Source organism: Colletotrichum orchidophilum (assembly GCF_001831195.1).
Source record: "Colletotrichum orchidophilum strain IMI 309357 chromosome Unknown Scaffold_45.1, whole genome shotgun sequence".
Lineage (NCBI taxonomy): Eukaryota > Fungi > Ascomycota > Sordariomycetes > Glomerellales > Glomerellaceae > Colletotrichum > Colletotrichum orchidophilum.
This window is the reverse complement of record NW_019173001.1, coordinates 107,918-165,198: the sequence shown is the minus strand read 5'-3', so window position 1 is coordinate 165,198 and position 57,281 is coordinate 107,918. Positions and strand designations below refer to the sequence as shown.

At 53.7% G+C, this 57,281-nt stretch overlaps 21 protein-coding genes across 21 annotated transcripts; 12 read left to right on the top strand and 9 right to left on the bottom strand.

Moving 5' to 3' along the window:
* Nucleotides 1-3,495: 3,495 nt before the first annotated feature.
* CORC01_06173 (uncharacterized protein) lies at nucleotides 3,496-5,465 on the top strand (the record flags this gene model as incomplete). Its single annotated transcript, XM_022617815.1, has 2 exons — nucleotides 3,496-4,331; nucleotides 4,385-5,465. The coding sequence occupies 2 exons, from the start codon at nucleotides 3,496-3,498 to the stop codon at nucleotides 5,463-5,465; spliced, it is 1,917 nt and encodes a 638-aa protein (XP_022475701.1).
* Nucleotides 5,466-6,505: 1,040 nt separating this feature from the next.
* Nucleotides 6,506-7,355, bottom strand: CORC01_06172 (ran-interacting Mog1 protein; the record flags this gene model as incomplete). The annotated part of the gene is made up of 3 exons (XM_022617814.1): nucleotides 6,506-6,812; nucleotides 6,932-7,147; nucleotides 7,279-7,355. The coding sequence occupies 3 exons, from the start codon at nucleotides 7,353-7,355 to the stop codon at nucleotides 6,506-6,508; spliced, it is 600 nt and encodes a 199-aa protein (XP_022475700.1).
* Nucleotides 7,356-8,427: 1,072 nt separating this feature from the next.
* Nucleotides 8,428-9,291, top strand: CORC01_06171 (HIT domain-containing protein; the record flags this gene model as incomplete). Its single annotated transcript, XM_022617813.1, has 6 exons — nucleotides 8,428-8,473; nucleotides 8,706-8,788; nucleotides 8,850-8,918; nucleotides 8,974-9,066; nucleotides 9,119-9,133; nucleotides 9,184-9,291. 6 exons carry the CDS (start codon nucleotides 8,428-8,430, stop codon nucleotides 9,289-9,291), a joined length of 414 nt encoding a protein of 137 aa, XP_022475699.1.
* Nucleotides 9,292-9,457: 166 nt separating this feature from the next.
* Nucleotides 9,458-11,463, bottom strand: CORC01_06170 (CRAL/TRIO domain-containing protein; the record flags this gene model as incomplete). Its single annotated transcript, XM_022617812.1, has 4 exons — nucleotides 9,458-10,005; nucleotides 10,059-10,158; nucleotides 10,215-10,256; nucleotides 10,306-11,463. 4 exons carry the CDS (start codon nucleotides 11,461-11,463, stop codon nucleotides 9,458-9,460), a joined length of 1,848 nt encoding a protein of 615 aa, XP_022475698.1.
* A 1,747-nt stretch (nucleotides 11,464-13,210) lies between these two features.
* Nucleotides 13,211-14,078, top strand: CORC01_06169 (DASH complex subunit Dam1; the record flags this gene model as incomplete). The annotated part of the gene is made up of 4 exons (XM_022617811.1): nucleotides 13,211-13,540; nucleotides 13,608-13,674; nucleotides 13,739-13,796; nucleotides 13,862-14,078. The coding sequence occupies 4 exons, from the start codon at nucleotides 13,211-13,213 to the stop codon at nucleotides 14,076-14,078; spliced, it is 672 nt and encodes a 223-aa protein (XP_022475697.1).
* Nucleotides 14,079-14,300: 222 nt separating this feature from the next.
* CORC01_06168 (zinc finger protein) lies at nucleotides 14,301-14,818 on the bottom strand (the record flags this gene model as incomplete). Its single annotated transcript, XM_022617810.1, has 3 exons — nucleotides 14,301-14,436; nucleotides 14,518-14,697; nucleotides 14,769-14,818. 3 exons carry the CDS (start codon nucleotides 14,816-14,818, stop codon nucleotides 14,301-14,303), a joined length of 366 nt encoding a protein of 121 aa, XP_022475696.1.
* Nucleotides 14,819-16,315: 1,497 nt separating this feature from the next.
* Nucleotides 16,316-17,074, bottom strand: CORC01_06167 (uncharacterized protein; the record flags this gene model as incomplete). Its single annotated transcript, XM_022617809.1, has 1 exon — nucleotides 16,316-17,074. The coding sequence occupies one exon, from the start codon at nucleotides 17,072-17,074 to the stop codon at nucleotides 16,316-16,318; it is 759 nt and encodes a 252-aa protein (XP_022475695.1).
* A 1,143-nt stretch (nucleotides 17,075-18,217) lies between these two features.
* Nucleotides 18,218-20,721, top strand: CORC01_06166 (aconitate hydratase; the record flags this gene model as incomplete). The annotated part of the gene is made up of 2 exons (XM_022617808.1): nucleotides 18,218-18,331; nucleotides 18,469-20,721. The coding sequence occupies 2 exons, from the start codon at nucleotides 18,218-18,220 to the stop codon at nucleotides 20,719-20,721; spliced, it is 2,367 nt and encodes a 788-aa protein (XP_022475694.1).
* A 701-nt stretch (nucleotides 20,722-21,422) lies between these two features.
* CORC01_06165 (rhomboid family protein) lies at nucleotides 21,423-22,463 on the top strand (the record flags this gene model as incomplete). The annotated part of the gene is made up of 5 exons (XM_022617807.1): nucleotides 21,423-21,603; nucleotides 21,670-21,807; nucleotides 21,858-21,939; nucleotides 22,001-22,188; nucleotides 22,252-22,463. 5 exons carry the CDS (start codon nucleotides 21,423-21,425, stop codon nucleotides 22,461-22,463), a joined length of 801 nt encoding a protein of 266 aa, XP_022475693.1.
* An 824-nt stretch (nucleotides 22,464-23,287) lies between these two features.
* CORC01_06164 (uncharacterized protein) lies at nucleotides 23,288-25,285 on the top strand (the record flags this gene model as incomplete). Its single annotated transcript, XM_022617806.1, has 3 exons — nucleotides 23,288-23,568; nucleotides 23,636-24,749; nucleotides 24,806-25,285. Coding segments are annotated over 3 exons (1,875 nt in total), but the record flags the coding sequence as incomplete, so codon positions are not given.
* A 267-nt stretch (nucleotides 25,286-25,552) lies between these two features.
* CORC01_06163 (PCI domain-containing protein) lies at nucleotides 25,553-26,816 on the bottom strand (the record flags this gene model as incomplete). The annotated part of the gene is made up of 3 exons (XM_022617805.1): nucleotides 25,553-26,194; nucleotides 26,254-26,489; nucleotides 26,549-26,816. The coding sequence occupies 3 exons, from the start codon at nucleotides 26,814-26,816 to the stop codon at nucleotides 25,553-25,555; spliced, it is 1,146 nt and encodes a 381-aa protein (XP_022475691.1).
* Nucleotides 26,817-27,354: 538 nt separating this feature from the next.
* CORC01_06162 (NADH-ubiquinone oxidoreductase 40 kDa subunit) lies at nucleotides 27,355-28,923 on the top strand (the record flags this gene model as incomplete). The annotated part of the gene is made up of 9 exons (XM_022617804.1): nucleotides 27,355-27,482; nucleotides 27,542-27,555; nucleotides 27,612-27,674; nucleotides 27,728-27,822; nucleotides 27,885-27,976; nucleotides 28,031-28,172; nucleotides 28,225-28,383; nucleotides 28,434-28,769; nucleotides 28,825-28,923. 9 exons carry the CDS (start codon nucleotides 27,355-27,357, stop codon nucleotides 28,921-28,923), a joined length of 1,128 nt encoding a protein of 375 aa, XP_022475690.1.
* A 428-nt stretch (nucleotides 28,924-29,351) lies between these two features.
* CORC01_06161 (uncharacterized protein) lies at nucleotides 29,352-30,472 on the top strand (the record flags this gene model as incomplete). Its single annotated transcript, XM_022617803.1, has 6 exons — nucleotides 29,352-29,383; nucleotides 29,473-29,641; nucleotides 29,721-29,837; nucleotides 29,902-30,019; nucleotides 30,106-30,177; nucleotides 30,243-30,472. 6 exons carry the CDS (start codon nucleotides 29,352-29,354, stop codon nucleotides 30,470-30,472), a joined length of 738 nt encoding a protein of 245 aa, XP_022475689.1.
* Nucleotides 30,473-30,880: 408 nt separating this feature from the next.
* On the bottom strand, nucleotides 30,881-32,776 carry CORC01_06160 (ubiquitin carboxyl-terminal hydrolase; the record flags this gene model as incomplete). Its single annotated transcript, XM_022617802.1, has 6 exons — nucleotides 30,881-31,017; nucleotides 31,070-31,265; nucleotides 31,320-32,107; nucleotides 32,219-32,329; nucleotides 32,378-32,614; nucleotides 32,692-32,776. The coding sequence occupies 6 exons, from the start codon at nucleotides 32,774-32,776 to the stop codon at nucleotides 30,881-30,883; spliced, it is 1,554 nt and encodes a 517-aa protein (XP_022475688.1).
* A 97-nt stretch (nucleotides 32,777-32,873) lies between these two features.
* Nucleotides 32,874-33,272, bottom strand: CORC01_06159 (uncharacterized protein; the record flags this gene model as incomplete). Its single annotated transcript, XM_022617801.1, has 2 exons — nucleotides 32,874-33,011; nucleotides 33,108-33,272. Coding segments are annotated over 2 exons (303 nt in total), but the record flags the coding sequence as incomplete, so codon positions are not given.
* Nucleotides 33,273-34,088: 816 nt separating this feature from the next.
* On the top strand, nucleotides 34,089-34,946 carry CORC01_06158 (metallo-beta-lactamase superfamily protein; the record flags this gene model as incomplete). The annotated part of the gene is made up of 1 exon (XM_022617800.1): nucleotides 34,089-34,946. The coding sequence occupies one exon, from the start codon at nucleotides 34,089-34,091 to the stop codon at nucleotides 34,944-34,946; it is 858 nt and encodes a 285-aa protein (XP_022475686.1).
* Nucleotides 34,947-39,512: 4,566 nt separating this feature from the next.
* CORC01_06157 (uncharacterized protein) lies at nucleotides 39,513-41,498 on the top strand (the record flags this gene model as incomplete). The annotated part of the gene is made up of 6 exons (XM_022617799.1): nucleotides 39,513-39,663; nucleotides 39,720-40,405; nucleotides 40,459-40,572; nucleotides 40,635-40,826; nucleotides 40,885-41,271; nucleotides 41,328-41,498. 6 exons carry the CDS (start codon nucleotides 39,513-39,515, stop codon nucleotides 41,496-41,498), a joined length of 1,701 nt encoding a protein of 566 aa, XP_022475685.1.
* Nucleotides 41,499-42,240: 742 nt separating this feature from the next.
* Nucleotides 42,241-42,788, bottom strand: CORC01_06156 (CFEM domain-containing protein; the record flags this gene model as incomplete). Its single annotated transcript, XM_022617798.1, has 4 exons — nucleotides 42,241-42,298; nucleotides 42,401-42,463; nucleotides 42,547-42,617; nucleotides 42,708-42,788. 4 exons carry the CDS (start codon nucleotides 42,786-42,788, stop codon nucleotides 42,241-42,243), a joined length of 273 nt encoding a protein of 90 aa, XP_022475684.1.
* Nucleotides 42,789-45,274: 2,486 nt separating this feature from the next.
* Nucleotides 45,275-45,643, top strand: CORC01_06155 (uncharacterized protein; the record flags this gene model as incomplete). The annotated part of the gene is made up of 1 exon (XM_022617797.1): nucleotides 45,275-45,643. The coding sequence occupies one exon, from the start codon at nucleotides 45,275-45,277 to the stop codon at nucleotides 45,641-45,643; it is 369 nt and encodes a 122-aa protein (XP_022475683.1).
* Nucleotides 45,644-46,679: 1,036 nt separating this feature from the next.
* CORC01_06154 (uncharacterized protein) lies at nucleotides 46,680-48,264 on the bottom strand (the record flags this gene model as incomplete). The annotated part of the gene is made up of 3 exons (XM_022617796.1): nucleotides 46,680-47,325; nucleotides 47,381-47,847; nucleotides 47,905-48,264. The coding sequence occupies 3 exons, from the start codon at nucleotides 48,262-48,264 to the stop codon at nucleotides 46,680-46,682; spliced, it is 1,473 nt and encodes a 490-aa protein (XP_022475682.1).
* Nucleotides 48,265-50,998: 2,734 nt separating this feature from the next.
* CORC01_06153 (uncharacterized protein) lies at nucleotides 50,999-54,632 on the top strand (the record flags this gene model as incomplete). Its single annotated transcript, XM_022617795.1, has 6 exons — nucleotides 50,999-51,181; nucleotides 51,278-51,439; nucleotides 51,499-51,738; nucleotides 51,795-52,226; nucleotides 52,292-54,363; nucleotides 54,425-54,632. The coding sequence occupies 6 exons, from the start codon at nucleotides 50,999-51,001 to the stop codon at nucleotides 54,630-54,632; spliced, it is 3,297 nt and encodes a 1,098-aa protein (XP_022475681.1).
* Nucleotides 54,633-57,281: the final 2,649 nt, after the last annotated feature.

Sequence of the window (57,281 nt, the reverse complement as noted above, 5' to 3'; positions counted from 1 at the left end):
GTCTGTCGGTTGCCAAGTGGCCAGACGCCGACAAAGGTTGCGTTGGGTTTGCCACCGCCGCACGATGCAGACATGTACGGATGCCGCTACATTAGTGTGAAATTTGAACCCACCATTGATGTATCTTCGAATGCTCACTCCTCGCACTGTCCGTATACCGAGAGAGCGCATGTCGCGTCTCGGTTGCCATGCTCTAGAGACGCGTCGCTTTGGCGACTTTACTTGGCGGCCCGACAACGAACGTGAACGGATCAACACCACTAGGAGAGGATCAGCCGTCAAACAGCAAAAAGCTGAATAGGGTGGTTGGACAATGCCATGTCGGAGTTGGATGATCGGGGGTCGAAATCTCTAGAGTCTGGCGCTGTGGCAATTGCCATCTGTATTCCGTTGCACAAAATGTTCACACGTCAGAAAAAACGCGACATGAGGAACCCAGGTCTTGAGGTACATGCAGTACTACGTCCGTACATAGTATCCGTAAGGTGCATTACAATGTAAGTGGTACCGGTGGTTCCTTACGGATACCTGGCGTTGATACCCACATGGGCCATGGTGGTGCATCTGAATGACGACAGTTATGCCGAGTGTGAAATTGGCCGTGGAGGAAAGGCGATGGAGCGATTTGTCGACTTGTTTCCATTTCGATGCACAGATTCTGCAGTACTATGGGCCCATCCCTCCACTATTTATTCCAAGAGCGGCCTTGTCTCATATACCTGTGTTGTCCTGTAGTGATCTGAATGGAAACAAAGTAAGGTATGGTACCTTAGGCAGATGCAAGGAAGCTGGTGTGCAGGTCAGGAGCCACTGCGGTCAAAATCGACCGGGACTAGTGCGTCGGCATCAAGGGAAATTTAACGGGAAAGAGGACGATGCTCTCTCCGCGATGGATGGCCATCACCTTGTCAGCAAACCCCTCCATCCATCGAACTGGGCCTTCTGGAGGGTTTGAGAAGCTGAGTGACTGGTCAGTTGAATTGAAGCCAGGTTCGTTCCATTTTGGAGGGGGCGATAATGGGAAGAAGGCTGGTTGGGGAGGGGGGGCAGGCAGGGACCTACCTAAGGTACCTAACGAAAGGCGAGAAGAAGTGGAGGGTGGGAGGTCGCTAACGATAACGATAAACAATGTATTTTGTACCTACCTAAGGTACCATGCGTAACGTGCCACGGTGCCTAGGTACCTAGGTAGGTAGGAATGAGTGAATGGGTGGTGTACGGACGTACGATCCCCCAAGGTAGCATTACCTTCCATACCTAAAATAGGTAGGCAAGGTAGGAAGCGGGCGCGATGTGGATGTGCTGTTGGATGCAGGTACCGGCTCAAAACGAGTCAATCAGAGACTTGGGAGACACTCTACCAATTGGCACTTGAACAACTCACCGAGAAAGATTCAACCAAGGCGCAGTCCTGCCTTGGCGTCGGGCTTTCGCAACGCGCTTCCTCAACTGCCTCTTCCCCGATCCTCTTCCCGTCTACACGAGTATCTAGGAACCCGAACAGTTCCTCTACCTCTTACAGACACTGACGGTCCATAACGATGCTGTCACTCACACGTCCGCAACCACTTGACAGAAAAAAGAAAACCACGTTGGGAATACCGGTCCATGCCATGGCATTTCCCGGCATGCCAAGCGAGTAGAGTAAGCCGAGTTTGCCCTTTGCGAGCGATAGCGCAATACACCAATGACAGCCAGAGATTCACTGCCTAGCCAGCATCCACTGCATAGCCGGATTCCGAGTTGCTCAACAATCTCGATCGGAGGGTGGCGTTCCGTTGCATTTCCCTTCGCCATACTCCATAGGTCTTTCACATATCCGAGTATTACAAGTCTTTAGACTATATAACTACTCGACAGGGTGTTCACTCGGGCTGCCTCTGAAATTGTTACCCTCGCGTCACTTCGACTAGCTGACGGCGAATCTTCAATGGTAGCTTTGAGTCCTAAACGTTTCGTAATCTGCCAGCTTTCCAAGTCACGAGCGGCAGCCAACAGCACCAGCTTCGACGCCCGGGGGCTACGGTTTCATGCTAGATCCCTCTCTAAGGCCCGCCGCCCGCCGCCCTCCACCGCTGGGTGGCTTTCGTGGCGCAGCGGACAACGGTTCGATGCCCGTCCCAAGCCAGAATTTCTTTTTGGCAACGGGCTTCCAGTGGTTCTTTCCTTTGTTCCGCCGCTGCAGACAGGGGCGAGATAAGACACAGACCATACAATCCGTCTATTTCCTGTTCTTTGTCTCGCGATACTAGGACCGTGCCGTTGTCAGCATCGTGCCGGCGATAGTCGATATTCTTTCTTTGCTTGGAGAGCCTTGATGCGGCAACTGAGAATAAGATTGTCCGGCACTTACCAGGGCAGGTCGCAGGAGAGACCCCGGTCCTACCGTTGCTATTGTGCTTTCCCGCGCGCGGCCTTTCTCCCTGGTCGGGCGGCAATCCCCCCATCCTTTTGCTTTCCCTGGTCTCCAGGCTGGAGACCATCCGTAGGCTTGTCGCTCCAGTGTGAGGAGAGGGGTCTCGGGACGCTGGCGACCTGCGTTGGCAGGTGCGGGTCTCATCTTAGCAAGTTAGCACTCCTTGAGCTGGAGCGAGTGTGTTTTCTGATGCGCGTTTCCATTTGGCTGGGCCCCTCTGGAAGCGCGCCCTCTCAGTGACACAGCACCTCATCTTTAGGCAGAGGGGTCAAATTTCCGTGCGTGCCGATTGCCTGCTGAGCAGCGGTGCGGTGTTTTGACACCGATTCCCCGTTCCTGATCTACCGCTACATAACAGTACATCCTGTTGGATCTTGACTGTCTAGACCAAATGGCAACATGTAAGACTCCACGGCAGTGTTTCTCGCGACGCTGGCTTTTCAAGGTCAGTGTGCTCAACTTCTCAAGGGCGGCAGACGGTTGCTTGGTCACGTATCCCGACGCTTCGTTCAGGGCTGTGCATTGCCGATTCTCGAATGAATCAAGCTTCAGCTTTGCAGGGGTACCTGGGGCTTGTCAGCGGGCGGGGGCTAGCCTCGAACGGCCATTCTTGGTCCGAACAGTGATCTGAATGCTCCTCTTCCAGAATTCTGGCAGTTGATACTCGGACGGCAGGCTTTGCTCCCAAGGGCCTTATGAAAAAATTGTGAGTATCATGTATAATCCAAAGCTTGCATACGGAGGTAGTCACGGAGGCTCTGGGGGTGTGGATTCTTTGAATTCTATCAAGCCTTTACTCCTTACCTCCCCTGAGGCACCTGGGTAGGCAATTGTCTAAGCGACCTCTGGTAATGTCACGTGTTTTGCCGCCATCCGCAAGCTTGATTGGGCAATTTTCCAGAAAGCCCAATCCACCCACTCCTAGCCGAAAGGTTGCCCCTCGCAACGAGGAAGTCGCGGACCGACTTACATTGTGGCTCTGCAACAACTGCGTGCAAAGTCGAACCACATCCAAGCCCACGAGACTTGAAGAGAGAGACGGACGTCCAACGACAAGCGGCAATAGCAGTCATCACCAAATGGCCGGATACATCGAGTTCGCCTCGTCTAGTGAGGACGAATTTCCCGACCTAGATGTTATCCTGCAGAGAAGTAAACAAATTTGCCAGCCCGCCAGAGCACCTGCACAAACAGCGACTACTAGCATTGATAGTGACGATGATGCTTCGCCCTCGAGACAGCTTGAGGAGGAAGCTCTTCAATGGAACGCTTCAAACTTGAAAGATTCCAGGATCGGGAAGTCAGCCGTTAAGACGCCGCCGCCAGCTGTGCGACGTCGGAAGCTTGGTGCAAAGGCAGATAACCCCTTGTTGAGGCCATTCGGGGCCTTTTCAAGGAATGAGGGGCAGAATCTTTTCGATGTCCCTATTCAAACCAAAAAGATGCCCCGTGTGGGCGTTAGGGAGCTACGCGCTAGAAGTCGGGACACAACGCCGCCGGAGAATTCATCGCAGAGGTCAGAGGAGGAATCAGACGATAGCACAAACGAGCAGACTGAGATTACCGAAGCCGATATTTCCGAATTCTTCGGTGATTCTACCTCAGACTTCGAGGACGATGGCACCCCGACACTCCTTGGGCACGAAGAACCGGCTTTAAGAGTTCGCGGTCCAGTACCGGGCCGCAGTCAAGAGGCGATGGCACCAAGGCAAAAGGATCACCAGCCAGTCAAAGAACCTGCACCAGGAATCGACTTCCCAAAACTCGGGCCATCCAGCCAAATCAGGTCTCGAAAGGTGACCAAGACGAAGGAGCGGAACGCCGAGTGGGTGACTGGGAAGAAGACGACACGGCCAAAGTCAGCGATCGTTGATCTGACTGACGACATGGCAGATGCTCTTCGCCGGCTAGACATGTAATAGTCATCTCGTAACTGACGTTGTGGCCATGCTGACCCCGAGATCGCAGTACCACTGAAATACCAAAGAAGCAAAATAAAACCAGCAACGATGACGTGCCGCCAAGAACCCCGCCATTGACGCCACTGAAAACATCCAGCAAATCACTGGTGTCTCCCAAGAAGCTCCCAAGCATCCCAAAGACACCTCATGGACCTGGTATGGACATGTTTTGGAGTAAGGAGTTTGTGGATGAGTGGAACGAGGAGCACTCCCCTAAAAAACTGGTATTGCCTCCGGTCCAGAAGAGTCCGGCAAAAAATCACAAGGCAAAGGAACATAAAACAGCGACAGTGAATCGAAAGGAAAGCAAGAAGGCGTTCGAGCAGAGAAAACATGACGTCGCCCAGACCTTCCTCCGGGAACTCGACGAAACCATCACTCAGGGCAAGCTAGAGGCCCTCGCAGAGTCCACAGGAGGAATCAAAATCCAGTGGTCGGCCAAACTCAACACCACAGCAGGTAGGGCGAACTGGAGACGCGAAACCATCCGCAGCAAGCACGCAGACGGGTCCGAGAAAGCAGTCACGCACAGGCACTTTGCTTCCATTGAGCTCGCGGAAAAGGTCATCGACGACGAAAATCGCCTCCTCAATGTCGTCGCGCATGAGTTCTGCCATCTGGCCAACTTTATGGTCAACGGCATCACTGGGAATCCGCACGGCAAAGAATTCAAGGGCTGGGCGGCCAAGTGCTCGCAGCGGTTCGGGGACCGAGGCATCGAGGTGACGACGAAACACTCGTACGAAATTGATTTCAAGTACATTTGGGATTGCACCGAGTGCGGGCTCGAGTACAAGCGCCACTCCAAGAGCATTAACCCGGAGCGCCATCGGTGCGGCTCCTGCAAGGCGCAGTTGAAGCAGACGAAGCCGACACCCAGGGCCGCCGGGAAGCCGTCCGAGTATCAACAGTTCTTCAAGGAGCAGATGAAAGTAGTCAAGAAGGAGTACCCCGGGAGCCCGCAGAAGGAGGTGATGAAGATTATTGCAGAGCGGTGGGCAAAACGAGGTGGTAGTACCCGAGCCACGCCCGACTCGGAGACGGACGTGAATAAGATCGGCTCTCGGTTGGTAAATCTGACGTTATAAAACGTGGAGGCTTGGAACTGGCATCAAAGCCAGGCCAAGCGGGACACATGTAGTGTCGCTTCGTCGCTTGAAGTTTAGACATCGCCCCCTAGTGTGCTGCTCAGCCCATACCCGGTGGTTTGGAATGCCAGCATCATAATCAACGTCACAGTTGTAATTTATCATGAATGAGGGGTCGAGATCAGTGTGAATGAGTGAGAGCGAACCGTACAGGCCGCCTGCTCGGATTTTAGCTATTGATGTATGATTGTGTCTGCGCGCATTGTTTTTCTATATCGAATGTCTCGTTGACGGTCTTTCCGCATGAAGCTCGATGCATACTACATGAAGTTTGGTAACCATCAAATCATGTAAAGCAATGTCACTCAAATCAACAAAATGGACCAAATACGCTAGGAAGATGGACTTTGTAGTAGGCATGCGCGGGCCAGATCATTAAAGGTCGAGGATGCCTACTCGAGAGGTCGGAAGTGAAATACTTTCTTGCGCAAGATGGTCACTAAAGGGTGATGTTTCTACTCAAAATGCCTATTTGGTACGAGACTTGAGGTTGCTGGACAGGCTGGGGAATTTCAAGTAGGTACACGCAGCATAGAAATCAATCATGGATGGGTAATAATACTCTCCTATAGCAGTAGGTAGCTCGGAACATCAACATAGCGTTTGCCCAAGTACAGGAACCGTATTGAGAACGTCTAGATGTAGGAAATCACACTCTCACTTTTGAAACTTCAATTATCGGCACAATTAGTACAACCTGTAAGCCGAAAGAGCTAGGGAATGGCGTGACTTCATCTCGTATCGTTATCGACTGCACCACCCTCCCCCGCGTCAGCGTCCCCAGCCGCCCGAACACCCGTCCCATGGCGGAAAGGGGAAGCACCCAATCTGTCAACTACTTCTCGTGCAATAGATGTGTGTCTCCTCATTATTCATAATTCCATCCATTCCCATACTGAAGAACACCCGCGTTCAATCTTGATCCCCCTTTTTTGATCCCCCTTTTTTTTATGACCGAACCACTCTCTCCTCCGAACCTCTCAAACCTCCTGGAACAGCGTCCAGTCCTTGACCTTGAACGTCTCCCAGATGCGCGCGGCGTACTCGACGGCGTCGCCAATTAGCTTCCCCTGCTTGCCCAGTTCCAGGTCGACGTCAGCCTCGTCGTACTCGCCCTTGATGTGCGGCACGTTGATTGTAACCAAAATATCTGTCGACTCCTTCTCGAGGCGGACGAGGGTGAGAATGATGGCCGTGAAGTCAGGCGCCGAGGAAGACGAGGAGCGGGAGGATTTTGAGACGCGCGGGGTCTGCGTTGCGATGAGGGTATAGGCTGGGATATCTGTGCTGTTGTTTTTGAGTCTCCCGTGTTAGCGGGTATTGTATTTGCTCCTAGCTCTAGACGAAGGCATGAACTTGATGTGCCATAGTGCGCAGCCCATAGAACAGAAACGCTGTGCACGTACCTGAGTCTCGAGAATGAGGTCTCGGTCGTGTTCCACACCTTGACAGTATCCACGTCCTCGCCGACGAGTTCCTCGAGATGCGTTGTCAAGGCGCGGCCGTCAATCTCGGGGCTACTCCCCGCGGGACCGACGCGCTCCGTGATGTCAAAGATGATGCTCGTGAAGCCGTCCGAGTCGATCCAGACTTCCTGGTTGTCGGGTACCTCACGGAGTTTGCTATGTCGCGGGAGGGGGCCTCGCACGTCAGCCTACGGCACTCCGAGGAAGAGGCTGCTGAGAGCGAGAAAGCGAGGGGTTAAGAAAGAGAAAGAAAGAGAGAGAGAGGGAGGATGTGAGAGAGTACCCACCTGACGTCGGCGAACTTGTCAGGCAAGTCACTGACCAGAGCGCCGCCGTAGAGCGGTGTGCTTTTGTACCGGGTCATGGTTTCCCTTGGGTCTGGGGTTTGCCGGATGGAGAAGGGTTGCTTCGATAGGATGAACTGCCCTCTTTTCGTGAATGGGCTCTTCGTTGATGCTCTTGTAAGGATGAATGGGGATGAAGCAGCAGACGGGACGATGAGTTTACTATTTGTACCGTTATAGACTTGGTAAGGCGTAATGGATCAGGGCGCGAACGGCTGGGTATCACAAGAAAAGATGCGGCAAATAGAGAAGAATGTCATTCAATGAAGAAATAAGCGGCGGCGCACAACGCTTTGTTGATCTGACTGACTGACTGTCTTGCTTGCAAGTGCCGAGAGGAGAGACTCGGTCAGATTTCTGTCCTTCACTACTCTGCCCTCACCAGGTGGGGTGGCTTGGGATAAAAGATCTAACACTGCGGCAAAAGGAGGGGTACCTTATGACGACGAAGGTGCCAGGGATTAGGTCTCCAGACGCTCTACGTAGTAGGTAGGTCACCCGTGCAGCTCCGTCGCAGCAGCAGCCCCGTCGTGCGCGCTGCGCCGCGCCGCCATTGCTTCTGTTGGCTGGGCTCCTGCGGAACGATGCCGCGCGCAGCACAGCAACCTTATGCGCAACTCATTTCTGCGCTACATTGGGGGCATTGCACGACGAGAAAACCGTCGCGGAGACCAAAAACAAGTGGACCCGATTGACTGAAGGTACAAAAACTTCTGGATCAAAAATTCGAACCTGGGTGCTCCAGATGAAGTATTGCCAAAGATTGATGGAATGGAGTCTGTTGGGCCATCCAACGGTCACATCTGGTAAAAGGCAAGAGGTGAGTTCGATAGGAGGTCCCACTCCAGCGTTTGTACTAAATTTTGGTCTTTAAGTACCTTGCCTTTAACTAGACGGTTTATTGACCCCACAGACCCCACACAAGCCTCCTCAACTTCCGTATCCACGCCCACTACAAATGCCCTCCGCATCTCTTCAACCCTCCCTTTGCGCAATTTGATCGACTTTACTTCTCCCCATTGCAGTTGCACGACAATTCTCATTTTGTCTATTATTCCAATCTTCAAATTAAGGAAGCGCATATTCGCCATCATGACGTCCAATCTAGCCTCATGCATCTTTTGCAAGATCATCAAGGGTTTGTTGTCCCCCCCCCCCCCCCCCCCCCCCCCCCCCCCCCCCCCCCCCCCCCCCCCCGCCCCCCCACCCCCCCCCCCCCCCCCCCCCCCCCCCGTCCTGCGTCGCCGCCCGGGCGGCGCGCCGCCCACGCCCCCCCCCCCACCGCACCTTCGCCCGTTCCTCTCGTTTGATCCAACCCCAAGATATCTCCGAACCCCTCCAACCGCAGATTCAACTCACAATCTTCCTAGGCGAGATTCCCTGTTTTAAGCTCTTTGAGAGCGAGAAGACGCTTGCATTTCTTGACATCAACCCTCTCAGCCGCGGCCATGCTGTAAGACTTATCTTACATCCTGTAATTCGGGTTCGGCCGTAGACTTACATTGTCCCCGCAGCTCGTCATCCCCAAGCACCACGGCGCCAAGTTGTCGGATATCCCCGATGACCAGCTCAGCGAGATCCTCGTCAGTCTCATTCAATGTCTCACATCCTGTTTTTCTCTCTAACCTATGTTTTCAGCCTGTTGTGAAAAAGCTCGTTGCCGCAACCGGCGCCACCGATTACAACATTCTCCAGAACAACGGCCGCATCGCCCACCAACTCGTCGACCACGTCAGTGTTATTCGTTTATTCATCCACTGTTCAAAACGGCTAATTATCATAGGTTCACTTTCACATGGTAAAACTTCTCACCAGCGCCTCAGGCTCTCGTACTGACACCCATCTGAGATCCCCAAGCCAAATGAGACCGAGGGTCTCGGTGTCGGCTGGCCCCAGCAAGCGACCGATATGGACAAGCTCAAGGCACTCTTTGAGGATATCAAGTCCAAGATGTAGAGAAACCAATTGTGGTGTTTTTGACACCCCCGCCCTTTACTCGATAGCAGGAACATCAGTTCCCGTAATTCAACGTCCCTGGCTCTTGCAACCCCGCACCCCCCCAAGTTGTTCTCATAACCTGCGTGTACGTCCCTCGTGATTCTAATTCCGGTTGTACCGGGTTCTAGTCTACATCATCGGCCGACGTCTCGACCGCGGGTGCTCCGTTGGTGAGCGCGGGAGCGGGGTTGGGAGCGGGAGCGGGAGCGGGAGTAGGAGCGGCGGGAGCGGGCAGCCCCTTCGAGTACATATCAATCTTGCCACCATCCTGGATAACGCCTGTCCGATCGAGCACGCACTTTGCTCTGAGGTAAGGGTCGAGCTTCCAGTAGTCATCCCTGAGTTTGCGAGCAATGTCCTCGCGCTGTGCCTTTATGGCCGCCTCCTTGTCTGTTCCAGCCTCTTTGATCCACTGCAGGGTTGTCTCCTCGTACTCGTGGATGAGGTCTTCCCTGCCAGCAAGCAGCACGTCTCTCGTTTTCGTATCCTTCATCTTGTCATTTTCCCCGGCGACTGGCTCCAGGTACTTGTAGTCCCAATCCTCCTGGCCGTCGAGCTCCTTGAGGATATGGCTTGGCTCAATGAATTCTGACATTTCTTTGACGTTGTTGGTGAAATGGACCTTGGCAGCTACAACCGGATCCAGCCATCCCTTGATAATCTTCCAGATACCTAAAAGTCGTTTAGCTGTGTTACTTGACAAACCAGCCTCGGGATAAACAAACCCTGGAAGACCCAAGGGGCCTTGTGCACCAGGACGGCACCAAGAGATTCTGGGTAGTTTGCTTCGAAGCATTTGATCATAAATTTCACCGGGGTGTAATCCTAGTGCGATGTTAAGAAAAACGTTCATCGAGTGTCGCCACAACAGGGTGACTGACCATGTTTGCCAGTGAAAAGCCGGTCATGTCGAACACAATCGTCTACGTCTTCTTAGTACGAGCCAGTCCATCAGTACACGGTCAAACTTACAGCAGTATCAACAGGAGGAGCCAGAACCATGCGAGCTGTTTCGATCAAGAAGACAGTATACTTCTCAAGACTCTCCTCGCACTGCTCCCCTTGCCTGTGCATACGCACCCGGACCTGGCAGATGGGGCGTCCTCCCTTGTCGAGGCCATGAATAAAAGTTTTACCTGACCGGGCCTGGGTCATGAAGTCCTCTCCCAGCTGCTTGATCTTTGGGTCGGAGTTTTGTGCAGCTTCCAAAGCACCAGCCTCGCCGCTTTTCATGATTTCGTCGTCAACCTTCATCTCCGTTAATCTCCAGTGCATCGTGGAGATCATCATGACGAAGGCCTTTTCAACGTCCCACTTCCGGGCTCTCAGGAACCGTAGGGCCAGAGCATCAGGGTGATCATGCTTGACCATGGACCATATCGTAGCGCGCAAGGCTTCGGGACTCTGATTGGCCAGAGCCTCCTTGAACTGTTGGGTTTGACCATACTTGTCGTCGGCGTCTTCTTTGATGCCAGCTGGAACGGCGGTCGACGACGATGCGCCGTCTTTCTTATCCTTGCGGCTGAAGAGCGAAGTACGCTTCTTCTTAGGCTTCTCCCCTTTCACTGCAGCCGATGTCTCGCTCGGGGCTATGCTAGCGGACGCGCTGTCTGCAGCGGCGGTGTTGTTCTCCTCTCCCAGGGACAGAATGAGATTCCACAGTTGGCGCAACTTCTCTTCTTGCTCCGGTGTGAGGTTACCCGGTCTCCCAGGGGGTGTGTCCGTTGCCATTGTGTCTAATGGGCGAAGTTTTGGAATTTCAGTATCTGGCTGAGGGGTAGGGTTGGAAGCGGTGATTTGCTGATATAGCAAGCCGTAGGCGCACGCAAGAGCAAGGGCGACAGAGCAGAGGACGATGTCAAATCGAGACTCAAGGAGCACACGTGGGGTCTTGAGGTTGGGGAAGCCCGGTGAATGTGGTGATACGAGTGGTTGGAAGCGTCTGTAATTTGACGATTTGGAGGGAGAGTAGAACTTCCGGAGGCAGGGTCTGGCTAGGTGTTGACGTCCGAATCGCGAAGTCAATGGCAATTGCGCAAGGCGGCTCCCCGAAGTGGATTGGAAAGGCCTCTGTGGAAACGTGAAAATTCGAGGCAAAGCCGAGGTCTGTGGTTTCAAACTGACCGGCATCAGTCGACGACGTCAGTCAACGCTCTTGACGAGTTTGGTGGTGCTGAGAAAGGGTCAGCAGGGTCATCCCAAAGTGAAAAGTGTTGGCAAAGGGCAGCGGATTGGAGAGGGAAATTGACATTATGACAAGGATTCAGAGGACTGATGCGCGGATGGCCGGAGGATGCCTTGCGCCGGAGGTTGAGGTGAGGGAGGGACAGACTGGAGGGCTGACATGCGCCGGAGGGGAAGTAAGGTAAGGTAGGTATGGCGGGGTCGAGGATTCGGGAAAGACTAGGTAGGTACCTACTTTGGTTGCGCGGCTGAGGTAGAGTTTACGGACTAACGTCTATGCGGTTGGCGGCGAAGGCATGACAACGCAGAGACAAGGAAAACGAAGTCGGAAGGACGGTGGAAGCAAGGTAAAGGATGACGGATGGACTACCTTAGTGAGACCGGGCTTATTGCGTGGGTAATGAGTGAGTGAGTTAGTGTTGGAGGGGCAGCGTTGCGGACGGAGCTATGAGTAAGGTAAAGAGGAAAGTCGGGGGTGGAGGGAGGCTTAGACGCGGCCGAGGAGGAGGTGGACGATACTTCAGCGACAATAAGCGCTCACGCGAGGATTGAGCACTGTAGGAGGCTGTCCAAGGGAGCTGGTAGGCGCAAGGCGCTGCTCAATTTCCGAGCGTTCCGGACTGGCACAGCTACCAAGACTAACTTGGGTGCCTAGGTACCTTGGTAGGTGTCTTTTGTTGTAGTAATTGGGTGTCAGCTGGGGATTTGTCCAATGTACGGATACCTTGGGGTTGGACTGGCGAGCTATCGTGAAGGTGTGGTGGGAGGGAAGCAGCTTGCAGGAGACGGGACCAGCACCAGGAGGGCCAGGTTTAGGTGGGATGCTGTTTTGGGCGGGGGGGATGCGCGGAACGTTTTGTAGTGAAAGGGACCGTGTTGCCTGTTGGTCGTTCAGGTTTGCCAAAGATTGAAGATGGAAACGCTGTGGGAAACGAGCGCAATACGTCGTATTCAAATCCGTTAGTGGTGGTTGCGAAGCAGAAGCATGTATGAGTTCGAGTACCTTACAGCGGATCCACCCAAAGTCATACCGATCAGAAAATGACCACGCGACCACTCGTCGGATGCGATGAGGCAGATGTCAAAGGTACCTAACTACCTTAGGTACTAAGGTAACGCGTAGGTACGTGCCCCTCCCAAGTTGAGCGAGCGCGAAAAGCCTCACGGCGCCCTCGATGAACCAGGCCAAGCACCTGGAATGGCCCTGAGGAAACTCCAATAGTGCATCATCCCCGCCTGATGACTACCTGTCCACCGGGATCTTTTAATTACGAGATGACGGGCAATAGTTAGAGCACCTGCGCGTGCGATACTGCAGTTTTGGAGGGAAAGCTAAGTGCGGGGCCATGCCTTTCAAACCCCGCCAAAAATAGAGAGAGAGAGGAGGAAAAATCGACCTGCTATGTACAGTCCAAGCGTAAGGTGCCTTGTATGGTACCTGGTACCCTGGGCAAGGCACCTTAGCTCGACGATGGGCCACCAAAGCCGTTTGTTGATGTTGACATACTTCCATGCGACAGAACTTCTGTCGACCAACAACCACTGCTCCATCCACTTCACTCCCAAACCCCGCAACCACTTGGGACCCCCCGCGTTACACAAAGAGCTGCGACCGACATTGACGACCTTGCGACCTCTCCCTCGCCGAATTTCCAAAGCATACCTTAGTAACCAACCCAATTCACCGCCCATCATGGCCAACTACGACTCCAGCGACAAGCGATCGGCCTCGCGCACGCGCAACTCCCGTCCCACCACGCCCATGCGCCCAACGACACCGCTACGCCCTTCCTCGCGATCCTCTTTTCGCGAATCCGCCAGGGACAGCGTCCACGGCAGCGAGTCCTTCCCCCTCAACACCTTTGAGCCGGCCTTTGCCGAGCTCTCGGACGCCATGGCCGACCTCGAGGCCAATATGATGCACTTTCAGCTGATGCACGAGAGCCTGGCTCGCTTCAGCGAGTCGTTTGCGAGTTTCATGTACGGGCTGAACATGAACGCCTTTTGCGTCGATTTCCAAGAGGTATAAATATTCGAGAAGATAACGATTGACTTGCCCGTACATGCTGATCGACGGTTGTTCTCTCTAGGGTCCCGTCCCCGAGTCCTTCCAAAGGGCCAAGCAGCAAGAAGAAATGAACGCGGCCGCAGGGTCAGGTACGATCCTCAAAAAATGTCCGGTAGCGGTCTTGGCGGCTATTTCTGACATGCACATTCGCAGGTATTGCTCGGGCGCTTGAAAAGCCTAGTAATGATTTTGACGGCGAGACGACGTTCATGTACTTGTCCCAACTCTGAGTTTCTGCTTCGAAAACATTGGAAGCACTCTGCTAATCGCTCACAGGACTACGGATGTTTCGTTTGTCGAGAATCCACCCGCCTCCTCCAAGCCCACCCCGAAATATAAGACTCCCAGCGCTACTACGAGAGGCTCCCGCGTGCCGGCACCTTCCACCCGTGGCGGCACAATCCGCAGTCGCGCGGGAGGCCGCGGAGGCTCCGAGACGACAAGAGGCCGGGGTACCGGTATCGTCAGACCACGCGGCCGTGGCATCCGGTGAAAGTGCCTCCACGGATGCCCGCTGTGAAAATTTTGTAGCAACATCGTCGCTTACTTGCGCCCCGAGCTATGGTGAGCTGTCCCGCACTACCGACCAGGGCCCTTCAGGATGGGGTGGTGAGAAAGAGGTGATAGAAAGACCAGTACATTAAGTCATGAAGGGGTATCATCTACTGTCTACTCTCGAGCCACGGTAAACTTATGGGCAGGAGGCAAACACATCTCAGGTCTCCATCTCGATCTCCTGGTCAAGGGCCCTTTCGGCGCTGCCCTTGTTGGTGCCTTTATCGTCTGTACGAATGCCAACGACAGCCTCTGCTTCTTTCTGGGTGTAAGGCTCCTCCTTCAGCTGCTTGACTCTGGAGGTGTGTTAGCGGAGCCGCAACGCACGAGATGAGCATGCACCAGCCGGGGGCGGAAATATATATAAGAAGACGAACCTGCGCTTATGAGGCTTTCCCTTGCGGTGGCCAACTAGGCTGACCTCGGTCTCGAACCATTTGGCGCATTCTATACAATAATGCTGACCCAACCCCGGGAGATCCTCCTTTGCTTTTGATCCCGTGAAGCGTTGCAGATGGCGCGGCGAGCGCATGTCAGCCTTGATCTGGTCGACATCCCTGTGCATGCTTTGTTAGGACCACAGAACGGCGTCGAGTTTGATCGTGTTTGCTCTTGCAATATCCCATACCTCGTCTTCCTGCGCGTCTTGGTCAAGGTCTTCTTGTTGGTGACACCCATTCTGCCAGTCCGGTGAATAAAACGAATGAAACAGCCTTAATCCGTGAGTCGTCGTAAGTGTCGGGGTCATTAGGGGAACGGCGGGTTTGGCAGAATCCCAGATTGATGCTCGAGATGGCGATGGCGGGGCAGAATTCTGGTGGTGAACCGCAAAAAAGTTGCTTCACCGCTCACAACGGACGGGCATTAGTGCCTCCGTACTCCCGGACCCACTTAAAAGTTTGGAATCACCAGAATCTGAGGAAAGAGGAAAGCGGAAAAGAGATCAGATGTGATTGGAGGATCATTGAAAGAACAGTGCTAAAACAGTACACAAGATCATCGCACAGTGTTCACGGGCATGCAAATAAGCACCACAGGGAGATGCAACCGCGAGCGTCAATGGGAGCCGCATACCAAGGAACCTGACAGGGCGCTTGCTCGGTGAGAAATGTGCTTGAAAGGGTCAGTATTCTGTCGGTGGCGATTTTGGTCGCAAGAAATGCCACGATAGCATCATCTGATGATGTTCATCTGGCCAACGATGACTTGGGTGAATAGGTTGATTACACAGAATTGCCGAGGCAAAGGAGAGCAAGCGCCGCCGCACCGGTCCTTAGGGGAGGTCATCTCTTACCCTTCCGGCACGATAGGGCGGGGCCGCTTTTTGTAGTAACGCAGAGCAATCAGCATTGTGAGGATGTTAAAAGCGACGAGCTCGGGCGTTGGCTCGGGAGATGGGGGTATCGCCTATCATATCTCCTGCAACGACCGAGGGCGAATCCGGAATTGCGAGCTGATCAGCTTGCGACCGAAGGCTTTCCGAGGCAGTTTGAGCCCCACTACCGCGGACGGAAGCACCAAAATGGGCAAGGATCTGGATATATCATATCCATAATCCATTTATCCACAGAGGGGTAGGCTCATCCCAGACTCCCAGACTCCCAACCACCTAAGTTAGTAGGTTCTCCATCAGGAGAAGGTCCCCCCACCGGGAGGAGACACCCCCGGCCACCGGCCCCGGTCCTGTAGGCTTGAGCGAGATATAAAATTGTACCAAAACAACGTCTCCAGACCAGGAAAAATTGGTGATATTGTAATTGCCCCTGATGATTGGGTGCCACGAGGGACGCAGACCCGAGGTAGCGCACGTTAGTGCACAAGAGACTGGTACTTACATAGTATTCTATCTGGACTATCCGTATTTGCAGTGACATATCCAACAACGGCGGAAAATTGACATCTGAACAGTAGTTGCCGCATGCCACTGCTCGATGCTGTGGTGAAGCCCGCGATGGCCCGCTAATTTTGCAACGAACCATTCTCCTTGCCCGTTGCGGGGCTTTTCCTGCACCTTGCCGGTAGCATAGTTTTGCCTGGAGGCCGGGTCGCGGGGTCGGTGAAACAGTCTGGAAGGTCCATGGTTGGGTTGGACCTGTCCCGACGTCGTCGTCTTTGGCGCCGCTCCACAGCCACAGGCATCTCGGGTACGTAGCCTGACTGATCAAGCGGCCATAGTTATAGGGTGCTATACTGGCATCCTGCGAGCTGCTGAATTGACAGGAACCGAGCCGGCTGGACGGAAGCTCTCCAAGTCGGTACTTTCCAATCACCCAATGGCAGCCATGTGCCTTTCAGCGGCCATAATGTTCGATACATGGGTCTCTGGCTTCTGCAGCCCTGCAGGAGATGAAAACCGCATTGCAAAGGTCTGAGACGAGGTCCTTGCCAATGAAATATATTTCGTACGCTCTCGCGACGTCTGATTCCTCCGTTCGGTGCTGTCCTGGCTCCTCTGGGCTTGTTCCGGCCGTGAGCGATGGACGTTGTCCAGCCTCCGTGGAGAAGAAACGGAGCGTTTTGTCTTGTGCACACGAAGTACCTCGAGGCAGGAAGAAGAAAAGGCCGGGCAAGTAGGTAGGGAACCTGGCTCCAGGTACAAATCTTCACATGTGGAGGCGTCGGGTCGTCGCAGACTCGCAGCCTGAGCCAGTGCAGCAGCAGCGGTAGTCCCGGGGCCTGGAAGGAGCACATCCATCCGTCTTCATGGGGGTTAGCTTCGTCTCCGGGCGGATACCTGATAACAGACGGACAAGTCCAGTCTGTTCTCTTTCTCCTGCCTGATCGGCCGTCGTCGTGTGTGGTGGATGGACGGACGGGCGGGTGGTCGGACCAAGGCATACTCGGATACATGCTGTCAATTGACTTGTGCATGAATGCTCCCGTTCTCAGAGCGAAGAAGCAAGTCAAGACGGATGAACGGGACTGCGACCACATTCCAGAGAGGCCAAGAATTGGGGTAGCGAGTACACCAACGAGCTCCAGAGTGACGGCATGGCAGGGCAAACAGATGTCATGGGAATGTTTATCAGTGACGTTTTTGCACCTTGATTCCTTTCGCCGGCCGCTTGCCATTCGCTGTCGGCAGCTTGGCCGTTGCCGTACCGTACTATGTACACTATATCCGTGTGCCGTAGGAGACGCTGTCCGGCCGCGGTATTCGCATCTGTTCTTGTCGTGCCGCGCCTCATTAGTTTCTTTTCCGCGTTCTCGATCTTGGGCCAGGCCAAGGTCAGTTACTCGTGGGCCAAATGAACCAGCGGGTGAATGAACTTCATCCAAGTACATCGTGGTACGAAAATGGAATTTGCGCGCGATGGAGGGGCCGACCGAAACGGTGATACAAATGCAAAGGTCTTGGGATGCAGAGGGAAAGACTCGAGAGATGGTACATGTGGCTTTGGACAGGGGTTACAACGGGTCAGGGAAGACAGCGCGATATGGAGCAGGGGCGGGGACAAATGGGGTGTACATTCGGAATGTACTTTCCTGAGGTTGTCGTTGTTGCCGTGAAAGTGAAGAAAAATGGCCCCACTTCAGTCTGGTTGCTGCTTTTTGCTGCTGAGTGAAAAATAATCCAATCTCGCTGATTCGTCCTTTGGCCCGCCGTCGCCTTCGTCATAGCCGAGGAGCCCACTTTGGCTGACCCTGTTCCTCAGCATCTTCTCCACAGTCCACACAGCAGCGCGGCAACCACACGGCCTGCGCCCAATTTGAGCCGAGCACGCACCGTGGCCACCCCCCCAAAGCTGCCGCAGAGGGAGGTGAAAGAGGGCAAAAGTGAGTGTGATCGGGAACGAAGGTGCGAGTTTTTACTGCCACCCCCATCCGGAAAGACCTAGGCCTGGCTTGCTTTGCCGCCTTTCTTTTACTACTTCTCGTCCTCGTCGGAAATCCTCTCCACCTCTTTGTTTTCCTCTTCTTAATATTCTTTCCCTCCCCTCCAGTATCACTTACGAAGTCCCTTCAATAGGCCAGGGCACTTGAGATACCTGTTACGAGCATTATCACAGCTCTGACAACTCTCCACTCCATCTCAATTGATCAGTCTCATCGCTGTTCGCAGTGTCAACACCAACCATGTTGGCTTCACGACAGCTCCTGGGCTCTCTCGCCCGGAGCCGTACCGCCGCCAGTGCCAGTCTAGGAATGCGCCGTATGGCTACCGTTTCTGACTCTCCTCTTGACCGCAAGGTACGGAATTCCTCCCCTAATCCCCCAGAAAAACGTCTTCGACGGGACGGCCTATCTGGACATTATCGTCAGATGCGTCTTTGGCATCGCGTACGTGTTTGCTCGACTTGACAAGGGTGCTGACTCGCCGCAAACAGGTCAAGCAGAACATTCACGAGGAGGGCAACTTCATCAATTACAAGAAGATGTCCGAGAACCTGTCCATCGTTCGCCAGCGTCTCAACCGCCCCTTGGCTTACGCTGAGAAGATTCTCTACTCCCACTTGGACGACCCCCACGGACAAGAGATCGAGCGTGGTGTGTCATACCTGAAGCTCCGTCCCGATCGCGTTGCCTGCCAGGATGCCACCGCCCAGATGGCTATCCTGCAGTTCATGTCTGCTGGCATGCCCTCCGTCGCAAATCCCACCACTGTTCACTGCGATCACTTGATCGAGGCTCAGATCGGTGGTTCTAAGGATCTTGCCCGTGCCGTTGGCATCAACAAGGAGGTCTACGACTTCCTTGCCTCTGCTTGCGCCAAGTACAATATTGGTTTCTGGAAGCCCGGCTCCGGTATTATCCACCAGATTGTGCTCGAGAACTACGCTTTCCCCGGTGGTCTTCTTATCGGAACTGACTCTCACACTCCCAACGCTGGTGGTCTTGGTATGTGCGCTATCGGTGTCGGTGGTGCTGACGCTGTTGATGTCATGGCCAACCTCCCGTGGGAGCTGAAGGCCCCCAAGGTCATTGGTGTGAAGCTCACTGGCGCACTGAACCCTTGGGTCACTCCCAAGGACATCATTCTCAAGGTCGCTGGTATCCTCACAGTCAAGGGTGGTACAGGTGCCATTGTTGAGTACCACGGCCCTGGTGTCGACACCCTCTCTGCCACTGGTATGGGAACCATCTGCAACATGGGCGCTGAGATCGGTGCCACCACCTCCCTCTTCCCCTTCAACGAGTCTATGCACAAGTACCTCACTGCCACCAAGCGTAAGGATATTGGTGACTTCGCGCAAATCTATGCCAAGGAGCTCCGCGAGGACGAGGGTGCCGAGTACGACCAGCTCATCGAGATCAACCTGTCCGAGCTCGAGCCTCACATTAACGGTCCCTTCACCCCCGATCTGGCTACCCCTATTTCCAAGTTCAGCGAGGCTGTGAAGGCCAACAACTGGCCCGAGGAGCTCAAGGTTGGTCTTATTGGATCTTGCACCAACTCCTCCTACGAGGATATGACCCGCGGTGCCGCTATCGCTCGCGACGCCCTCGACCACGGTATCAAGTCCAAGGCTATCTTCACCATCACCCCTGGTTCCGAGCAGATCCGCGCCACCATTGAGCGCGACGGTCAGCTCCAGACCTTCGAGGAGTACGGCGGCATTGTCCTTGCCAACGCCTGCGGTCCCTGCATCGGTCAGTGGGATCGTCAGGACGTCAAGAAGGGCACCCCCAACTCCATCATTTCTTCCTACAACCGTAACTTCACCGGCCGTAACGACGGTAACCCCGCGACCCACTCCTTCGTCGCCTCTCCCGACATGGTCGTTGCCATGACCGTTGCCGGCAGCCTGCACTTCAACCCCCTCACCGATAAGCTCAAGGATAAGGACGGCAACGAGTTCATGCTCAAGCCTCCCTCCGGAGATTCCCTCCCTAGCCGCGGATACGACCCCGGCCAGAACACCTACCAGGCCCCTCCTGCCGACCGCAGCACTGTCAACGTGCAGGTCTCTCCTTCTTCCGACCGTCTTCAGATTCTGACCTCCTTCCAACCTTGGGATGGCAAGGACGTCCAGGATATCCCAATTCTGATCAAGTGCAAGGGCAAGACCACGACTGACCACATCTCCATGGCCGGCCCCTGGTTGAAGTACCGTGGTCACCTGGACAACATCTCCAACAACATGTTGATTGGTGCCATCAACGAGGCCAACGGTGAGGCCAATAAGATCCAGAACTTCACCACCGGTGAGTGGGACGCCGTCCCCGCCGTTGCTCGTGATTACAAGGCCAAGGGCATCAAGTGGGTTGTTATTGGTGACTGGAACTACGGCGAGGGTTCTTCCCGTGAGCATGCTGCTTTGGAACCCCGTCACCTTGGTGGTCTTGCTATCATCACTCGTTCCTTCGCTCGTATTCACGAGACCAACCTGAAGAAGCAGGGTATGCTTCCTCTTACCTTCTCAGACCCCGCCGACTACGACAAGATCAGACCCGAGGACAAGGTCGACATTCTCGCCACTGAACTCGAGGTCGGCAAGCCCTTGACCATGGTCGTTCACCCCAAGGATGGCAAGTCCTTCGAGGTCAAGCTGTCGCACACATTCAACGCCCCCCAGATTGAGTGGTTCAAGAACGGCTCCGCTCTCAACACCATGGCCAAGTCCGCTGGCAAGTCATAAATGGACAATGTAACGTTAGCGATACGGGTCAGGGCGATACGTGGTTAGGCGGTGTAGGCGTACCTCTTTTATTGTAGCATGTTCTGGGGTGTCGGTCGGTATAACTAAAGTGTATGGCCGCGTTATGCCCTTTGTTTTGGTCGGGCAAATACCTCTGGGACTTTTGTTTTTTTATGTCATGTAGGCCATGATTTCCTAGTATGTACAAATTTGAAACGTTCAAAACAATTTTTCTCTATCCTGAGTGCAGTGCGACGGTGCGAGAGGAATTCCATGAAGATGTTGTAGTACTTCGAATTGTCAAGCGTTTGTGCCGCTGACCATTGACACCTGCCTTATCAAGATTCAAGCACACAAGGCCACTGCGCAAGTAACGGCGCTGTCGCGCCATAACGGGCACGTGATGATAAGAGGTGGGTATTCAGAGACTGGGGTCTTATCTAACATTTTTGTGTTCGCCCGAAGAGGTCCGAGTGGACCGGGAGCATGCGACAGGTTGTCTATAATTTCCCAAGTGTAGCAAAACACACCACCTGCCTGGTGCCAAATCAAGCCGACTCAGCTGCCTTACGCTGTCGACCGGACTGATCGCTAGAACCACTTTCGACCTGGATCGAGGCACTGGTGCTTGTACAACGGCAAATCTACCGCTCGAGTCTTGATCCCTCTGGATCCCGTGAATCCCGGAGATGGCGGGCGCAATGGCTTCCAACATAACGTCTTTCAGCACCCTACGGGCTCGCTCGTACATTTTCCGGCTGCCGCTTTTCACGCGTATCGTTCTGTTCGTGATCATCGCCGCGTGGTTCGCAGGTCTGCAGAAAGCTTGGGACGTGAGGCAATGGGGCGCCTTGATTCCTGACCAGTTGTCCTTTACCTCTTGTTGGTCCCCATCCCTGCCAGACGGTCCTGTATAGGCACATTTATACTAATTAGTTCTGGCTACAGCGTATCGAATGAATACATTTCCTTTTGTCCATGTGAACTTCATCCACACGGCTATGAACCTAGCGGCTCTAGCACCGTTGATGGAGCGATTCGAGGCGGAATTTGGCACATTGACGTCTATAGCGCTCTTCATTGGCCGTAAGATCCTCCGGTCTTCTCTAGAAGTGACGTCGACTAAGCCGTTGCAGCTCTCAGCACGATCCCGGCTGTTCTCTACGTCTTGATCGAACGATTCCTATTCAAGGGCAATGTCGGAGTGATGGGAGCTAGGTAAGGACTAGAAAGGGGAATTCGTAAGCTAGGGGATGACTAACGAGAGGCCATGGTGCAGCGTCTGGGTCTTTTTGCTCCTGGGCATCGAGGCGATTCGAACCTACAAGACGAACCCCCACCTGACGATTGCGACATACTCAATTCCTACTTGGACGACCCCCCTGATCCTCATCCTCGTGGTTACGGCGCTCGTTCCTGGTACCAGCTTGCTTGGCCATCTTTGCGGTGTCTTGGTTGGATATCTCTGTAAGACAGACAGCTGTTTCCTGTCCTGCTAGAAGGCATGACTGACAAAGATTCTTTCTCCAGTCGGCCTCGGCTACCTCAAGTTCCTGAGCCCGCCCGAAAAGGCCCTGCGATGGGTTGAATCGAAGCTGAATCTTCTAGGCCGCCTGCCACACTACGTGAGTGTCGACCAGAAGACTTACGGTCGATTCGGCGTCCTGCCCACCAACAGCCATGCCGGCGGCGGTAGCGCACCGATAGCTCTCGTTGGTACGACACAGCGACTTGGACCATAAATGCATTGTGCGTCAGAGCTTGTAATAATACGTGGCACACTGCCCAGTTAGTTTGCATTTGCACCTTGGTCGGAGTTTGGAGTTATAATGCAGGCAAAAGTGGCATGTGTACAAGGTGGGCAGATTCCGCTGTGTATTGCAGTCCTTTTTTAAACCAACAAACGATCTAAAGATTTCTATATGTCTAACAGCTACGGGCTTGTACTGGGGCATTTGCATGCAAGCGCAAAGCATGGTTGGAAGGAAGAGCAGGCGCTAGATGTCTAAGAGATCTTAAGACTCCATTGCTTACCCAGTAGATTTAATACAAAAGTTGGCATCCTTGCAACCTCTTCATAACAAACCCGTCCAGGGTCCGGAGTGCGGTGAGGTCAGCAATGCAAACCAAATTACCATGCCAAATTGAAAGAAATTTATCTGCGCATCGAATACACGAGGTGAACATGTGGTGAACGTATTGCCCTGTGACATGCTCGTCACCCCTGTTGTGCCAGGGGGTTATGGAACCAAGTTGCCAGCAAGTTAGGCGTACCTTAGCTCCAGCTAAACTCGGGAACGCGAGGGGACGCGCCCGGATAAATGAATATATGGCCCCCCCTGCCACTTGCACTTCCAACGCTGCTGCACCTCCATCCCCCGGGTCGCCCTTACAAACCACCTTGGAAGATGACGTTCGTCCTTTGGGAAAGTCACCGCTCAGCAAAGACGACTTAATTGTGCGATTGCGCAGCTTCCGGAAGCTGCAGCAGAACAGTCTCCGTCATGTCGCGACTAATATGTGAGAAGAAACAAAGACCCCTCGGTCCACCCTAACTTTGGTTCAGTTGCGGCTGACCTGGCATCGCATTTATCCAGCTTCGGCACTATCATTGCGACGTGATCCGCGCATCCTCAAGCTCCCGCCCTACATCTCGTTGGCATGTATCCTAGGCGGCATCGCATGGCTATTTCTCTTGCCTCTAAGCGACTATTCCCGACGAACCTACATCTCCGAGAATGCACTGCTTCCGGGCCAAGTGCACACGTATTTCGGTGGGAGCGATCAGCATGTACTGCGGGCGTACAAGCATGAGGTCAACTCGGTCAGGGACAAGTCCAATTACGAGTAGGTGTACCACAAAAATGCCCTCGCGGTGGCGCTTTTTCTCGGGCTAACCATAGTGTCATTACAGAATCAACGACAAGCTTGAGGGCATCCTCAAGAGTGTCGGCTTGAAGGTCGGCCGCCAAAACTATACGTACGAATCCGCTGGTGATGTATACACCGGTGAGAACATCTATGCCATCCTTCAAGCTCCTCGCGGCGATGCGACGGAGGCGATTGTGCTCATTGCGGCCTGGAAGACGGTGGACGACAAGTTCAACCAGAACGGCCTTCCACTGGCGCTTACACTGGCCCGGTACTTCAAGCGATGGTCACTCTGGTCCAAGGATATCATCCTCGTCATCCCCCCAGATAGCAGGACGGGCACCCAGGCATGGGTCGACGCATACCACGACTCGCACGACTCCTCCCGTGTAAATTCCCTTCCACTGAAATCTGGCGCTTTACAAGGCGCTATCGCCATCGACTACCCGCAAGAACACCGTTTCGAGTCCATTCATATCATCTATGATGGCATCAACGGCCAGCTACCGAACTTGGACCTTATCAACTCTGTTGTCAATATTGCGGGTGGGCAGATGGGTATGGGCACCGCCATTCAGGAGATGTGGTCGCACTCCGACAAGTACCGGGACCGGCTGCTCACGATGCTCCGCGGCATGTTGAACCAGGGGCTAGGCCACGCCTCTGGCCCGCACAGCAGCTTCATCCCCTATCACGTTGACGCCGTCACTTTGCAGCCATTTGGCGAGGGGTGGCACGACGAAATGGGGATGGGTCGCCTGGTCGAAGGAACTTTCCGCAGTTTAAACAACCTCTTAGAACACCTCCATCAGAGCTTTTTCTTCTACCTCCTTATGCACAAGGAGAGGTTTGTGAGCATCGGCACGTACCTACCGAGTGCCATGATTCTGGCCGCCAGCTTTACCATCACCGCGATCTCCCTCTGGGTGAAGAGTGGTCATCAGGATCAGTCATCAGCTACACCCGGCACGGTGGTCAAGTCCGAGATTGAGGGCACGTCGTCTCAGGAGCTACTCGTAACATCAAAGGGCGCAAGCTCATCACCTATCTCCGTCCCGGCCGTAGAACGTGATTTGTTCCTACCCCTGGGGCTCGTAGCTGTCTGCCAGTTTCTCGGCGTCGTGCCATTGTACGTCTTCAATCATATGCCTGCAAGAGTAAGCTCTACCCACCCCGGCTCAGCCAGATACGATGCTCACTTTCAACCCCGTAGATGCTCGCTCTGGCATACACAGCCTTCGCACTCACCAACTGTGCCCTGCCCTTTTTCATTTCCTCGCTCCTGACCTCCGCCTACAACCCCACCGTCCAGCAATACCAGTTGATCAAGTCCTTCTCCCTCCTCTTGCTCGGTATGTTCCTCTCTGCTCTGGCAACCCTCAACTTCTCTCTGGCCTTCCTCGTCGGCGTCATGGCCAGCCCACTGTCCTTCATGCGACCCTGGCCAAGCCACGCGGCCGTCCGTTGGGCCTGCGCCGCCTTCCTTCAACTCGCCTCTCCGACGGCGGCGCTGTACTCTGTCTCGTCATACTTTGATATCAGCATCGGCGAGGTCCTGAAGGAAGCGGCTTTCGGTTGGGATGTCTGGGGCATGTACACGCCTGTCATCATCTGGGGTGTGTGGTGGCCTGCATGGCTTATGGGATCCGTCATTGTGCTCGGACAGCCTACAGCCAAGTCAAAAAGTGTATGATTTAGTTAAAAGTCTGATTACATATTCTGTCTGTCTGCGTTTTCCTGGCGGAGTGGAGGGGACGACGTTTGCAAAACGGTCGAGCAATAGGATTAGCGCATCCGCAGAGGGGCAATATCATTGTCATCAAAATCATAACGGCCTTTGTTGAGGCCGATTGCCATTCCTCTAAGTCTAGTGGTGTACATTGGTCTCCGCCGTCACCGTAGACCATTACTACAGGCATCATCTTTCTTCCGCCCATAACCTGGTATCCTCTGCTGCCCGCTAAGCCGCCCACACATCACCGCCGGCAGTCTCGATCCAGTTACCGAGCTGGTTGACTTGCGAGTCCCAATCGAGCAGCCGCTGACGCATGTTGCCAATCTGTTTCATGTCAAGCACCTTCGGCTGGACCCAGGTGATGTGCGCCACCTCGTCGACTTGGTCAATGTTCCCGCGCAGGAGACCCAAGCTCAAGGCCTTCATAATCAGGTGCTCAATCTCGTTCGGGCGAACCTTGGTCTCCTGAGCGATATCGGCGAAGGACATGGCGCGGTCGTGGGGCGGCCGGCGGAAGACGGCCTCGGTGAGGGATGCGAGGTAGATCTTCTGGCGAAGATGGCCGGCGTTCTCGGCGAGCAACGGCTTGGCCCGCATGCGAGCCGAAAGAGCTTCGAAGCCTTGAAGGTCGCCACGGTTGAAAGCGAAGAGAAGGTCGCGGAACCACTCGTCCTGTGTACCCTTGAGGGCGTCGAGGATGGGGTGCAATAGCAGCTCACCAAAGTTGTAGATGGTATCGGAGACTAATGCGGCGATGCTGAGGTGCAATGCTCTTCTGTGTCGCTCCTGGGGTGTCAGGGAGTTGATGTCGATGCAGGCGAGGTAGAGAAGGGCGTTGCGGTAGTAGGCTGCGAACTCCATCTTGCGCTCAAATTGGGGCCCATGTCAGCTTATGTCCCACAAAAGCAAGACGGACAGGAACTTACCTGGTAGTAGTTGGCATTCGCATCGTAGAACGCTGCGTGAACAATCGTTTCAACGGAGTCGAAGCTATCCAGTATTCTCTCGGCCGTGTCGAGGTCCTTTCGGGCGCCATCCATATCCTCCAAATCCAACTTGACTCTAGCCACTGCAACAGAAGCGTACACAAGGGCGTCTTGTGAGTTCTCGTTGTCCACCTTCTTCGCAACGCCTTGGAGGAATGTAAGGCGCTCTTCGTCATCTATCGAGACCTCGTCAGTTCCCAGCTTCTCCACACTTCTCTGTATAACAATGCCTTACCACTGCATTCTGTAGCAGCCTTTAAGGCCAGGTCGACAAGCTTGAGTTGATTGATCTTATCCGCAAACTTGAGAATGAAGACCTTGTAGAAGGAAAGCCGCTGGGGTTTGCTGCCCGGGTGACTGAAGAACTGGCCGAGGGCATCGGTAAGCTGGTGCCAGAGCTTCCGCTCCCAGTAGTTCTCGAATTCCAGAACGAGATGCTGGAGTTCCTCGGGGGCCTCGTCGCGCTGCTCCGCCAGAAAGTCGGGAATTGCGTCGGCGCTCATCTTGGTGGGAGGTCGAGTTTGGAGCACGGTCCGTGAGGGGGAGCTTCGAAGAGGGCCAGGATGACGACAGAATCGGGTGTGAAAGATAAGGTCGCGCGTCTCTCCTCAGAGAGCAGCTACAGAGGCAGATAAATTGAAGCTCGGGGGGTGGACTTTCGTCGTGCTAGATGCCGGGGAGTTCGTCTGGAATCAAGTGAATGTGTTGATGGATGCATGCAGGAGCAGCTCCGGAGGGGCGATGCACATAACGCGGCTAGCTAGCAGCCTGGTCAGTCAGCGAAGGTAGGGAAGGCACAGAGAGGTACGTAGCGCAACCCCGAATCGGAGGCTTTCATCTGGACGGCACCCAATAGTTGTTTTTCCGATCCTATGACCATGGGATGGGCCGTGCACTTGCTTCCACGTGACCCGCTCACCTTGCGTCCGGGATTCTGGATGAAGCTCGCGACTTTGGAGCTCCTAGCAGGTAAAGAAGCATTTAGTTGCCAGTCAATTGGGAGGCCACCGCACTAATTTGCTGCATTCTCGATATCTGACAATGGCCTCCTTACAAACCGCCGTGCGGTCGACCCAGAGGGTTGCGCACAATGCCTTGAGAAGCAGGCCCATTTCTGATGTTGCCATCACTCGTACCGGCAAGCCCATCCTGCGAACCCAGGGCGGAAGGTAGGCATACCGATCAATTGCGTTTCTCGGGAGATTTTCTGACTTGTTTTCAAATAAAGACACTCTCTCGGTGGTATGCATCAACTACGCAGTCCAATCCGGGACTTTTTCTCTAAGATCGAGGTACAGGACACACTGCGACGGTTTTCGGCGCAACGGGCCAGGTCGGACGGTACATCGTGAACAGGCTTGGTACGAACAGACACACCACAAATCGCTGCTTCAATTCTGACCGAGTTCTGCAGCTCGTCAAGGATGCACTGTTGTCATCCCTTTCCGCGAGGAGATGGCCAAGCGACATTTGAAGGTTTCGGGTGATCTTGGACGAGTTGTCTTCATTGTACGGTCTCCCTTCCGACGCGGAGGACTAAAGTACAGCTGAGGCTGATGATATGACTACAGGAGTACGACCTCCATAACACCCAATCGATCGAGGAGAGCGTCAGACATTCGGACGTTGTCTACAACCTGGTCGGCCGCGACTACCCCACCAAGTAGGTTTACGAAGCGACTGGCCCCTCAAGATCGATGGCTAAGATAGCGCCTAGGAACTTCTCCCTCGAGGATGTCCATGTTGAGGGTACCGAGCGGATAGCCGAGGCTGTTGCCAAGTACGATGTCGACCGTTTTATTCACGTCTCCAGTTATAATGCCAACCTCGAGTCTACGTCTGAGTTCTTCCGCACAAAGGTCAGCCCAATCATGGTCTCCAGAGCCAACCTCCCAATTGACCATTCATTAGGCCCGTGGTGAGCAAGTCGCTCGCAGCATCTATCCCGAGACTACCATCGTGAGGCCGGCGCCCGTCTTTGGTTTCGAGGACAACCTCCTCTTGAAGCTCGCCAACGTTATGAACCTCTTCACTGCCAATAACATGCAGGAGAGATTCAGACCTGTCCACGTAAGCTGTTCGTAATGATATCTGCCCAGCACAAGGCCTAATAGCTGCAGTCCATCGATGTCGGCCAGGCTCTCGAGGTCATGCTCTACGATGACAGCACAGCAGGTCAGACCTACGAGCTTTACGGCCCCCAAGAGTACTCGATGGCTGAGATTGCCGAGTTTGCCGACCGTGAAATCTTCAAGAAGCGCCGCCATATTAACCTCCCCAAATCTGTCCTCAAGCCTATCGCCGGTCTCCTGAACAAGTACCTCTGGTGGCACACCATGTCTGCCGACGAGGTCGAGCGTGAGTTTATCGACCAGGAGATTGATGAGACAGCCAAGACATTCAAGGACCTCGGCATTGAGCCCGGTGACATTAGCAAGTTCACATACCACTACCTGGTAAGGATGTCCGCGATTTGTACTGCAGTAGTGACAGACACTAACTCCCTTACAGCAAGGTTTCCGCAGTGCCAACTTCTACGACCTGCCCCCCGCGACGGAGAAGGAGAAGAAAGAGGAGCGCAAGTACTTGCACGTTCTCGACGACCAGTAAGCCTGGGTTTTATTTGTTGGAGGGGATTGATTCTGGGCAAGCAAGTCGTTTAGAGTGTATATAAGTAGTCAGCTAGACAAAGTTGCAAAAGTCGAGGAATCCATGTACAGTTTGAATATATTTCTTGAACGTGCGAATTTCTTTACTGTGGCTAATGCTGTGTTGTGTTGGCATTAGTCGTGAGGTCTGCAATGCCAAAGCTGATTCGTTGAAACCGTGTAGTTTCTGACGGTTCAAACTGGGTCCTTGACACAGACTTAGCAGTACTTTCTTTCGCCTTACATTACGACTCTTTTTCCTCCTACATTTTTAGCCTCCTGGTCACTGCAGTCGTTATCTCAAACTCTGCTTTCCTGTAGCTAATTTTGCGTGGCAAAATTTTCTCAGCAAAAACAAAACCTAGACTTCCGATCGCATCTACAGTCGAGATGAGCATCTCGGACAGCGACGACGAGCCTATGTAAGCCACCCCCCTCAGGAGCCAAAAAAAAATGAAATTCAAAACGTCTCCACCGGCGAGCGGCACAAGACTGACACTATCAACGCAAGCACACTCTCCTCGCACGCGTTGGCGGCGCTGGTCGAATTCAAGGCCGAGGAGGACGCCCGTCAGAAGGAGTTTGAGAGACTGCAGGAGCTGGCTGAAGCGAACGCAGCCAAGAAGGCGCCGATATCCATGACGGCGTTCATGGAGGACTGGAACAAGTCGCAATTTTGGGTACGGACTTGTCAGATACAGCGTTGATCCCTCTTGCAGTTTTCTCGAATGTAATTCTAACTCAGCCGTCTGTGGCTAGTACTCCGACGAGACGGCGGATTTCTTCGCGAGGCAACTTCTCGAGGGCGCTGATGAGGACACCACGATTGCTATGGTGTCTGCGCCCAGCGTGTTTGTTGCCCTGCATAACATTCTGGTAAGATTTTATACGACCATTCGCCGCCATCTTGGTTCAATCACTGACGAGTGACTGCTGGCAGACTGCGCGAGACGAGAGCGAAGCTCGGCCAAAGGTGTTTCTTCTGGAGCACGACCTGCGCTTCAATGTCTTCCCCGAATTCGTTTTTTACGACTTCATGCAGCCCTTCAAGCTTCCAGGTACATTTTTGTGATTGAAATCGGAGATGGTCGCACAAAAACGCTTGAAGCAGATATGCTAACTTCAACGTCAACCCTCTCTCTAGGCGAGCTCAAGGGCAGTGTAGACCGCATCATCGCCGACCCGCCCTTCCTGAGCGAGGACTGCCAGACGAAGAGTAAGCCCATCTATGCAGAATGTGATTGCTGTAAGAACGTCCCATGCTAATAGTTGACGTTTTAGCCGCGATGACGGTCCGGTGGATGATGAAGCCAGACGCCGCCCTCAAGGGCCGCGTCATCGTCAGCACTGGCGAACGCATGGCAGAATTGGTGAATAAGATATACAAGCCCGTCGGCGTCAGGACAGTCACATACGAGCCGAGCCACTCGCGGGGGCTCAGCAACGAGTTCTACTGTTATGCAAACTTTGAGTGCAGAGACTGGACATGGCGGGAGGCGACGTTGAGATAAAGGTGGACCGGGAAGCATGTATTGGCGACGCGGCCTTCCGTCCACATAGCTAGCTCATGACGATAGCCTGGCCTGGTGAGCCAAGTGGCAAATGATTCGGTTGACGAGATTCAAGAGAAAGTACACACGCTGGTTTGATCGCTGTTCTATACAATGATGGCTTTCTTGGATTGCCAACCAAAATGCGGATTTTGTTTGCTTGCCACAGGGCCCAAGATGATGCAATCCCCATGTTTGTTTCCAACGCCGACAAGATGCTAATTCTCAGTCGCCCCTTTCCCCCTCCAAAGCGCCCCTGGCCCCTTTTTCATGCTTTCGGCAGGTCACCGCTTGTCCCTTGACCTGGTGGCATTAATGTTATACACTGCGTGGCTGGCGTGAGACGTTCGTTTTCTCTCGCGAGACTGGTCATGAAAGTGAACGAATGATGTAGAAAAGCAGATAGGGTTGAGCGCTCATGACGTCGGACTTTGTCGCCATTTCGACCTTGTGGTCGTTGAACTTGAACCATTGGTCGCCTACTCGGCAGTATGATACGTAGTGGCCTGGGTGCTCGATCAGTCTCGGTGTACAAACAGTTTCATTCTTTTCACTTACCCGTATCAATCTCGCCAACGTGGACCACTACGCTAAGGAGATCGTACGTGCAAGATCTTCCGAGCTCAAAGGCATCCTTTGGGTCCGCGCCTCTGCCTCTGGTGGTGTATGGCAGCATGTTGAGCTGTAGGGGAAAGTTGACGACTGTCTCGATTTTTGATGCGCGGTCATGGCGGCCCTGCTTGTACTCGAATCGCTGATCAAAGTTGTAAGCCAATGACAGACACATCCTGATCACTCAATGACATACCTTGAGTTGTATTGCAAGAACGTTCGGCAAACGCTTGATGCTGGTGGCTCTCTTCGCCTGCTGCATCGAGCTGCAGTTGTGGCATCGATACTCACACTTGTCTGACTTGACGTATTCCTCGTCCAAGCACTCCTGTAGTGTCAGACTAGGCACCTTCTGGCCCCCCTTCTTCCTCTTGTGGGAGAGGTTCTCCAGCCCGAGACTGAGGTCCAGGAATGACTGTACCGCATTGGTAACTCCTCCGCAGTTCTGGCAAGTGGTGGAAGTCTGGAGCTTGCCGTAGAATGTTTGGTGGATGATGCAGTTGCAGGTGTGCTCGCTTCCAGTCTCGGGACGCTTACCATCTCCGTTCCGCTCATGCAACTCTTCCGCGAGGAATTGGAAGAACTCGTGAGCATCTTGTTCCTTGGTGGTGACGAGGTTCTCAAAGGCCTTCTTCTCAGAGATCCAGAACCCAGACAGAATACTAGCCGCCGTGAATCCGTTAGTATTCTCAACAGCATAGAAGTCCTGGAACATGTCGTCCATCGCACAGCTGAGGCAGTTTGTCAGCTGGCAGTCGGTACTTTGGTGGCCGTCGCTGAGGTAGAAGTTGCGCAGCAGGGGATTGTGGAGGAAGCTTTGCAGCACCACATTCTGGTAGCATGTTGCTCCGGCGTTGTAGATTCCGCGCAGGCCATTAGCCTTACAAGAGGCAGCGGTGGTGTTGTTGGAGATGTAGCCTGGGTTGCTTGCAGTGCTGTCCTTCACGCCATCTGAGAACATCTCATCGTGCTTTCTCTTCCGGTCTAGAATAGTGATTAGCACTTAGTAAGGTAGCCCAGGTTCAAGTACATATGGTGTGATATAAGTCGCAATTGGGAAGGGAGGTGATGCTTTCATGAGAGGTTACCGCTTACTTGAAAATGTTCCAGTTCCCATCTTGCGCACACGAAGCTCCTCGAGAGTGGGGTCCCAGACGAGGTCATCGCATATCTGGCAGTAGAGGGCACCACTCCTTGAGTCAACATCTAAATTTGTTAGGAGATCCACGTCTGTATCGGTAAGGGGTCACATACAGAAGCGATGCTGCTTCTTTGTGCCGTGCTTTAGACGATCCTCTTCGTTAACAATGGTGGAGCATTGTAGGCAGAGGTAGTTTGATGTAAGGGATGTCATGATCTGACCATCCGAGTTCTTGAAGGTTTGCGGAACAACGGGTGTCTGCTCGAAGATATTCTTAAGAATCATCTTGTAGTGGTGAACAGATTGAGTAATGCCCTCTTGAGACTGGGTGAACAGCCGCTGGATATGTTCTATGTGTGTCGTGTCTGTCAGCCTGACCCTGGGCCATTGTTGCCGTAGAGGCAAGTTAGAGTTGGATTCTACTAACCACAACCAAAGACGGGTGTGCCCGGGAGGGGTGATTTGACCTTGGCAGTCTTTGGCGACATTGGTGTTGTTGGTCGAGCAGACATCTTGTGTGTTGTAGATGGTGCTCGTGGTTTATTATGCGGTCGGTCGTCTTGCTCTTGAGCCTATTTTGCTCTTGCACTGGAGCACCTGGCAAAGGAATCAACGCTGATGTTGCTGTTGCGCAGAAAAAATCGAGGCAGGAAGTGATCCAAAATGGAGAAGATATTTTCGTGATCTTGACGATGGGGAAGGAAGGTGTCGAGGATCGGCCGGAGTCGGGCCAACGCAGCAGGGGAGCACAACTGGACATCAACTATTAGCCGCGAATTGGTCGCAATGAATAGATCAATTAGAATACAAGAGATGGGGACGCAAAGTGAGAATGGAACTTACTAGCCTGGATAGCCGAGCCAATGTTGCTGAAGTTGGCAGGGTGTATTTGAATGGTCGGCTAGGGGCGATTTCCCGCCGTGTTGGTAAAGCTCCCCAGAGAGTGAGTGGGTGGGTGAGCTTTGATGGCGCAAGCCGAAGGTCGAGAAGGTCCGCGCGGGCTGTCGCTTCGAATTCGCGGCCGTGGACGGACCGAAGTTGGTGGTGCCGAAGCAGAATCAAAGGGTCCAGCCTGCGACGGTTTTCATAGGCAAAAAGCAAAGAGATTCAGGATCTTCGAGGAGGCACAGTTCCTAGGGCCTTACAAACAATCCCTGGAAGTTGTAAATGTTGGAGCTGGCGCCGTCACAGACAACCTGAGTAGATTCCGTGGTGCCAGCGGCCAACAGGCAGTAAATCCAATCTTATCGGCACCTGATCGGGTTCGGTTTCTTATCGATAACAGCTTTTGCTTATCCGCCTAGGTACCGATGCGCCCCCCTACCTTACCTACCTTAAGGTATGCCCCTGAATTCCAACACAACCTCCCGTCGGAACACTTTTTGGTGGGGCTCAGCTGGGACTGACGCTCCTCAGGCTGAGGAGTGAGGTCACTGATGAGATTCAGTGGCCGACTCTGACTTCGGCTTGCTGAGGTAAGCCACGTGCAAAGAGCCGTCTTGAGCCTCGAAATACCTTAACCTTAGGTAAGGCAGGGTGTATCCGTAATACCTACTCGATTTCGTTTAACCTCGGCATCTTCCGTGACCCCTCCATTGCGTCTTCACGTACACAGCCCCAACTGGGTCTCTTCGTCAAATTGATAGCCCAGCGTCACGTCGCGGCTATTCGTCTGTCGCATATCTGAAGAACATGCGCGGTCTTCTTCAGGGCGCGCCCTCCCCGTGCAATCGCAAAGCCGGTTTGTGACTGAGACAACCATACTACTCAACTACTCCTGGGACTAGATACATCGCCCATCTGAATCGCACCCGCAATACCAACATGGCTTCACAACTAGTGTCACTGCCCGAGGTCGAGCGCCTCAGCCCAGTGTGCATCCGCATTCTGGGGGGGAACCCGGGAAAGTTCACGCTGCAAGGTACCAACACATACCTCCTCGGCCGGGGCAGCCGCCGTATACTCATCGACACGGGCGAGGGCATGCCCTCGTGGATTGCTGCTGTCAAATCCACTCTGGAGCAGGAGAAGGCGACGGTAGAGAAAGTCTTGATCACTCACTGGCATGGGGATCACCAGGGCGGCATCCAGCAGCTGCTAGAGCTGTCCCCAAGCTCCGAGGTCTTCAAGAATCAACCTGGGGAGGGTCAGTCAGACATCTCTGAGGGCCAGAAGTTTACTGTTGATGGGGCCAGCCTTACCGCTATTTTCACCCCGGGGCATGCCGTTGACCATATGGCCTTCGTCTTGGAGGAGGAGGACGCCATGTTCACAGCGGACAATGTCTTGGGCCAGGGCACTGCTGTGTTTGAGGACTTGACCGTCTACCTCAACAGTCTCGAGAGAATGCAAGGCATGTTCAGCGGGAGGGCGTATCCGGGCCACGGGCCAGTGATTTATAATGGTCCGTCCAAGATTTCAGAGTACATCAATCACAGGAAGACCCGAGAGGAGCAGGTTATTCGCACGCTGAGGACAGCAAGGCAAGGCACTGCCATTGAGGGCCCGGCCGATGCCTGGACACCCATGGAACTTGTCAAAGTCATCTATCACGATGTTCCTGAGGAGCTGCACATCCCGGCGAGTGGTGGGGTTGCACAGATCTTGGACAAGCTCGAAAGGGAAAAAAGGGTGGTCCAGAGCAACGAGAGATGGGCGTTGAAAGATCGATCGGCGTTGTAGCCCACACAGGGAGATACAGGACTGGGTAAGCGGGGGCGGCGAACCTCAGCGGCGAACCTCAACCGGAGCTTCGGATCCGAAGACGGTCGGGTCGATTCACGCCGTGATATGACATGCCACCACAAGAACTCCGGGGGAAGCCAGAACAATGAGCAAGTGGGCCTAGACCGCACGTTCTTAAGGGTTGGACATATCATAGAAGCCAGGCGCTCCCGCAATGAGGTAGGAGTGTTTGGAGCGTATAGTACAATACAAAGTAGAGCTTCGCCCTTCATTGACGCCAGGAAGCTCGGGGCGGTGATTGAAAAAGGTGCTTACACTATACTGGGCTAGGCGCATTGCGATAGCTTCGCGACAGGGTTACACAGAGTAACCAGACCTTCGGAAGGTTCGGACGAGTCGAATCTTGTGACGGGGCGGGACGTACGATGGCAGTGGGGCGCCACCTGGAAGGCTACCTTAGAAAAGGCGTCTGCGTCTAGTGTACAGTCTCACCAAGGATTACCTCACGTTTGGTAGCATCGAAACGGATGCGTTGTTCCGATATCTCGTGACGCAAGCCCTGCAGTGTTTTTAGGCGGTGTGGTGCAGCAGTTCGGCGCAAATGGGCTAGGTCCTCGATTTCTTGTACTCCAGGGTAAGGTAGTTTTTGCTATTGGTGTTGGAAAGGACGATCGACTGGTCCCTTGACTGGTCCCGTGGGTGATATGTCACAATCTCACCCTCTCGCTGGTCTCGAACGAGGGAATGCCAATGCAAAGTGGCGTGTGGCCATGTTCTGCGTGTGGCCATGTTCTGCGTGTGGCCATGTTCTGCGTGTTCGGCTTACTTACCTTGTCCCCGGAGTTGGTCTGTACTGAAGACGCCACTATTTCCCAGAGTCCCATTCTCTCGACGGCACGAGGAAACAACATCATACCTAATAAGCTGAACAACAACTCCAACTAAACCTTGGATAGTTCTTGAGACTTTTGTGATCCCCGTGATCGATGCGGGTCGGACTCCGACTTGATTCCGGGGCCTGCCGACCGCACGCCGCGGGAAAAGAGGGGCTCTCCTTGGTGTTGTCGACTTTCAGGTCCGGTCGGGTCATGGGAGCAGGGAAACAAGTAGGTGGCACAGTACATAGATACATCGAGGTACCTATCCGTACTTTGTTGCATGTGGACAGTGAAGCGAAGGAGGAGGGCGGGATCGGGAGTTTGACTGGCGGATCGGAGGCAAGGATGTGCACGTACACTACTGATTCTGTGTGGATTTGGTGTGTGGGTTCTTGCATCCATGTGGTTTTTGGTGGAGTTGCGGCAACGTCTTGCTCCTAAGGTTAATAATGTTCTTTTTCGCTCTCGACTTTTCCTCTGCTTGTTGGTTTGTGCCCCGCCAATGGAGTTGAGTGGATGGTCTCGAGCATTTATAATGCGGTCACTGTAAGGCGGACCATAGTGTTGCTTACTATGTACGTTGCGAGTTTGTAGGTGATGATTCGAAGCGATTCATCAGGACAGGCGTCGGGTGAGGCAGGGGATGGTTCACACCAAGTTTCCATCACCACCTCGTGTTGGTCATCGTCAGGCCGACTACATGGCACAGAAAAAAATCGGGGTCATTGGCTCCCTCCTCCTCAAGCCAGACCATATGAAGAAGCAGAGCGAGTTCCACTGCAGCATGCGGAATCGTCTTGGCGAGTTTCTGTTGACAACAGGTTCATGATCAATATAGGAGAGGAGAACCCGGGCACGCCAGGGAAGGGCCATTTACGGAGACTCCGGGATAGTGAGACACGCCGTGAACAATTCCGCATTTGGCCTCGGAGACCGGAGTCTTTGACTATCCTCCGCCTCCGTTGGATTGCACTTCTTAGCGCCGCGAAGGCAGAGGCTCGGCCTTCCGCCGGGCGTCGTTCAACTCCCAGCTCGGGATGCCGACTTGTGTAGGTGGGAAAGATACAATTCCAAGGCTGCAAAGTGATGTTGCGGTGGACGAAGAGCTGGGCGTCAGGGAAATGATTGACGCGGCTTGCCTAACGGACGGAGCTTCGGAAGCGCGGCCAACAAGGAGTTTTTTTTTTTTTGAACTTTTTTTCTTAGGTTCTTGTGGGTTAAGTTGAGCCTGGCTGTCGGTACCTCGCGCTTCCCGCATCGGCCGGCATTGTATGCCTTGTCTGCTTATTAACAAACATTTTTCTGCCCTATGAGATTTTAGCTCGTGGCCGGCCTGTGCTTACCGCACCCATCAGTGGCGTTGAGGGTTGAGAAAAGGGGGGGGGGGGACGATGCATACCATCTCCATGGAGTTACACCACAGATCGACGCAAGGCAGGGACAATACTACGACTCTTGCGATGGCGTAAGTTAGCTCGCGCGTCCCCGTGTGACTCAACTGCCATGCCGGAATGCAAGTGTTCAGACTCTTGGGTCCCCCCAATATAGGCTTAAGCCTACCTTGGATGGCGCCACGTTCATGTAAGAATCTGACATGGAGGGAGACTCCTCACTGGCGTTGCTGGTCCGTTGCCTGTTGACTTACAAATGCACTGAGCTCTACTCGAGGATCTTGAGTGGGCGGGAGAGGCAGTCTCGCACCTCGGACAACGACGCCCGCATGGCTTGGGCGAGGACCACGAATCGACGCGTATGTATGCGTGCTTGGCGGTCAGAAATCACTTCGCAGGCCGCTTAAAGCCGTGGGTGAAGAGAGAGAACAAGGCATCGAACAATAGGAAGCGGCACTCGGCTGTCATGAGCTTGGCGATCCTAGAAGGTCGTTTTGTTTTGTGTTGGTTTGTACTCCGTAGTCGCTACCTTACCTTGGCAACCTACCCACTCACCCAAGGTATTTTACGTAGCCCCCGTTGATCCCGGGAGAGTAACATAAGGTAGAGGTGCATGGACACGGATTCCATGCTCTAGAGGGGGGGAAGAGGACCTTCGTGTGCTGTAAATTGACCCTTCTTCTCTTATTGACGAAACCGACGTGCTCGGATATAAATCTGGTGGTATTCCCCTGTACGCATCAACAGTACTTATTAAATGCTTCCCGAGAGCGAGGCCTTCGGTTAGCAGAACTGGGAACGTTTGTCTGGTGAACATGGATGACTAGGTAAGCGTGTACATTGTAAGAGCGTCGGTGAGCAAGCGGGTGAGCAAGAGTACAAACCGCTACTTCGAGCCAACTGCTTCCGGGAATACACTCTTTTCCCTAAGGTAGGTAAGGTAAGTACCTACCTCAATTTTCCTACCTCTCGCGACCCTTCTTTCTCTAATGAAATGGTGACGAAATTTGCTGGCAGGGTCTCATGGCGTCACTGCCGCGAAATCCGCGGGCACCTTACCTTAGAGTAGGTGGGTACTGGTAAGCTGGTGCAAAAGCTCCCGGCACCCGGCACCCCCACTACCTAGGGTACCTGAGGTAGATTCCCAGGTTCTGAAGTGTACCTCATGGCTTATGCTCCCCTCTACCCCACCCTCTCCCACCTGCATCAGTAACGGCTGAGAGGACAGGACGGGAAAAGGAAAAAGCCGGTAGAATCTCAGCTACCTTCCACCTCGACCATTTTTCAACGTGCCCGCGCCGGCCAGCTCCCGTAGCTCGGGTCGGTGGGCGGGTACTTGGCTCGAGTACCTCCAGTCAACAGGGCAAGGTGGGTGACAAGTTGCCGTTCCCAACCTGCCCATGTCTCGGCTGATTCCTCTCTACTACGTGTGGTCACTGGACGATGCTGGATTTGGCCGGACCCTCGCCCGTGGATGCCTTCGGAACCCTCGGAGTCGGGCACTGCACATTTTTCTGGCCTTGTCACCACTTACACGCGCGCCCCCGAGCATGCTGCTGCTCGCCTCGCGTTTACGGTTTTGCGGTTTACCACGGCCGGTGACTTCTTTCTCGCAGCGGCCGCCTTACATGGGTTGGGTTGGATGACTTCAAGAACCCCCTCAGCAGCATGTACAATACACCACTGGTACCTTGTTGCACGATGCCACTCGATGGAGATGGAGGTCGCGCATGTGTATGATCCGACTTCTGGCTGCCCGGACCTACCCAAGGCCCGGCCATGTCATCGCCGTGTACCGACGCCGGCTCCAGAAAGCCATTGTTGACGTACCCTTCGCCGTGGCTTTGTACCTCACTTACACGTGTAGACAATAATCTTGTCGCAAAGGACTTCTCTCGGTCTCCGCTACGGTGCTGGCGCCGGCACGACTTCTCTACTTCTCTCTGTGTCTCTCTCTCTTCGCTGGACCCCACTCCACCTGCCGTTTAATAAAGATGACCCGGCCTCGTTCTCGCCCACCCTCTCGATCATCGTGAAGCTCACCCTCTTGTTCTCTCTCCTTGCATACGAAGCTGTGAAGAAGCGCCCAGTACACCTACTTCCCGCCCTACCTTGCCTTGTCTGGATAGATCCGAGATAGGTTCGAAATTATTCTTGCGACAGCGAACATCTTGTTCGTAAAAGGGCCCTTGATGAAACAATTAGCTTGTCAGATTACCACGGCAGTGGCACTGGGCATTGTACCCTTAGTCGTTGCCCACGGCGCTCACGAAGCTGGAGCCGACGCCACGGAGATGGACGTGGGCATGGCCCACGGCGCAGATGAGCCGAAGTCCGACTCCAACAGCTATCCGCCCACGTACTTTGCGCTCGCCGACCATGCTGGCTTAATGTACGCGCACATTGGAGTCATGGTGCTCGCCTGGATGTTTGTTCTGCCCGTTGGTAAGTTTGCCGAGCTCCGGCCGATAAACCTACGCCGACTTATACGCGATTCACAGCTGTCATGCTTTCCATCGCCCGCTCCAGATATACACTCGCGCTCCAATTTTTTTTCCTGGCCGTCAATGGGCTCGGGGTTCTCCTAGGAACAATCTACAACGCCAATACACCCGATCTCTACCCCAATAATGCGCACCACAAACTGGGTTGGCTGGTGACCTGGGTCCTTTTGGCACAGGTCCTGGTCGGGCTGCTAGGAAGAGTTGCCGGCGCTCTGAGGTACAACAACCACGAAACGAACGGCAAGGACGAATACCAATCATTCATTCCCGTCTCTACGGCTGCCATGGCTGAGCACCACCGCATCAACAGCTCTCGGTATGCCAGCGAGTATCGCCTATCCAATGACAGCGGGCACGGCACTGAGCCATGTACCGAATCGCTCCGGAGCCATTCCCGCTCTTCATCGTCTAACGAGGTCTCCCCGCGCAGCTCCGACGCCTACATCAAAGACTACGGCGAGGATGAGGACGGTCTCGAGGATGGCCTTTCCATGCCCACGCCAAGCAACAGGAACGACAACAACAGTTCCAACTCCAACTCGATCCTTGCAAGGGCCGTGGGGAAGATTTCTTCGCGCGTATGGAAGGGTCTGTTATTCGTCTACAACTCAATCGACAGGATCGCTCTGCCTCTGGGTTTCATTACCCTGTGCCTAGGTATCGTGACGTACGGACGGTTTTTCGTAAGTGGTCTTTTTGGCGTGTCTGCTGGAGTTTTGATGCTAAATATGCACAGGAAGGCAACGGCATCTTCAGTGGTCTGGCGCATTGGGTCAAGGGCGGCATTTTCTTCTGGCTTGGTTTGCTGACCCTTGGGCGATGGACCGGCAGTTTTGGTGAATTCGGATGGGTAAGTTTCACGGTCCCTTGCCGGCCGTGTTCAGACCCTGTTTGCTGACTCTGACCCGGCAGGCATGGAACGTTCGGCCGAAGCGTGCCAACGGCACGTGGCGGCCCTCGGCCGAGTTTGTCGAGAGCGCCCTCATTTTCGTTTACGGGTCGACCAACGTCTTCCTCGAGCATCTGGGAAACTGGGGAGGAGAATACAGCGCGCAGGATCTAGAGCACATTTCAATCACCGTGCTCTTCATTGGCGGCGGACTGGTACGTTTCTCATCAAAGGCATCGTGCATCGCGTAGTTGACTTACACGTGGAAATCAGGTCGGCATGCTTATCGAATCGAGTCGCGTCCGAGATCTCTTGAATACTTCAGTCATCGATGCTGCTTCTGTGCAATACAACGATGAGGAAGAGCAGAAGAAGGATTTCCAGCCGCCAAAGCAATACGAGTTTTCTATCAACCCCATCCCGGCGCTCGTCATCCTTTTGCTGGGTATCATGATGAGCTCGCACACGCAGCACTCGATGGTTTCGAGCATGATTCACAAGCAGTGGGGCAATCTCCTTACCGGTGCCTCCTTCGCGCGCGGTTTCACATACGTCATCATGTACCTGAAGCCTCCCAAGTCCGTTCTTCCGTCTCGACCTCCCACAGAGCTTCTCGCTGCCTTTGGGTTGATTTCTGGAGGAATCATATTCATGGCGAGTGTAAGTTTCCTCTCGCTTGTCCCAGTTTGAATGAGTCATAGCTTACAATTGACCAGGCTAGCGACACCGTCGTGGGCATGGAACACTACAACCTGGATGCCATGTTCATGTACACCGTGACCATGGGTCTTGTGGGTGTCTTGATGGCCTGGGTCATCATTGTCTTAGCCATCAAAGGTTGGGCTGTACGCAAGGAATCCGGACGCCAGTCTTATCGGCGTTCTTGAAAATCCTGGCGAAGCCTTATTCATGACTAGCTCGGCGCCTGCGATTTGTAATGAGGAGTGTGGGTATGGGAAGGTGTAGCAACGACGCATTGCATTTGTGGATGTGCGGCTGACGGCCGCGATAGACAGCGATTGCATGTGTGGTGCATGACAGAGGGGCGTTTTCTTCTTTCTTCCTCTTTAACGTTAGAGATACCCTTATGACACGTCGGAGACTTGAATCATCATTATCATAACGGCTTCCAATTCGCGTTGAGATTAGACATAGGCGGCACAGTAGCAGTATACGGCTAATGTTGTTGGACTCCTCTGCATGCTAAGTAGACTTTGACATATAATGAGGGTGACTTTGCACTCTCTTGAACCCAACTTCGATCATAACATCCTATCAGACCACGATCATACCTCTCTCGCCTTGAGATTTTGTAAGCCGCCAGGGGTTATCACACAAAACGGCTAGTGGGCGACGCGGTGGGTGACATCTCACTAAGAAAGGGGTCTAAACAACCTGCATCAGATCAAGATCCACCTGTTTACTTAGCTGCACGTAGATGCAGTTCATCATGTTGCAGTGGTATCAACCGTCACGGCTGTAATGATTTTTCATTTTGAGTCGTATATATAAGTCCTTGGAGCTTTCGTTTGTCCGCAGGCTGCATGTATACACTCCACAAACTTGGCTCTCAAAGAATCAACAACCTCGACTTAGTAACGATTGGATCCAGATGGACTCAAGTTCCCTTTAGATGGGCACGCCAGCGGCGTTGCAGGTGTTGGTGGCCCAGTCAAGAGCGGCAAGGCTAGGAAGGGAAGTCAGTCTCCAAGTGCACTTCATCTCGTCTTTTGTCTTGTCCGGTTTGGAGTGGCCCGGAAGAAAGTGGGAATTTTGTTTTCCAACTCACACGTCGGCGGTCTGGCAGGCGCCCAGGACACAGGAGGTCACGGCGTTATTGTACGCATCGGAACTGGACGAGGTACAGCCCCATGTCAGTCGATTGGACTAGGCGGTGAAACGTGTGTGTAATTGGAGCCGAGCAGGGAAACTTACGCGCAGATGCAGACAAAGTCGGTCTGGTCAGTGCAGCCTGAGACGGGGAAGTTGTCGACGAAGCATGGGCGCTATACGGTAGGTTCAGGTCAGCCATGGTGGTTCGACTCAGACTCGGAGTTTTCCAGCGGCTGAGAGGAAGAGCAAAAGATTATAGATACCGCGCAGTCGGGGAGGAGAGAAAGATCCTGGGCAGCGACGAAGCTGGCGAAGGAAGCGATGGCGACGGTCTTGAACTGCATGTTGACTAGTAGTTGTGTAAGACAGGGAACGAGCTTGTTGCTATGTTTATTTAGGTGTTAACGATGTTGTGCAATCAAAAGGGCTAATCACGACATTCGGGGATGATGATGGGTTTATATAGATCGTTCATTCTCTCTAGTCCCATGCCTTCTTCCCTCTTACAAAGTACTAACTAACATGGATCAATACCACCAACATCAGGAGCATGTCGACGTCCTCTAACACGGAACCGCCACCCAAGTCTGCTCTCCCGCTCCATCTTTGGTTGCTTCTGCGTTATCTTCAACTAGGGGCTTGGTTGCTTCAGGCAAAGAGTAAAACTGAATCATTGTTTTTCACATGATGCCGAACACTGATGGGGAGAGCAAGCGGGGTCGAGGGAAGCGAGAGGAGTGCGTAGGTCGCCAAGATGGATCATTGCGGCATTGGAAAGCAACCCTAGACGGATGTGACGCCCCCAAGGACCTAGCCAACATCGGTGGCTTTGCCGAATGGAGAGCCACGGGATCGCAGGAGGGGGCAGAGTAAGCGGTTGAGAGAATGCTGCTGCATGTTCACTTTAGCAGGGGATGAGGAGGATATCACGCCGACTTGGAGATTGGAACCAGAACAGGTTTGTATGGCGTACTCATGTCTCGACATTTACTCGGCCTCAACATATTGAACTGGATGATGATATTGATAAGAAAGGGAGTATGAGACGGATTTCTACAAGGAGGAACAGAAAGCAACTTGCTCGCCTCCGCCATTATTTCTTTCCCTTGAGCATCGACTAGCTCCAATACATGCTTGAAACCGCAAGTTTATCTGCAATGGCAGAGAACTACAACACAGCATGCGGAAGCTTTTCTATTAACAGAGAACTTATGCTTCAGACTCCGTTCTGGCTGCAATATTTTGTCCTATGCAAGTTTTCGTCCTTTTATAAGGCCAACTCGGATACCTGGGGTTTCGACCGATGTGACATGGCTGATAGTTGCGGTGAAGCTTGAGGAAACCAGCAGACTGATTACACTAGCACTCTGAGCGAGGAGTGAGCGGTTCATCTCACGTAAACTTATTTTGAAAGGGCACATGTATGTCACCCCGCGGTAGATCATGACATTGGACGCTCTTGACGATTTCAGGCACGGCGGTTGCTAGGTGATCGGCCCTGCTGGCAGGGAACCTGGATAGGAAGGTGATCCTCCAACCCCGCTTGGGGCTGCAAATCCGGGGTTTGCGGGGGAAAGCGGTAGCAATGGCAGGCATTGCATCCCAAGCTGTTTGGGGTATGAGGTTGCATTCGGAGGCAGTGTGTGGCCAAGGACGAGTTCCTGCATGGGGGGAAGCATCGGGGAACACGGCGCCGTCAGCAAGGACCCATTGAGTGAGAGTGGTTTGCCCAGGCGAGGCGAGGCAAGGCGTGTTAAAGGAGTATGTGGAAGAGCTTCTAATAATTTGACTTTGGACGATGGCTTGCTTTTCTCTCTATTTCAGAACGATGGAAAAGTGTGCGTTATAATGACAGGCATAGACGAGAAGGTTATCCAGGCTCGGGGTTTTGTTACTAGCTGGACAAGGCTTCCTTCCCCGCGCCGGCAGTTCAATGCCGCGCCGGGCACCCAGGATTGTAATTGCAGGGGTCATTGATGATGGCCTGTGATGTTTGCAAGTGACATATTGCGCCGTGATGAACGAAATAGGGAAGCTGGCACTGGCAGACCATCCACATTCGTTTTTGCCGGTCAATTTGCATTCGAGCAAATGACACTTGACAGCATAAACGACGCGTATGTGGATCAGATAAGTACAAGCAAAGATGAAAGAAACCGTAGGGCCAGAGATGAGAAGCAGGGAGACGGACAGACCTAATAGACACGAACGGATATTGTCTAGAGGGGGAGACAAAAGGCAAAAGTTCCGAAACCGAGAATCGAACTCGGGGCTATGCCTAACCTCTCACGAAGATGAGAGGGCATCATGTTGGCCACTACACCATATCGGATGTGGATACTAATTGTGGCTCAGAGCCTGGCTAGAGATCGAGCTCGGCAGGTGGAGAAGAGAGCGGACAATGTTGTAGACCAACTGGTCTGGCAATGCTTAATTAGATTGCTTCTTTATTTACGCAAGCCTTATGTTTCACAGAGTAAGGTAGAAAACGCAATATTACTTAAACCAAAGTTGCATATCACTGCACAGCTTAAATTGACTTCTAGAAAGGTTCGTGTGGTCAGACACCTGGGCAAGTGGCACACGAACTGCACACTGTGTTTCGGCACTGTAGTCGCCTCAAAACTTTCCACCTCAACACCTCGCAGTTCATCTCATCTACGAATTTCACCCAGACTTACTTACAGCAACCAAAGTCAAGCAAACGCCAAACTACATTCATCTTGTAGCCTCGGCACTACATACGCCCAATTATAACACTCATTCGCAAAATAGATAAGGAAAGAAAAGAAAACGGACAACTCAATCTCGCAATCCGCACCCACTCATCATGGCGGCCACCACAAGGCAAGAATTCACCGCCTTCTACCTACAACGTACCACCCAGGAATTCGCAGAAGATCTTGACAAGGTCCGCGCAGCAGACGACTTCAAGGCTGATTCAGTGCCCTTCCTGGTCCACGCCCTGCAGCAGGGCACCGAGCTGTACTCCGCCCGGGACCAGGAGCGGGTCGTGAGGCCTGCCGCTGCCAAAATGGCTGCCGCGGATGAGGATGTCGACATGGTGGAGCCAACGGCAGTGGCCAACGACGAGGAGGAGCAGAACGCCGACGCCGTCGCGATCGGTAAAAAGGAAAAAACGGACAAGAAAGAGAGAAAGGAGAAGTGCAAGAAGAAGAAAAAGACGACATCCGGTTGAAGCACGCGTCCCTTTGTTGTGAGGAATGGAGCGAACTCGAACAGTTGGGCGCAAAAGTTTTTGCATCGCAATATTGACAACGAATTCGACGAGAAGGGTTATCAGGCCGTGGAGAGCCTCGTCCAGGTCACGATATCTACAGACCCGTGACTAGCCCTCGAGGGAATACGCTGAATGTTGTTGGCCTTGAGCCGATCCAAGTTGTGAACCAAAATAGCAAACGCGCAGGAGGCAGAGTGCAAGCAAGAGCATCAGGCAACGAGGTGTCGAATGCAACATCTCGATGTATCGAAAGCAAGCTCGAGCTGCATCGGCAACTAGGCGCTTATCTGTTCCATGGTTGGTGAACCCATCGTGCCAAAGATTTGGGCAAAGGCTTGGTTGGACAAAACGGGGCATTGCGAAGAAAGCTATGCGCCAAACCATTTTTTAGGCCTGCGTCGTGCTTGATGATGTGTGGCACTGGGTTAGAGGATGAATAGTGGAAAGCGGCCAAGAAGCTATAGCAATATCAATGCAAAAGTTTCACGCCCACGCATAGTATTCAGCGGAGATCAGTAGTGCACCCTGGTGTCTGTCTTCCTTCTGTCCTTGACCATAACAATTGAATTGCAACTAATCAGCAAAATATACGTGTATAAAGCAACGACAAAACGCTTAGTCAGCGGATGATTTCCCCTCTGGTAGATTTGCCTCAATAGCGGCAGACATAACACATGTGGTTAGTCACGAAGCACAGAGCCCATCTACGTTACGAAGATTCATCTCATGTGTCAAGGGAGAGCGGCATAAGATGACCCCCATATTAAGATCACATATATTGCGATGGCCGTCTGTTGTCGATAGCGATCTGGAATACCTCGTCTGAAGTTTCGGCCGTCTATGGGAAACAAAAAAAAGCATAAACCTGAGCATCATCATGCCCTTGCCGTAATCAAAGCCCCATGCGACGAACCCACAAACGCCAGTCATAAAAAGCCCGGTGAAGCTCTCTAGGACTTCCTTGTTTCTCCATATCATTGGCAATTAAGTCTCCTTATCGACGTGAGTCAAGGCTCGGTCTCGACGAGTCAAGACTCGGCCGCATGGAACTGCTGCTGCTCCTGCGACGGCGCGCTCGCTGCTCGCCCGGGTCCGACGGCCGCAGGCCCGACGACTTTGCAAACATGTTCAAAATGTCGGTCAGCGAAATGACACCGGTCAGACGGCCGGAGAGATGGGCTCCCGGCATGGCCGCAGCAGGTACAACATGTGAAACCTGGGTCGGGAGAGGTGACTGAGGCGCGGAGCCTAAGCCCGGCACCAGCACCGACGATGTTGTGGGTGCCAACAAGGGAGTAGCCGGTGCGGACGGGGACGGAGACGCCGATTCAACCACCCACATACGATGAGACTGGGTGGCCACCAGCTTTGCTACAGTGTGCGCCAGCGTCGAGTACGGGTTCACATAGAACACCGGGAAGGAGTCGCGGCCGTGCTCAACACCACGCTCACCTAGGATGACTGAGATGAAATGCATGCAAGACGACTTGAGCAGAGGCGCGTCGGCGGCATTCGTTAGATGCTTGACATCTACCGTGGAAATATTTCCAACAACGTTATGGCCATTGTCAATGACAGCCACACTCGTCAGTCCCTCGGCGTTCATGAGCGCCAAGGCGTCTCCCAATATGCTGTCGGAGCTACGAAGCATCAGTTCCTGTAACAAAATAGTGGGAGGAGGGGGTGTTTTCTCACTTGACGGAAACGATCTGCTGAGTGCCGATGCCGAGATCGCGTAGAATTACAGGGTATAATCTGTCGATGGCGGGGAAATTGATGCCTTCATTCCAGAAGAATTCGATGACCTTGAGCTGACTGAGAATGCCGATGACATCGCCCGACGGGTTCGTGACTAGAACGCGGTGGATACCGCTGCCGAACACTTCGATGGCCCGCTCCAGTGTCTCATCAAAGGGCAAGGTGATGAGTGATTCCTTGCGGCACAGTGGCTGGATATCGCGCAGGGCTATACGAGATCCGGTCTGCGCCTTGTTCACGATTTCGTCATACAAAGGCACTTGTTCCTCGTCGGGCCTGGCGAGTCCTACAACTACGAGCAGATATGTGTTCAGGTCATTATAGTCAAAGGTCGAGACGGCGGTATTGGCCGAAGCGTCTTCTCGGATCAAAACGACGCTGGACGGGCTGTGTTTGACTAGAGTCTACTGCATTGTTAGTAAAAGATGCGAAACACTTGGACGAGATGAGGGGAAACGGACCATGGACGCCTCCTCGACACTGGTGTCTAGAGTGACCCATCTGAAGTCATCCTGGGCAACGAGCTCGTTGACCGAGATATCGCGCCAGTCGCGGCCTGCAAAGCGCGGGTTCGAATGCTTATTGGCGGCAGGTGGGTGGTTCAGAAGGTCCTGAACAGCAGCTTGGGTAAAGGAAGGGTGTCGCTGGGCGCGAGGCGACCCAGGAGCGTTTCTCAGATTCTCAGCGAAGCTCTGACGATGGGCGTGGACGTGGGTGGTCTTGTGCAGGCTCGTCTGGGATGGAGTTCGCTGAGGGACCGCAGGAGGTGAGGTTATGATGGCTTCGTCATTGTGCGCCCCAGACGTCGGTGTTGCGTCCATGACTCAATTCGATCGGGCGCTCTCAGTGCAACCTGATTTGGGCCGGTCTACTCGGGGTGTTCTAGCAAGATGGGTAAATTAAGGGCGGGGTTCCGAAGTGACGGCGGTTGGCAGTTGGCGGATTGCTATGTTGCAGCAGTTTGGTAAACCACTGTCTAAGAAGCTCGTGATGTCGGCTAAGGCTTACCCTCCCTCAACAGTGTCTTCACTTTGCAGGCTGCTTGTTATGTGGTGGCTGAGCGGATTATTGACGAGGCGCCGAGAGACGAAGAAGTCAACGGTCGGCTGATTGCGCGCGAGAGCGACTGTTGCCCAGCCTAGGCCGGAGAAGCTGCGCCGCCTTACGCAGAGCTAGGTATGGATCGCAATTGAGAGGCTCCGGTGATCTAATGGATCCGAAGGCGTCAAGGGAGATGAGTGTGACATGCGCTTTCAAATGGTATTCCGCGACTCTCTGCAAGAAGATGTTCTATTGGTTGAAAACTGGTTTGACTCGTGCGGGAGAAGCTGAAGTGTGCGAACGTCGCGATGCTGGGATGATGGAACAGCGAGCTGTAAAGGTGGTTCGAACCATGCGTGAAGGACCTGAAGAGAGTTTGGTATCTCCTGCAACGACTAAAGACGACGACGACGACGGCGACGACGACGACGACACGACTAAGGCGGGGAAAGCAAAAAGAAAGGAGCAATCTGATGGAACAAGTAATGTGAGGGGTTGTGAGTTAATTAGCTAGTAACCTCCCTAGTGAGCCTGGGTGCAGCATCATGGCAGGCGCTACGGTGGCAAACCTTGGCCACTACACGGCGGGGTGGCTCGCCCCGGAGACGCAACCCCGGGCCACCACGAGCCGAAGTTTTGGTGCTCCAGGTTTAGGTAAGGACCTCCGTTACCCCTCCATGGAAGCTGGCGGGCTAGGTAGGTTCCCATTGGCTCCTTTTGCGTAACAATACCCTTACCATTCCAATACATTGTAGTCAACTCACTCCACATTACCTGCCTTATGTGCATATCTGCTGTATGATAGCTACCTGGATTGGTGTATGTATCTTGTATATGTATCTTCTATAGGCAACCTGGGCATGAGACTAACTCGATTATCTACTGTTAAGCATGGGATGATGTCGACTGAAGGCCCGGCACTGACGGAGAATCCCACGTTGGATCCAGTCGCCATTTCATCCGTTGACCACACTAGCAGCGGCGGCCTGCAGCTACCTTGTGTGACTTTTCCCTGAGGCCAGTCGAGGAGACTACTGTGGACAGGCAATGACTGTATGGTGTATGCCCGGGCCCTAACATTAAGCTGGGCTTTGCTTGTGGCCAGTCAAAGAGCCTGGTCTGTAAAACGGCATTTACATAGTATAGCCACCTCTACTAGTCTCCTGTGCCCGAGGGCAGGCGGGAGCTTGGACGAAAACGCAAATGCCCTTAGATAGGGAGCTCCTTGCTTGCGATGAGCCTCTCGGCTTCATGCCGTGCATCTTTACATGGTGAAGCTTGTCAGCGGGCCTTTCTTCCTTTGTGTTAATTCCTTTTCAGAGTTTTCTTGCGCTCCCATTTTGCTTTTTCTGCTGTACTCAATTGCTGCGTCTCTTTGTTGACCTACCCTAAGGTCAAGTCTAGAGTGCCCTAGGTAATTGGTGAATGTCTATCTGATCACCGCGTTGGTAGGCAAGGCAAACGCGAGACCTCTTCCTCTTAATATAGATACAGGTTTTGGCTTTTCGAGGCATACCAGTCAACAGTATATTACTTGGTAACGAAAAAGGCGAGTGCTGCTCTGTTGCTGCGCCTATATGCGCGCCTGCCTGAGTGCCTTGTTTGCTCGTAGTGGTGCAACTCAATCTTCACATGCAACTACAGCCAGTCAAAAGTCCAAATCACTAACAATTTCTCTTCATTGTATCCGTAGGCACTAAAACAGCAGAACCCCCTCCTCAGGTCGGGCCAGGACAGCGCGCTTTCGTGCCAGCGGCCGTGTACCACAGCGACACTACGACGGGAGGGAATCGGGTGGAGCCCGCCCACCACCTTGAGTAACAGCCCCGCCAAAAGCCTACCAAAATTATTGTCTTTTTTTGCAGGTTTCCCCTCCACGACAACAAGAGGACCCCCCCCCCCCCCCCCCCCCCCCCCACCCGGGCTTCCGCCCCCCCTTTTTTCTCTCCCCCCCCCCTCTTTTTTTTTTTCTCTCCCCCCCAAAACAAAAAACCCCCCCCCCCCCCCCCAACACCCCCCCCCATCCCACCCCCCCCCCCCCCCCCACCCTCTCCCCCCCCCCCTCACCCCCCCATGCTCCCCCCCCCCCCCCGCCCCCCCCCCACAAGAAAAAACCTCCCTCCACCACCCGAACAGGGCCTCTTCAAGCACACAGTGCTCATTGCGAACAGTCTATATTCTCCCAACAGACGATTGCATATACCCGCCTTCCTCCCTATCCTCGTCCGACACGCGTTCGCTTACTCTGGCGCACCGAGACCGAAAAAATTAAGGTCCAGAGACATTGGGCTACCGAAAAGGGTAAAAAAGTACCCCTCAGAACAAAACAAAACCCGACGCCGACTCTTATCCGCCCCTCCCCGCGTACACCCTACCTCATTTTTCGACAAGCTTCGCGCCCTCGACAACATCACACCGCCCCGGCTGCGCTGTCTTGGGGCTGGTAATTAAATAAACTTCAAAAGCCGACGACTCGACAACAACCACCTCATTCTCTCCGTCTCAGTCGCAAATATGTCTGTTCTCCCCCCAGACGTCCACGCAGAGCTCTCGCAGCTCCTGCAAGCTCTCCAGTCTTCCGACAACTCTGTTCGATCGCAAGCCGAAGATCACCTTCAAAATAACTGGACCGCCAACCGACCCGAAGTTTTGTTGATGGGCCTCGCTGAGCAGGTTCAAGTCGGTTCTGATGCTTCGGTACGCTCTTTTCCCTGCACCTCAAATCTCTGCCTAGCTTTTCCTGCGCCTAAACACCCTTCGATCTCCAACTAACCCTGCCGTCCTCCTCCCCAGATACGCTCCTTCGCCGCTGTCATTTTCCGAAGAATCGCCTCCAAGAGCCGCAAGAATGATCGCGGCGAGCTTGTCGATATGTTCTTGTCCTTGTCCCAAGACCAGGCTGTCGTCATCCGCCAGAAGCTTCTTGAGAGCCTCGGCGGTGACTTCCAACGTGCTGTGAGAAACAAAATTAGTGACGCCGTCGCGGAAGTCGCAAGACAATACACTGAAAATAGTACGTCGATACCAAAATTCTGCTCCTTGATGCTTTGGAGTGTTCCGAGCCTAACATCAAGGCAGATGATTTCTGGCCCGAACTGCTGGGTGGCCTCTTCCAGCTTAGCATAGCGCCCGACGCCGAGAAGAGAGAGACGGCATTCCGTGTCTTTGCCACGACACCGGGTATTATCGAGAAGCAGCATGAGGATACCGTTATTCAGGCCTTCCAGAAGGGCTTTAAGGACGATTCCGTCCAGGTAGGAAACACTCAATCCAGCCGCCATTGTATTCAAGCCGGCTGACTTACGACAAGGTGCGCCTGGCCGCTATGGAGGCGTTTGCAGCCTTCTTCAGGAGCTTGGGAAAGAAGGCGCAACCCAAGTACTACCCTCTCATCACCGATGTTCTCAACATCCTGCCGCCCATCAAGGACAGCCACGACTCCGAGGACCTTAGCAGCGCCCTTGTCGCTCTGATCGATATGGCCGAGACCGCGCCCAAGATGTTCAAGCCCCTTTTCGGCAATCTGGTGAAGTTCAGCATTTCCGTGATCCAGGACAAGGAGCTTGACAACCTTTGCCGCCAAAATGCGCTCGAGTTGATGGCGACATTCGCCGACTACGCGCCGTCGCTGTGCCGCAAGGACGAGACCTACACAAACGACATGATCACACAGTGCCTCAGCCTCATGACTGACCTTGGCGAGGACGACGACGATGCCGCTGAGTGGCTGGCATCTGACGATGTGAGTAGTCCCTTTTGGCTTCTTTGTTAGTCGTATAAGTCATTGGCGTACTAACACTCCCCTAGCTGGATCAGGAGGAAAGTGACCAGAATCACGTTGCCGGAGAGCAATGTATGGACCGACTCGCCAACAAGCTTGGCGGCCAGACCATTTTGGCACCGACCTTCAACTGGCTTCCCCGCATGATGACCTCCATGGCTTGGAGAGATAGGCATGCGGCCCTCATGGCCATCTCCGCCATCTCGGAAGGCTGCCGGGAGCTAATGATCGGTGAACTTAGCCAAGTTCTGGACCTGGTCGTTCCTGCGCTGAAGGACCCTCACCCCCGCGTACGCTGGGCTGGTTGCAATGCTCTTGGTCAGATGAGCACCGATTTCGCGCCCAAGATGCAGACCGACTACTATGACCGGGTCCTCAAGGCCATCATTCCGGTACTCGACTCTCCGGAGGCTCGTGTCAAGTCGCACGCCGCTGCTGCCCTCGTCAACTTCTGCGAGGAGGCCGAGAAGTCCATTCTGGAGCCATACCTCGACGAGCTTCTTTCTCACCTCTTCCAGTTGCTGCAGAACGAGAAGCGCTACGTCCAAGAGCAGGCTTTGTCGACTATTGCGACCATTGCCGACGCTGCTGAGGCTGCGTTCTCCAAGTACTACGATACTCTCATGCCTCTATTGGTTAGTGTTTTGCAAAGAGAAAATGACAAGGAGTTCCGCCTTCTCCGCGCCAAGGCCATGGAGTGCGCGACTCTGATCGCCTTGGCCGTTGGCAAGGAAAGACTCGGCCAAGATGCTATGACTCTTGTCCAGCTCCTTGCCTCCATCCAGCAAAATATCACCGATCCTGATGACCCGCAAGCGCAATATCTGATGCACTGCTGGGGTCGTATGTGTAGAGTCCTCGGCCAGGAGTTCCTTCCATTCCTGCCCAACGTCATGCCCCCTCTCCTCGAGCTCGCTAGCGCTAAGGCCGATATTCAGCTTCTGGATGACGACGACCAGGTCGAGCAGATCCAGCAGGAGGACGGCTGGGAACTTGTCCCTCTCAAGGGCAAGATGATCGGCATTCGGACGAGCACTATGGAGGACAAGAACATGGCTATCGAGCTGCTGGTCGTGTACGCCCAGGTGCTTGAGGGCAGCTTCGCCCCTTACGTTGCCGAGATCATGGAAAAGATTGCCCTTCCTGGCCTGGCCTTCTTCTTCCATGACCCCGTCAGATTTATTTCGGCCAAGTTGGTACCTCAGCTTCTGAGCTCCTACAAGAAGACGTATGGCAGTCCATCCAACGAGCTCACTGGGCTTTGGGCCGCGACCGTGGATAAGCTTATTGAGGTCTTGACCGCAGAACCTGCGATTGACACTCTTGCCGAAATGTACCAGTGCTTCTACGAGTCTGTCGAAGTTGTCGGCAAGGACTGCCTCTCCGCTGACCACCTCTCCCGCTTCATTGACTCAGTCCACTCGGCCGTTGAAGACTACAAGGACCGTGTTGCTCAACGTCTTGAGGACAAGGAGGGCCTCCCGGCTGAGGATGCGGAAGACGAAGCTGAGGACGTTTTGCTGGCCATCGAAGACGACCAGACGCTCCTGTCTGATATGAACAAGGCCTTCCACGCCATCTTCAAGAACCATGGTGCCGCATTCCTCCCATCATGGGAACGCCTGCTTCCCACGTACGAGGGCTTCCTCAAGTCAGACGACCCGACCCAGCGCCAATGGGGCCTTTGCATCATGGACGATGTACTGGAGTACTGCGGCACCGACAGCCAAAAGTACGCCAACCTTATTACCCAACCCCTGGTCGATGGCTGCAGGGACTCATCACCCGCCATTCGGCAAGCAGCGGCCTACGGGATTGGTGTGGCTGCCCACCGCGGCGGACATCCGTGGGCCCAGTTCCTGGGAGGTGCTCTGCCTTTCCTCTTCCAAGTTACGCAGGTACCCGAGGCGCGGAGCGAGGACAATGTCTACGCAACGGAGAATGCTTGTGCTGCTATTGCCAAAATTCTTCATTTCAATGCCGGCTCAGTTCAGGACCCCAACAATGTCGTGGCTCAGTGGATCGAGACCCTTCCCGTCACCAACGATGAGGAGGCGGCACCCTACGCCTACGCCTACTTGGCAGAGTTGATTGACAAGTAAGTTTTTTCTCCGAAATGTGATGACTCAAACAAGACCGATACTAAATGATGAACTTAGGCAACACCCGGCTGTTGTTGGCCAGGCTGGCAAGGTCTTCGTGCTAACTGCACAGGCTCTGGAGGCAGACTCGCTGGCAGGACAGACTGCAAGCCGCGTAGTGGCCGCCATCAAGGCTCTTCTGTCCCAGGCAGGCGTGGACCCCACGCCATTGCTCCAACAGTTCTCGCCCGAGTCTCAACGAGCGATCACATCGTACTTCTCTTAGGGGCAGGTTACGCGATTGATACACTGGGGGCGGCGGGTTGCACACCTGGAGAGAAGAACCAGCGCCGAGGACACCGCGGATTGCTGGACTAGAGGAGAAGCAGTCGATGATACCACAAGCACCGAAAGGGGAGGGAGGGTCCTGTGAGGCACGGCAATAGTGCTGAGCTTGGATAGCTGCTCAAGCAGACTCAGAGCCAAGTTCCGGCGTAGACCAGATTCGGTTGCAAACCAGAGGAAGCTGTGAGGGGTGGACATTGTTGCAAGAGGGATTAGTATGGTTGTCCCCTCGTTTTGTCATAACCAATTCCCTCAATGGCGCCATTAGTGATGCCAATATGATGATATAGAGAGGAGTGGATATTTTACAAATAGAAATTCACGCAGATGAGAAATGCCCTGTCGCTCGAAATAAGACAAGACGCGATAACGTGAGGAGGCAAGCGTGATTGACTGGGCTTGATACCATCGCAATCACAGGAAGCTATCAGGTCTGGCACAAGTACAGAACCCCAAACCGGGGTTCCGACTTGAGGTGACGACGGAGCAACAAAGGCGACCTGTGTTGTCAGGGGTCGCGTCACCGAGGTCGGTCAAAAAAGAAAAGGTTCCTCGTTGGCCCTGTTCTTAACGCGGCCTCTTCCCTAGCTTGCCTTTCGGGTCTGGGCCACTGACGCAGAAAACGGAGCAGGCTGAACAAGCTGAGCTCCGCAAATGGCCTCTCAAACGAGTAGCGGCAATGCCCCGGGTGGCGCATCTGGTTCGGGGTCTCAGCTCCTGGACCTAGTTTATGTACACCATGTCAGCCTTTCTTGCAATACTGGAGCTGATGTTGGAGCTACAAAGTGACTATGATGTGAATGGTGCCATGGAATGGATGGCGCTTTTACGTACGGAGCTCGGTATAGCTGAGATATGGTATTTCTTGAATCATTATCGCTGCTGACCCGAAGACCTTTCATACGACTGTGAGTCATATTACGCTTCGTGGCCAGCCTTCAGAGGTTTCTCCCTCTTTTTTTTTTGGGGGGGGGGGTTTCTCTTCGGTTTTGTCTTTCTTCCTTTTTATATCTATAAGCTCCAGAAAGAGAAATGACCTTAGGTAAAGATTCAGGAAATTTGGGCCGGGGGGGAGGAGAGTCGCGGTGGATGAACCAAGCTGGTGGATTTGCTTGATGTGAACATCACCAGTCTGATTGGCTGGCTGGCGAGTCTTGTCTGCAGGGGGAGACAAAAAAAAAACAGAAAACAGAAAACGGGAAACTAAACATGGGCAAGTGAGATTGCCATGTTCACCCCTCACCAACCCTCAAAGACTAGGTGGGGGGTTCAAATCAGACTCATGCAGTCTTTCCCCGACCTCACTTGACTAGATAGGAATAAAAGCCATCGGCAGGCATCTGATTGGAAATTCCTGTCCTTCGCATCGGTTGGCCCACTCCTTTAGGTCTGACAGGTCTTCCATCTCAGAGAAGTCAAGTTCAGACCGGGGTCATATAATGTCTTTTGAGTTGTAGTGTTTTGTCATGGTTCGGGGCTACCGCGTTTCTTTGCATCGATTGTGAGATTTGCCATGCTAGATATGAGGATCTGTGTGTCATGTCACAATTACTCGGGAGGTTTATTGCGTCTGTCGTACAGAGGATGCCCATCGATCCCTCCATGGGTTTGTACTTTTGACTCACTTGCTTTTCCGTTGGGGATTTCCAGCGGCTCGGGGGGGAGGGGTTCCGAGGTTTGGTTAGGCGAGGATGCTGTGCGTTCGCCAACGGTTCTCCCGGATCGATTCTGGAGTGGTCCGCCATCGCCACCGGGAAAGCCCGCCAGGAGGCAGCTTCAGCGGGTGGTTGGAGGGCCAGTTTGCGGTTGTGTTATCATTCATGGAGGTGCTAGTGATGCACGCCAGTGACATGTTCTTTCCCACGGCGCAGGGAGAAGAAGCGCGTATAGTCTACTTCCAACGCGAAAAGACTGTTGCGTTATCGGCCAGGAGGAGAGCCTTGAGCGTACGCATGACTGGATAACGAGACCAAGGTTAAGGACAGTGTTGAGAGACGCAACCTATATGATTATAAATGTAGCAACATGCAGAAGGCTTCTGACAGATCCCGCGCACCTGTCGGGTATGCCATTGGCTGATCCCTGCTATTTTCGGGCCGCTTCGTGGTCGCGTCACATGGCAGACCATGGGTGCGCTGTGGAGTGCTCGTGGCGGCCGGCTGAGGTCTCATGTGGCGGCGGGACGCAGGCACGGCAGAATACTCCGCAATGTGGAAGGGTTAAACACTGAGACGTCGGATCAATAATAGGTATAGGTTTAGTTGGGTATGGATAAACGGGAAGGGAGCTTGGGCAAAGCGAGGCTGCTGCGAGTCAGGGCTGTCACCGATCAGTCCAGCGGGGGGTACGACGGACAGATCGCGAACGACGTGTGTGTATTCCCATGGCGGGGACAAACATGAAGGTTTTCTGTGAGACAACGCTGGAGCGTGGGAGGGCAGGCGGCCATGCCTCACGTTGTGGTCACTCGGGTTCGGGCCGCATGAGCATCTGCCTCCCAAGACTGGTCGAAGGATCAAGGGCTTCCGGGTAGGGAGGCATCGACGCGGCAGAGTGCCAGAGAGCTCGATCGCCCATGATAATGAAGCTG